Source organism: Hordeum vulgare, chromosome 1H (assembly GCF_904849725.1).
Source record: "Hordeum vulgare subsp. vulgare chromosome 1H, MorexV3_pseudomolecules_assembly, whole genome shotgun sequence".
NCBI classification, from domain to species: Eukaryota; Viridiplantae; Streptophyta; class Magnoliopsida; order Poales; family Poaceae; genus Hordeum; species Hordeum vulgare.
Window position 1 is genome coordinate 428,000,866 of NC_058518.1, and position 72,089 is coordinate 428,072,954.

General features: G+C 43.4%; 1 protein-coding gene across 1 annotated transcript; it reads right to left on the reverse strand.

Annotated features, from left to right (window-relative positions):
* Positions 1–16,922: 16,922 nt before the first annotated feature.
* Positions 16,923–57,484, reverse strand: LOC123400053. The gene is made up of 3 exons (XM_045094451.1): positions 57,285–57,484; positions 22,105–22,569; positions 16,923–17,080 (listed from the first exon to the last, which is right to left on the reverse strand). Exons 1-3 carry the CDS (start codon positions 57,482–57,484, stop codon positions 16,975–16,977), a joined length of 771 nt encoding a protein of 256 aa, XP_044950386.1. The 3' UTR covers positions 16,923–16,974.
* Between the last annotated feature and the right edge of the window lie 14,605 nt (positions 57,485–72,089).

Here is a 72,089-nt window from a genome sequence, read left to right on the forward strand (position 1 = left end):
TACATAGTAAGGGTCTCACGACCCAATAGCAGTCATTCAGTTACAAGCCAGCGGAAGAGTTAAAAGCTGTCTGAGTACAGACAGGGGCAACTAGAAGGCACATGGTCTGACTATACTACAGACCCATCGTAGGGCCGGATCGTAGCTGGGACACCAGCTACTCGTCGTCGTTGATGTCTATGAAGAACCCTCCATTAGGGTCATTAGCAACCTCTGCAACATTTATTAAGCAAACACGAGTACGAAGGTACTCAGCAAGACTTTAGGATAACTATCTACTCATGCAATGTATCAATAAGGTATTGTGGGGTTTCATGCGGAAGGCCAGCATTTGACTCGTGGCTACGCAACCTGCATTTTGAAATTATTTTGACAACTTGATTTCTCGCACACGAGTCCACCAACACCACAACAATACACTATCGTGGAATCATTCCGTCTCCATACGGAATTGCCGTCCACGACAATCACGCTTATCTTGACAATTTTATGAGTAGCCATTGAAGTTATCTATGAACAACATATGTCTCCAAGTAGTCCATATCCGTGGACGCGGCTATTCGAATAGATCATAACCCTGCAGGGGTGTACTACGTCACACACGCTCTCGCCACTTATCGCCATGTGCACGTCATGCACCTCGGCAACCTTCAAGCGGAAGCCCAGCGAGGGAGTCGGCCACGACCGTTAACCACACTAGTACCTAGTCCAGGTTTATCGCCTATCTGAGAGTAACCCGTACGGAAGTCCGGCCAAGGTTTCCGCCACGGCCTCAAACGATGTGCGCAGGGTTCCCAAGCCCACCATCCGGGTGCCACTTGGTACACCGTGCCACTGCCTACCGCATCATAGCCCACCTCTCAGGTCAGCACTATGCACGGCCTCCAGCAAGACTATAAACACTAGAAACTACTTGCAACTCCTGGACCGAGTACTAAGCGATTAATAGGCCGAGCGGGGTCATATTTCACGGCCAAGCAAGTGGTAGTATCTAGTCTTGGATTACATACACGGAACTCAGTTCCTAAGGACGGTTCCAATGAAACAACCCGCCATGTACTCCTACACAGCCTTTCACCGGTACGTTTACCAAATCATGTTCAACACACAACCTTTGTTTACCGAACACATTCTCACAATTCTGTTCATCTCCCAGATGACAGACCATACACAACTCTAAGCATAGCATGCATAGCAGGATAAGGCATATCATGGCTCAAGCAACTACCAGGTATGCTAGGTTGCAAGGTTCGGCTATTTACTGTGACAAGGATAGGTCATGCAAAGGAAGTGGGTTCAACTAACGTGGCAAAAGCAGTTGAAGCATTTGATACTAATGCAATAAACAAGTGCAGGAGCAAGAACATGGGATTTATCGGGATGATCAAAATGGTTGCTTGCCTTGTTGCTCAGAGGAGGTACAATATCCGTCAAACGGATATTCGGTGGAATCCGGGGGTGCGGAGCCTACCGAAATGAATGACAACAATCAATAACAATCATATGCAAACAAGATGATGCATGAGCATGGCATGAGAATGCAAGGTGATAAACTAATATAGCTAGCTTGTATTAGGTTTGAAGTTGATTTGAATCAAATTCAAATATCACTTCAAACGAGGTATTCTCGGATACCGTTTTAATTGATTCAACCTAATGCTTAGATCAACTTGAGGTTAACATGCATGGGATGACATGTTAAGTTGCTGGTTTGTAATTAGAACAGTGTTTTATCATGTCATTCATAATGAAATTGAAATATTTTCCAAATTCCATTTATAAAGTATTTATAAAAATTGACTTATTCATTAATCTACATGTTTGGGTTGTGTAACTTTTCCAAACATGATTGAAAACAGCATATTCAGATTCCTTGAATTTTTCTGATACTTTTTCATATATAAATTATTTTCATTGGAGTTACAGATTAATTTCTATGAATTTTTGAAGTTTTAAACATTTCTCGAATTATTTCTATACTGGAAAATACTTTTACTGCATCAGCATGACATCAGTAGGTCCAACTGGCCGTCGAAAGTCAAACTTGACCAGTGGGACCCACTGGTCAGTGTCTCTGGTCAGTTTTAGATTATAATTAAACTTAATTAGCAGATTAATCTTACTGGACCCACATGTCAGTGTATTATTAATTTATCTGATTTATTTTTATTATTACTAAACTATCCAGAGGCTGGCCCCACCCATCAGTGGCTCAGGCCAGCTGAGATCCACCGACGGCGAGGTCGTCCTCGCCGGCGGGGAGCCTCCGGCGACCACCAGAACATCGGGGGGCATCGGAAACTTGCCTCCGACGGCCAAACTCACGGCAAAGACCACGGGAAGAACGGCCACTCGACGGCGCGCACGATGGAACAAGCCCCAGGGGCTGGGGTTGCCGGAATCAACGCCGGCGACGAGCTTGGCGGCGACCAAGTTCGGCCATCGTCGAAGCCATCGAATACGGGGTCAAAACGCGCGGGGCTAGGCACCTAACGCATCTACATGACGTCCTTAGGCTGTTGGTAGCCTCAGACGTACCAACACTTCACCGGAGGGCTGCCGGCGATGAGCTGCAGCGGCGGTCCTCGTCGGGCTTCGATGGAACTAAGCCTAGAGGAGGGGATCAACGGGGAGAGCTTGGGGGAAATGACCGCATGCTCACGGGGAGTGCAGAGCAGGGCTTAGACGGCTCGGGGAAGGGCTGAGGGCGACGAATCGAGCAGAGCTCGCCGGCGGCCGAAGGTTGAACACGACGGTGCCGTGGGTGTTGCAGGGCTCGGGGAAGCTTCAGCTTCTGCAGGGAGGACTAGATCGACGAGGCGGAGCTAACGGCGTGCTCAGAATGAAGGAGGGGAGGCTAGAACGACGGCGAGCTCGAGCTCTGCTCGGGCTCCAATGGTGGCAGAGGGGATCGAGGGAACCGAGAGGAGAGGGGGAAGAATGAGCTGGGGAATGGATAGCCACGGGCTCGGGGAGCTTATCCCCATGCTTGCCAGCGCGAGGCGGCGGCCAGGCAGGCGCACAGGTGCGTGGCCACGCCGGAGTACGAGGCGGCCACCTCCTGCTGCCCACTGGCAGGGGAGGAAGACGACAGGAAGGAGATGGGCCGGGCCAGGTGAGCGACAGGTAAGCTTTTCTCATTTTCTTTTCTGTTTTGTTTCTGTTTTGCTATTTCATTGATTTACCGTTTATTTTGACTCCCAAATAGTTTGTAAAACTATTTTAAACACCCTAGAATATTTGTTGGAATATTTCCAACCATTCCTAAAGTTTTCAACATTTTTGAAAGTTTAAAGTTTCTGATTTCAAATTTAAAACTTGAAACCAGTAGCTTTTTGCATTTATTTAAAATGTTTAAAGTGTCAAGAAAAAGGTTTTCCTCATTGCTCATTTACTTTCATGATTTATCAGAAAGATTGAACTTTTCTTGAGGCCATTTTGGGTTCATTGATTTTAACTAGTTCGAATTTTCCCTCATTTTAAGAAGTGGCTAGGGTTTTAAGTTTTCCTTCACCACTTTCTTTGTTCTTATTGAGAATTTCCTAGATTCAATGCAAAGAAAAACATGAGCACAAGCTAACTTGCTTAAGGTGTCAGGGATGTGACAGGAAGTGTACGTTTCATTATCCGAGAGATTTTTGTGATGCCACAAAACAAGGGAAAGACTCTTATCCCATCTATCGGAGGAGGGACAAGGGGCATGGAGTTAGGATCAGAGGAGCAAATTTGGACAATAGATGGGTGGTCCCTTACAACCCTTTTCTGCTTATGCGATACAACTGCCACATTAATGTTGAAGCATGCTCCAGCATCAAGGCAGTCAAATATTTGTTCAAGTACATCTATAAAGGGCATGATCGGGCATCCCTTGCATTCGAGTAGGATATAATCAATGATGGTGTAATCATCAATGAAATCCGACAATATAGGGATGCACACTATGTATCCCCTGTAGAAGCTATTTAAGGATTTTTTATTTTAAAATGTTTGGTGTCAGTCCATCTGTCCTGCAGCTCCAGCTTCATTTACCAAACATGCATACAATTGCATTTAAATCTTGTGAAAATCTAGAAGATGTTGTTGCTCGACCATCTTCATCCAGGTCCATGCTTACCGAGTACTTTGAGATGAATCGAACGATGCCTCAAGGACGTAAATGGTTATACACACAGTTTCCAAAACATTATAGATGGATAACTGGAAATAAGAAGTGGCAGAATAGAAAAAATAAGAGAGCAAAGATTGGAAGACTTGTGTATGCACACCCTGCTGAAGGACAGAGGTACTACTTGCGTGTTCTGCTAAGTCGTGTCCGAGGCGCCACTTCGTTTGATGATTTAAAAACAGTAAATGGCAGGTTATGCAGTTCTGATACGTCCATTTTGCATCATGTTTTCATGTTGTTATTTATCGCTTCTTGGGCTATTATTTCACTTCACGGTACAATTCTTATGCCTTTTCTCTCTTATTTTGCAAGGTTTACATGAAGAGGGAGAGTACCGGCAACTGGAATTCTCGCCTGAAAGTGGAGCAAGTTTGAGATACCTATTCTGCACAACTCCAGACGCCGTAAAAATCAACAAGGATTTTTTTTCCGGATTTATAAAAAATTATGGGCCGAAGAAGCGCCACAGGGGCGCCAGCAGGTGGCCACAAGCCTGCACGACGCGGCCACCCCCCAGGTCGCACCATGAGGGCTTGTGGGCAGCCTGCTGGCCCACTGGCCTCCCCCTTCTGCTATATGAAGGGTTTCATCCAAGAAAAAATCAAGGAGGAGCTTTTTCGTGGATTAACCGCCGCCACGAGGCGGAACTTGAGCAGAACCAATCTAGAGCTCCAGCAGGACGATCCTGCCGGAAACTTCCCTCCCGAAGGGGGAAATCATCGCCATCGTCATCACCAACACTCCTCTCATCGGAGGGGACTCGTCACCATCAACATCTTCATCAGCACCATCTCATCTCCAAACCCTAGTTCATCACTTGTAACCAATCTCCGTCTCGCGACTCCGATTGGTACCTGTAAGGTTGCTAATAATGTTGATTACTCTTTGTAGTTGATGCTAGTTGGATTATTTGGTGGAAGAGTTTATGTTTAGATCCTTGATGCTACTCATTATCTCTCTGTTCATGAATATGATTATGCTTTGTGAGTAGTAACTTTGGTTCCTGAGGACATGCGATAAGTCATGCTAATAGTAGTCATGTGAATTTCGTATTCGTTCGATATTTTGATATGTTGTATGTTGTTTTTCCTCTATTGGTGTTATGTGAACGTCGACTACATAACACTTCACCATTATTTGGGCCTAGAGGAATGCATTGGGAAGTAGTAAGTAGATGATGGGTTGCTAGAGTGACAGAAGCTTAAACCCTAGTTTATGCGTTTCTTCGTAAGGGGCTGATTTGGATCCACTAGTTTAATGCTATGGTTAGACTTTGTTTTAATTCTTCTTTCGTAGTTGCGGATGCTTGCGAGAGGGGTTAATCATAAGTGGGATGCTTGCAAGAGGGGTTAATCATAAGTGGGATGCTTGTCCAAGTAAGGGCAGTACCCAAGCGCCGGTCCACCCACATATCAAACTATCAAAGTAACGAATGCGAATCATATGAACATGATGAAAACTAGCATGACAGAAATTCCCGTGTGTCCTCGGGAGCGTTTTTCCTCCTATAAGACTTTGTCCAGGCTTGTCCCTTGCTACAAAAGGGACTGGGCCACTTTGGTGCACCATTTCTACTTTTGTTACTTGTTGCTTGCTACGAATCATCTCACCACACAATCACTTGTTACCAATAATTTGAGTGCGTGCAGACTTTACCTTGCTGAAAACCACTTGTCAAATCCTTCTGCTCCTCATTGGGTTCGACACTCTTACTTATCGAAAGGACTACGATTGATCCCCTATACTTGTGGGTCATCAAGACTCTTTTCTGGTGCCGTTGCCGGGGAGTGAAGCGCCTTTGGTAAGTGGAACTTGGTAAGGAGACATTCATATAGTGTGCTGAAATTTATTGTCACCTGTCACTATGGATACTAATCCTCTGAGGGGCTTGTTCGGGGTATCTTCACCTCGAACGGAAGCACAAAGAGTTGCTCCTCAACCTGCTGCACCTACTGAAAATATTTTCTTTGAATTTCCTTCGGGTATGCTTGAGAAACTGTTGGCTAATCCTTTTACAGGAGATGGAACATCACATCCAGACTTGCATCTGATCTATGTAGATGAAGTTTGTGGTTTATTTAAGCTTGTAGGTGTGCCCAAGGATGAGGTCAAGAAGAAGGTCTTTCCTTTATCTTTGAATGATAAGGTGTTGACATGGTATATTCTATGTGATGATACTGGATCATGGGACTACAATCGGTTGAAATTGGAATTTCATCAAAAGTTTTATCATATGCATTTAGTACATCATGATCGGAATTATATTTATAATTTTTGGCCTCGTTACAGAGAAAGCATCGCTCAAGCTTGGGGGAGGCTTAAATCAAAGCTATATTCATGCCCCAATCATGAGCTCTCGAGAGAAATTATCATTCAGAACTTCTATGCTCGGCTTTCTCATGATGATCGCACCATGCTTGACACTTCTTGTACCGGTTCTTTTATGAAGAGAGATATTGACTTCAAATGGAATTTATTGGAGAGAATTAAACGCAACTCTGAAGATTGGGAGCTTGAAGAAGGTAAGGAGTGAGGTATGAGTTTCACGTTTAATTGCGTTAAATCCTTTGTTGAGACAAATACTTTTTGTGACTTTAGCGCTAAGTATGGACTTGACTCTGAGATAGTAGCTTCATTGTGTGAATCCGTTGCTACCCATATTGATCTCCCCAAAGAGAAGTGGTTTAAATATCATCCTCATTTAGAAGTCAATGTAGTTAAACCCACTCAAGTTGAAGAGGAAGTCATTGCCTATAATGATCCTGTGGTTCCGAGTGCTTACATTGAGAAACCACCTTTCCCTGTTAGGATAAAGGATCATTCTAAAGCTTGAACTATGATACGTAGAGGCTATATTAGAACACCTACACCCCTTGACCGAATTAGAGTTGAACCTAGCATTGCTATTATCAAAGATCTTCTGTCTGAAGAAGTTGAGGGACATAATATTCACTTCTGTGAAGATGCTGCTAGAATTGCTAAACCTCACGCTAGAGACAAACATAGGCCTGTTGTTGGCATGCCTGTGGTTTCTGTTAAGATAGGAGATCATTGTTATCATGGTTTATGTGACGTGGGTGCTAGTGTTAGTGCAATACCTCAATCCTTATATGATGAAATCAAAGATGAGATTGCACGTGTTGAGATAGAGCCTGTTGATGTCACTATTCAGCTTGCCAATAGAGATACTATCTGCCCTGTGGGAATTGTTAGGGATGTTGAAGTCTTGTGTGGTAAAACGAAGTATCCTGCTGATTTCCTCGTTCTTGCTACCGCTCAAGATAGCTTTTGTCCCATCATATTTGGCAGACCCTTACACAATTCCGTCAATGCTCATATTGATTGTGAGAAGCAAACTGTCACTCTTGGCTTTGAAGGTGTGTCACATGAGTTCAATTTCTCCAAGTTTGGTAGATAACCTCATGAAAAAGAGTTGCCTAGTAGGGATGAAACTATTGCCTTATCTTCTATTGCCGTGCCTCCTATTGATCCCTTATAGCAATAATTGCTTAAGCATGAAAATGATATGCATATGGATGAAAGGGATGAGATAGATAGAGTTGTCTTAGAACAATATCCCATCCTTTAGAATAATCTGCCTCTTGAACTGCTTGGGGATCCACCCCCACCAAAGGGTGATCCTGTGTTCGAGCTTAAACAGTTGCCTGATACTCTTAAGCATGGTTATCTTGATGAAAAAGAGATATATCATATTATTATTAGTGCTAGCCTCTCAGAGCATGAAGAAAAGACGTTACTAAAAACTCTGAGAAAGCACCGTGCTATTACTGGCTATAGGATGGTGATCGATTTTAGGAAATTGAATAAAGCGACTAGGAAAGATCATTACCCTCTGCCTTTTATTGACAAAATGCTAGAAAGGTTGTCTAAACACACACACTTCTGCTTTCTAGATGGTTATTCTAGTTTCTCCCAAATACCAGTTGCACAATCTGATCAGGAGAAAACCACTTTCACCTGCCCTTTCGGTACCTTTCTAATAGACGTATGCCTTTTGGCTTATGTAATGCACCTGTCACCTTTCAAAGATGTATGATGGCTATATTCTCTGACTTTTCTGAAAAGATTGTCGAGGTTTTATGGATGACTTTTCCGTTTACGGGTCTTCCTTTGATGATTGCCTCAGCAACCTTGATCGAGTCTTGCAGACATGTAAGGACACCAATCTTGTCTTGAATTGGGAGAAGTGCAACTTTATGGTTAATGAAGGCATCGTCTTAGGACCAAAAATTTCTGAAAGAGGTATCGAAGTCGATAATGCTAAGGTTGATGCAATCGAGAAAATGCCATACCCCACAGATATCACAGGTATAAGAAGTTTCCTTGGTCATGCTGGTTTCTATAGAAGGTTCATTAAAGACTTCTCTAAAATTTCTAGGCCTCTTACCAATCTCTTGCAAAAGGATATTCCTTTTGTCTTTGACGATGATTGTGAGGAAGCCTTCAAAATACTTAAGAGGGCTTTGATAACTGCACCTATTGTTCAACCACCTGATTGGAACTTGCCTTTTGAAATCATGTGTGATGCTAGTGATTATGCTGTTGGTGTTGTTCTAGGGCAAAGAGTCGATAAGAAGTTGAATGTTCTTCACTACGCTAGTAAAACTCAAGACAGTGCCCAAAGAGATTATGCTACTATGGAGAAGGAATTTTTAGCAGTCGTGTTTGCATGTGAAAAGTTCAGGTCTTACATAGTTGATTCCAAAGTTACTATTCACACTGATCACGCTGCTATTAAGTACCTCATGGAGAAGAAGGACGCTAAACCTAGACTTATCAGATGGGTTCTCTTGCTACAAGAATTTGATTTGCACGTTGTCGACAGAAAGGGTGCTGATAACCCAGTAGCAGATAACTTGTCTAGGTTGGAGAACATTCTTGATGACCCACAACCTATTGATGATAGCTTTCCTGATGAGCAACTGAATGTCATCAATGCTTCACATAGTGCACCGTGGTATACTGATTATGCAAACTATATCGTTGCCAAATACATACCACCTACATTCACGTACCAGCAAAACAAGAAATTCTTCTTTGACTTGAGACACTACTTTTGGGATGATCCTCACCTTTATAAGGAAGGAGTAGATGGTGTTATTAGACATTGTGTACCTGAACATGAACAGGGACAGATCCTACAGATGTGTCACTCTAAGGCCTACGGAGGACACCATGCGGGAGATAGAACTGCACACAAGGTATTGCAATCAGGTTTTTATTGGCCCAATCTCTTCAAGGACGCCCGTAAGTTTGTCTTGTCTTGTGACGAATGTCAAAGAATAGGTAATATTAGCAAACATCAGGAAATGCCTATGAACTATTCACTCGTCATTGAACCATTTGATGTGTGGGGCTTTGATTATATGGGACCTTTTCCAAAATCCAATGGGTATACTCATATCCTAGTTGCTGTTGATTATGTCACTAAGTGGGTAGAAGCTATCCCCACTAATAGTGTTGATCACAACACCTCTATCAGGATTCTAAAAGAAGTTATCTTCCCTAGATTTGGAGTCCCTAGATATCTAATGACCGACGGTGGTTCACATTTCATTCATGGTGCTTTCTGTTAAACGCTTGCTAAGTACGATGTCAACCGTAGAATTGCGTCTCCCAATCACCCTTATTCCAGTGGTCAAGTAGAGCTAAGCAACAGAGAGATAAAACTGATTCTGCAAAAGACTATCAACATGTCTAGAAAGAATTGGTCTAACAAGCTCGATGATGCACTGTGGGCTTATAGAACTGCCTATAAGAATCCCATGGGCATGTCTCTTACAAAATGGTGTACGGTAAAGCATGTCATTTACCTCTTGAGCTAGAGCATAAAACTTATTGGGCAATCAAAGAGCTCAACTTTGATTTCAAACTTGCCGGTGAGAAGAGGTTATTTGATATGAGCTCGCTTAATGAATGGAGAACTCAGGCATATGAGAATGCCAAGTTGTTCAAAGAAAAGGTTAAGAGGTGGCATGATAAGAGGATACAAAAGCGTGAGTTCAATGTAGGTGATTATCTCTTTCTATATAACTCTCGTTTAAGATTCTTTGCAGGCAAGCTTCTCTCTAAATGGGAAGGTCCCTATGTTGTTGAGGAAGTATATCGTTCCGGTGCTATCAAGATCAACAACACGGAAGGTAATTGTCCGAGAGTTGTAAATGGGCAGAGAATCCAGCATTATATCTCAGGTACTCCCATAAATGTTGAAAGCAATATTACCAATACCATAACTCCAGAAGAATACCTAAGGGATATTTATCAACCTGTTTCAGACTCCGAAAACGAAGAGGTATGTGATTCGGTAAGAAAACCGAGTCCAAAACTTTTCCAGTAGAAAGTTTTCTCCGCTTTGGAATATTTGAAAAAATACAAAAATTGGAAGTAGTCCGGAAAGTGCACGAGGAGGCGACAAGCCTGCATGCCGCGGGCCCACCCCCTGGCCGTGCCGTGAGGGCTTGTGGCCAGCTCGTGCGCCTCCCGGACTCCGTTTTCGTGCAGGGTACTCCTTCTGGTCTAGAAAAATCATTATATATAATCCCGTTTGGTCTGACCCCTGCATCACGCAAATTTCCTCTGTTTTAGTTTCGAGCCTGTTTCTGTTGCAGATCTAGATCGCTATGACTTCCCCAAAAGATCCGAAGGACAAGATCTTCGAGATGGTCATGAATCCCTACCTCACGCGAGTGCTGCAACACCCTCAATCTATCGAGATGCCTGAGGGGATGTTGCACATCCGTGATGTTGAGGGGCCTAAGAAGACCGGAAGCGTGGAAACAAGGCTCGAAGCAATGGAGCAACAAGTCTTCAAGTGCCAAGGGATGGTGGAGCATGGACTCAACACCAACCACATGATGATCACGGAGTTCATCAACAAGCACAGGATTGATGCCAATGACATTGGGAAGCACCTCTCAGGCTCTATGACAGGATTGATCAACTCCAGGCCCAGATCTATGACCTGCAGAACCAAAACTGTGAGTAGGAGTATAGATTTAAATCAATATGGTTGGCTGCATATTTGAGGATTCCGGAGACTCGTTCATCCTTCCATGATGGAGTACCTATGCCTTGGAAAATGGCGGATCAAACTCATGTTGCAACAACTCCTCCACCACCACCAAAGGAAGACAACTAAACATTGGTATGGGAAATCCCCTTGGCTTTTGCCAAGCTTGGGGGAGTTTCCCCCGGTATCGTATCACCATCACATCTTTTGCTTTTACCTTTGTTTTAGTTTTCCTTTTCATTTTTCTCCTTATCTAGTAGATTAAAAGTGTTAGTGTTTTAGTCTTGAGTTTTGCTTTGTGTCACCTCCAATGTATTCGAGCTCGTGAGCCATATAATAAAGAGTGTCTTAGTTGAAGGGCTTTGCCTCTTGCCATGATCAAAAGAGTGAGAATAGAACAAATGCATGAAAGATCATGTAACGATCTTATGGTAAGTGATGACTTCACGTATAAAAAGAATGAGGATTGAAACTTGTTGAGGGTAGACAAACGTAGACCTTGGTCATTGTTGCAATTAATAGGAAGTGATAAAGAAGGAGAGGTTCACATAAAATTTATCATCTCTGACACCACCTATGATTGTGAACACTCACTAAACTATTGCATGCCTAGAAGTAGATGTTGGGCAAGGAAGATAACATAATGAATTGTGTTTGCTTGGTTCCGAACAATGTTATATGATTAGAGATCCCCTAGCATGTGACGATTGCTTCCACCTCACATTAGCCAAAACTCCCGCACCAAGTACAGATACTACTTGTGCATCCATAAACCTTCAACCCAGTTTTGCCATGTGAGTCCACCATACCTACCTATGGATTGAATAAGATCCCTCAAGTAAGTTGTCATCTGTGCAAGCAATAAAAATTGCTTTCTAATATGTATGATCTATTAGTGTGTGGAAAATAAGCTTTGTACGAACCTGTGATGAGGAAGACATAAAAGCGATAGACTGCATAATAAGGTTATTTATCACAGGAGGCAATATAAAGTGACGTTCCTCCACACTAACAGGACACGCATCCAAACCTCAAAAGCACATGACAACCTCTGCTTCCCTCTGCGAAGGGCCTATCTTGTACCTTTAATTTTTGCCCTTGAAAGAGTCATGGTGATCTTCACCAATTCCTTATTTCGCCTTTGTCTTGCCTAACGTCATATGCTTGGGAAAGATCTATATCCATATGTCAACTTGGAAGTAAGTATTCATGAATTATTATTGTTGACATTACCCTTGAGGTAAGCAGTTGGGAGGCAAAACTGTAAGCCCCTATCTTTCTCTGTGTCCAGCTAAAACTTTGATCTCATGAGTACCACGTGAGTTGTAGCAATTGTAGAGAACGAAAGAATGATTGAGTATGTGGATTTGCTTTACAAGCTCTTATTTGACTCTTTCTGATGTTGTGATAAATTGCAATTGCTTCAATGACTAAAGGCTATCGGTTGTTACTTCTCGGTAAGGTTCTTGATCCATGCTTTACTTTGTGAAGGAATTATCACTTTAGCATGAGAGATTATATGTTGGTATTGTTGTTCTGATCATGATCATGATGCATGCATGTTCGTATCTTATTTTGTCGACACCTCTCTCCCTAAACATGTGGACATATTTATTGAGCTAGGCTTTCGCTTGAGGACAAGCGAGGTCTAAGCTTGGGGGAGTTGATACGTCCATTTTACATCATGTTTTCATGTTGTTATTTATCGCTTCTTGGGCTGTTATTTCACTTCACGGTACAATTCTTATGCCTTTTCTCTCTTATTTTGCAAGGTTTACATGAAGAGGGAGAATACCGGCAACTGGAATTCTGGCCTAAAAGTGGAGCTAGTTTGAGATACCTATTATGTGCAACTCCAAACGCCGTAAAAATCAACGAGGATTTTTTTCCGGATTTATAAAAAATACTGGGTTGAAGAAGCGCCAAAGGGGCGCCAGCAGGTGGCCACAAGCCTGCACGGCGCGGCCACCCCCCAGGGCGTGCCATGAGGGCTTGTGGGCAGCCTGTTGGCCCACTGGCCCCCTCTTCTCCTATATGAAGGGTTTCATCCAGGAAAAAATCAGGGAAGAGCTTTTTCGTGGATTCGCCGCCGCCACGAGGCGGAACTTGAGCAGAACCAATCTAGAGCTCCGGCAGGACGATCCTGCCGGGGAAACTTCCCTCCCGGAGGGGGAAATCGTCATCACCAACACTCCTCTCATTGGAGGGGACTCTTCACCATCAACATCTTCATAAGCACCATCTAATCTCCAAACCCTAGTTCATCACTTGTAACCAATCTCCGTCTCGCTACTCTGATTGGTACTTTTAAGGTTGCTAGTAGTGTTGATTACTCTTTGTAGTTCATGCTAGTTGGATTGTTTGGTGGAAGAGTCTATGTTCAGATCCTTGATGCTACTCATTACCTCTCTGGTCATGAATATGATTATGCTTTGTGAGTAGTTACTTTGGTTCCTGAGGACATGGGATAAGTCATGCTAATAGTAGTCATGTGAATTTGGTATTCGTTCGATTTTTTTTACCAGCTACTGTAGGGAAAACCCCCCACAGCCTTTTTTATTTTATTCCCATATATAAGATCAGTATGTACAAGAAGAAATTAGAACGTACAAAAGGGAAGAGGAGCTAAGGCTACAAACCTCAAGGAGGCAAAAAGTTCATTCGATATTTTGATATGTTGTATGTTGTTTTTCCTATAGTGGTGTTATGTGAACGTCGAGTACATAACATTTCACCATTATTTGAGCCTAGAGGAAGGCATTGGGAAGTAGTAAGTAGACGATGGGTTGCTAGCGTGACAGAAGCTTAAACCCTAGTTTATGCGTTACTTCGTAAGGGGCTGATTTGGATCCACTAGTTTAATGCTATGGTTAGACTTTCTATTAATTCTTATTTCGTAGTTGCGGATGCTTGCGAGAGGGGTTAATCATAAGTGGGATGCTTGTCCAAGTAAGGGCAGTACCCAAGCGCCGGTCCACCCACATATCAAACTATCAAAGTAACAAACGCGAATCATATGAACATGATGAAAACTAGCATGACGGAAATTCCCGTGTGTCCACGGGAGCGTTTTTCCTCCTATAAGACTTTGTCGAGGCTTTTCCCTTGCTACAAAAGGGATTGGGCCACTTTGTTGCACCTTTTCTACTTTTGTTACTTGTTGCTTGCTACGAATCATCTCACCACACAATCACTTGTTACCAACAATTTCAGTGCCTGCAGATTTTACCTTGCTGAAAACCACTTGTCAGATCCTTCTGCTCCTCGTTGGGTTCGACACTCTCACTTATCGAAAGGACTATGATTGATCCCCTATACTTGAGGGTCATCTAGTTCCTTCAAGGAGGCATGTGAGCACTTAGGACTAATTGAGCACGACATGACTCTTGATGATTGCATGACAGAGGCAGCCACATTTCAGATGCCTTGTGCCCTAAGACGGTTGTTTGTGACTATAATGGTATTTTGCGAGGCAACAGAAATCCAACAAAATGTGGGAAAAACATCTACCATAAATTTGCGAGGATTATCGTCGTAATAAATCCAATGAGGCAACACTTGAACATTTGGTCCTTGGAGATATTAGGGATATGTTGCAATCCATGGGAAAGGATATTAAAAGCTATGCACTTATGGATATGGTTGAGACCGAAGGTTCTTATGACGGTCGGTACAGGGAGGTAACACGGGAGGGACAAATAACCGCACATAAAGAACATCTAGATCTATTTAGCAGTTTGAAGAATGAGCAGCTAGCTAGCTTCAATGACATAATGAATCATGTGATGAACCAAGAGCCAGATTCTTTGTTGATGGTCCAAGAGGCACTGGGAAGACCTACCTGTACAAGGCATTGCTTTCAAAGGTACATTCCATGGGCCAAATAGCGATTGCAACTAGTAGATCTGGTATTGCAGCGCCGATAATGCTTGGAGGACAGACTGCACACTCCCGGTTCAAAATTCCAAACAAGCTCACTGAAAACAGTATGTGTAGTTTCACAAAGCAGAGTGGTACGGCGGAGTTTCTTAGACAAGCATACTTGATAATTTGGGACGAGGTCGCTATGACAAAACGTCAAGCAGTTGATACGCTTGATAGATCACTACAAGATATAATGGAATGTCCTTTGCTGTTTGTAGGAAAGGTTGTCGTCTTTGGTGGTGATTTCAGGCAGGTCCTTCCCGATGTGAGATGTGGGACCAGAGCATAGATCACATATGCTACACTTCTGAGATCCTATCTTTGGGAGAAGACTCTCAAGATACGTCTCACGCGCAATATGCGGGCACAGGCTGTTCCGTGGTTCTCCGAATACCTCTTAAGGATAGGCAATGGAACTAAAGAGACAATTAGCGATGACTATGTCCGTCTACCAAATGACATCGTGATTGGCTATACCGAAGATGAAAAAGCTATTAACATGCTCATCGAAGATGTCTTCCCATCGGTGCAAGCCGATGCTACATCGAGAGACTACATGAGCACACGTGCTATTCTTTCAACCAAGAACGATCATGTGGATAACCTGAATGACAAGATGATCTCCAGGTTTCCAGGCAAAGAAAGGTTATACCATAGTTTTGACGCAATAGAGGATGACTTGCAGAATAATTACACAATTTATTTTTTGAACTCGATCAGACCAAATGGCTTGCCCCCGCATGTTCTGAAATTGAAGGTCAACTGCCCAGTCATTCTGCTTCGAAACCTCGACCCTCACAATGGTCTATGCAACAGAACACGACTTATGATCAGAGCCTTCGACGATAATGCAATCGATGCGGAGATTGTTGGTGGTCAGCATGTTGGAAAGAGGGTGTTCATACCTAGGATCCCTATGTCGCCCTCGGAGGACATCTCACTTCCTTTCAAACTTAAGAGAAAACAGTTCCCCGTCGGCCTCAGTTTTGCGATGACAATTAACAAGGCACTGGGTCACACCATCTCAAATGTCGGCATTTACCTTCCTGAGCCAGTATTCTCACATGGCGAGCTTTATGTTACATTGTCAAGGGGGTGTCAAGAGAGACGACACGGATTTTGGCCAGTCCAAACGAAGATGTTGATAAATCTGGGAAAAGCACCAAGAACAATGTTTATAGAGATGTTTTGGAGAGATGAGACAGGTGCATTATTGCATTACTTCTTTGCACCTACTATGTTCGCTTTCAAAATCAATTTCTGAAGCTCCTCAGAAGTTTATCATTTTTCTAGCCGTGTGTCATGCCATGCATTAATCACTCCACAGTTTTTGCTGATTCAGGTTTGATAAATATACTTGTTCAGAAGAATTGAGGCTTCAGTGTGGTTATTGGTCTCCATATGTGCCAGCTTGTAAATCTATTTGGAAGAGAAGATGGTGTAATGATGCTATAGCATGGTGTCAGATCAGTCGTAATAAGAAACAATTTCTCTTGTATTATGTACTATCTAAATTTATCCTTCAACATTATGTTCTATTAAAGATGTTCTCGAACGCCAAAGTGTTGTGCTCTTTGATATATTGGTAATTAGAAACGCAAAAATCTATGATAATGCAGAATATTTTGAAGTTAAAAGGAATTTCTAGTACTGTAGTGTACATACGTCGTTCCCGGATCTATAGCACACGAGCTCACATGATGTATTTTTACTACTGAAATAAAAAAATCGTAGAGTATTCAGAAAAGAATGTATGGGCATGAAGATACTAGAATGAATCATGTAACATGCAAAAACGTCGGATAACCATAGTGGTTGAGAATACCTCTTCCAACATGCATCAAACAAGTTTTAGTTATGCGTACTGTTCCAATTCCAACTTCTCCTTCACCTCTTCACTGAACTCCCCCTTGGTTGGCTTGGCCGTCACTAACACGTAGCAGGTAGCCTGATGGTAGTCCCTGCAGTCGCAAGGTCATGTATAAGGAGACAACCATAATGCATCAGCTTACTTTCAATTGAAATAGAAATTGAGTTTCTGAAATATTTGAAGGTTGTGCCTTTTCTCAATTAGATAGCCCACGGTTACAGAATAAAGGTGGGCCAAACCCAATATTTCTGCATATAGAATGTACTATGAAAATAACTAAGATAATTCTGTAACCGTGGGGTATGAAAAAAAGAGCACAAAATAAGAGTGTGGGGCCTCAGATAAATCTGGGATGATATGAATCAGGAGTCCCCAATTATCACGATAGTAGTTTCCTTTCTCTCATCATCTGCCTTATATTGCCCTTTTTAGGGGATCTGCCTTATATTATATTTCCTGATGCTATTACTTTCGACCTCTCCTCCATCCTCCCTCGCGATCGCTCAGCCGCATCCTAACATACGTTCACAACAAGTCTCCCCTCGCCGCACCTCCTGCCCTTGGTAAAGCATCATCATCATCCATGTTCGCGCCATCATCCCCGTTGCCCTATGATGGTCAATGTCCAACCAAATCTGGTACTATTGGGCATGCTATCGACAAGGTAAGCACATATTGTAAAGATTTTCATCCTATACAAGGTTAACTATCTAAAAGTGATATGCTTGGGTTTTTAGGAGAATGTCAATAAGGTAGCAAAGGATAAGGATACAGATAATATGCATGTTGAAGAGGTGATAAAGAAAGACAAGGATAGAAACCCTAAGTCGATAGAGGTGATACAAGGAGATTCTATTATGGATGATACAGAAAATATGCAGATTGAAGAGGTGATAACAGTACAAAATGATTAAAATCCAGAGTTTGGAAAGGCTACACAACAATCCATTACGGAGGGTCCAGAAAACATGCTTTTTAAAGATGTCATAACCAAGGATGGAGATATAGTCCCCGAATCAACAGAGGTGAGTTTTCTTTCCACATGTCATTACTATTCTAATTCTAACGCCACAAATCATACTGTAATTTTTTAGTACAATATCACATAAAAAATATCTTTTGTAATATTATATTACTATGTGTTTCAGGTACTCAGCAATGACGAATCAAGTGAAATACTCAACGATAGTGAAGTGGAGGAAAATAATTGCATGGAGAGCCCAGAATATACACCTCTTCTTGAAGAAAACATAGCAAAAAGAGAGGCCAAATATTCCGAACATACACACGTGGGTTTGCTTTTCAAACTATATCTTCTAAAATAATTTTTTATGTGTTATATCCTACATAGGGATAATTCTTTTAATTTTGTTCTCAGAAATTAACCAAGAAAGAAACAAGTCAACAAATGGTGGCAGCTAAGGACAAGGAATTGGCAGAAACAACCGGCACTAAAGGGCTTGAAACTATAGAGGAGGAGCTAACACAACCCATGCATATAAAGAAGCATATACGACGACATAACAAGCCTAAGAAGGCACAAGACTATGTTTTTTCTCCACAAGGCACGGAACAAAACCTTCGATGTCCTTGTACTTCTAAATTATTGTTCTTTTGTTCATTATTATTAAATGTTATCATGGCCATCATGACAGATTATGCCTGCAGTGGCGATGATTTGTCCCTCATAGAAACTATCAGATCTGAACCAAGGGAAGAAAGACATTTAGTGAGCATCCACGACGCATTTTGAAAAAAACATTTACTATCTCTTCTAACTCATGCACAATGGGTTGGCGACGAAGTAAGTAGAAAATATTGAATTACGACAATAAGATGCTATTTTATTGTGAGTATGTGTCAGCTAATATATTATGTATATTTTAAATTGTAGGTCATAGGCGCATATATAAATTGCATATGACTGCTACTGAGCATCTACAAGTAAGGTCAGGTGAAAGTGTGTTCTTAGAGAATGCATGCATCTCTAAGATGATAAAGCTCGGTAACTACCTGCCTTCGGATGACACGGATGATGTACCAGTATGGGTATTAAAGAGAGATGAAAAATATTTGGAAAATCTTATGGTTAGTCTTACTTTACTACATATTTCTATGAATTAGAGCAAGAACGGCCAATTCGTCCACATAGGAGTACAACTAAAATAATATTTTTCTTCACGTATTCATTCCAATAAACATGAACGACGTTCCCTAGTACCTATTTGTTATAAATGCCAGAAAACTATATGTTCAAGTGCTCGACTCGCTAGGCACATCAATGAACCGCCACGACCTCAATGATACGGTTAGTATCTAGTACTAAAGTGAAGCCTTTTCATAAGAAGTTTTTTCTCTTACCAATTTCTTCTTGTGATGCTTATGCTTTTTTCATTTGTTGGTGCAACACCTAGCAGGACTGGAGGATTTATTCAAATATGCATCCACGCACATGGAATTAAAATCCGATAAGTGGACTGATCTAAATGTTACAACATGGAAAAGAGAAGAACATATTAAGAACATACCTCAAACGTATGGGTACGCGTCCTAACATAACTTAGTCCAGTTTTGCATATCAGGGTACATTTGTTCAATTCTTTTTTTATCAAGGTTGTTCAGAATGACTGTGTGGTTCAGTCATCATCATTTTATAATACTAATAATATTTTATTCATATTTTTGTTTATCATATCAAATTTTCGTAATCGTCTAGGTCATCTTGTGGTCTCTGGATGTTAAATTACATGCAGTACTTCACGGGAGATCATATGTCCGACAGTCCCAAACAGGAATATCTTGCATCATACCATGATACTATTTATTTCATGGTGTATAATTATTTGAAAACTAAGTCTTATTATTATTACTTCACTTTAGGTTCATATGACAGATTTTAGAACAAAATTAGAGGTCATTTTAGTCGACTCGGAATTGAATGATGATGATATAAGAAATCGGAACTTCGATGATAATGAAACCAACACGGATCCCACCGACTGTATGATTGTGGAAAGACCTCCTAACAAACCAAAATCATCCAACTCATCATCACAAGTTGAGGTCAGCTCTCAATCATATATCCTTTTGCCATCTGTCACTCCAACAGATGATGACTTAATAGACGAACTTTGCTTGTATATGAGCATGGTTGATGATGTCCCTTTGCTAGAGAAGACACATTTTCCAGTTCATTTTTTTAATAAATGATTACTCTTGTATAACTATAATTGACAGAATTCCCATTTCACAGGAGTGAATGGGTAAGATGCTCTCACCCTTATCCTATTAGTCTAAATTTGAGACAATTAAAAAAACATACTAAAGAATGATGAGTACATGGATGTTGATTATTTTAATATGGCTATGCGGATACTAGCGTGCCACGACGTCCAGCTTGCTAGAGATATCCCAGTACACTATATGGATCTACGATTTTGTGTAAGTTATTATAATCATATATTACATTTTGCTTCATTCTACTAATGTTTTCTTATATTATTGTAGTCCATGTTCCACTATGCACGAGTTCCAAGTCATCGTAACGGCGTGGACATTGCTATGTTGGCACGACTATTTGATAGCTGGCCTGATAGCAATGAGTATCATATCTCACACTGTGATGTGGTAAGATTCGAATTCGAAGTCATTGTTTATTTGGTCTTAATGAATGCTAATGATTGTTGTGTTTCTAAATGTATGCATCATTGCTGGTTTTATTTCCTTTTGATATTCTTGGGCTATATTAATTGTTCGTCTTGGAACAACATAAAAAAGTTGTCTCTATTTTGGACACGCTTTCAATACCCACTTTTGGAAAGCATATACTTGAAAGTATGGTTAATGATCTAAACCTTGCTCTCCAAGTTGCAAACCCTGCCTTCAAGGACAACATCTTGACATGGGGATGCAAAGTTCCCATTGTTCCCACAAACTCATATGGGTAATAATTTTGTCTCTCTTTTTTACGAATAGGGTAATAATCTTGTCAATACATCACAGTCTTAATTGATTCATTCAACTCACATGTAACATCTCATACATGCAGTCCCCTCTCTCGTTATTTGGTTTTCAATTTAATGCTCTCATGGCACGATGGAACGTTACAATTTCCGGTACCCAAGGTAACTATTGACACCATGCTCATTCCTATACACATTACACATGTTTTTTTAATAACAATGTTATATAATACATATGTAGGATGATTTTGAACTCACGAAGCGATTTTTGGTTCATATTTTGAAGTATGAAGAGAATGAAGTTCTAAACTATATCCCTGTCTTAGAACGAAGCATTATAGATCACATCAAAAGATGGACCTTCCAGAGCAGATTATCATCAAATAGTGACTACTAGGTTGCATATAGTGTAGAAAATGCTTCACAATTTGTGGATATGAACAACAAAAATGTTACCACACACGCATGGAAAGAAGCGGAAAGATAGCATACATGTATGTGTTTCACTAACAATATTCCACAAATGAATGGCGAGGTGATGAAGGCATGCCTATTGTGCAGACAATGACATAAGCATCAACAAAGTTTAGATGTCAATTGATGGAGTCACGTGCATTTCTGTGATACAAAAAGTGCAGATACTAACTTGGTTGTGACCCTGGAACTCTTGGTTACAAAGGCCCTGTTCGGCAATCCACCAGCGCCTTAAAACCCAAGGATCTGTGGAGCACCTGTTTGATTACTCCAACATTTTCTACTACAGCTCCGTCAGCTCCGGGAGGGAAACCGAACGGACCCTAAGTGCCAGTAATAATGCAACATTATAATGTGAGAATACCACTCAAATCATGCAACTGGCACAAAAAGCAACAACTGAACATCAATTAGAGCTAGTTGATACTGACAAATTAAGCCATCCAGAATCCAAATCCACAAATAAATATACCCAAGCATTATCGATACTGAAAAATTAGAGCTAGCTGATACTGAAAAATTAGAGCTAGCTATGTTGTATGTAAAGCCAGTATGGATGCTAAATCTACCATCTCAACTACATATCGAAAGAGAGGCGTGAGGAACCACATCAGGGATGGAAGCACCGTACCAAATAGAAACGAGAAAGAGGGGGAGGCGGAGGGAGGAAAAGGGACACCTTCCATGGTGGCACGGCGTTCCGAGAAGAAGAAGCAGAAGGGAGCGCGGCGTCCCGAGCTCCATGTCCCTTGACGAGGGCGTGAATCCGCTCCATCTAGCGCTGCCTAGGACTGGGGTGCTCGCATACACACAGTGGATCTGGTCCGCTCTGAGATGCCACTCCCTCATCGTGTACACCAGCTCGCACCGAGATCTGCGCTGATACACGATGGATGAAGCGTTGGCGGTGAGGCGAACCCGTGGTGGGGAGAGGATGTGGCGGGGCGACGCAATAATAGGAATAGGAGGCGACGAGCCGAGGCCGTAGGGGTGAGGGGTAGGCGCGGAGGCGTCGAACGACGTCCTGGCTGGAGAGGAGGCGGTGTGCGGCGGCGTGCGAGCAACACACAAATAAGAGGAATCTGCGGGGAGGGCAGGCGGCGGAGAAAGCGAAGCGTGTGTGTGTGTGTGTGTGCGTGAGAAACTGATAGCTTCTTAGTAGGAAAGGGCGGCCGCCGCTGTCTCTTTTTTTATACATCCCGTCGTTGTCTTTGTTTAGTTTTTTAGCAAGTTTTCCTTTTTAAAGAGATCAGCCATTTTTTTGCATCGGAGAGATCGGTTGTTTGACCGTGTTATACCAAGATAATGTTGCGTATTTTTTATTTTTAAGTATTTTTAGAAGTAATAATTACAATATATTTATGTGATCATGAATTTTATCTAAAAACATGTGTATGCATCACATTCAAATGATCGGAAAAAAAGTCGACTAAAAGAGAAATAAAATTGAAAATAAAGTTAATGATTTTTATAGACTAAGATACGTGCGTTGCACGTGAATGTTTACTAGTGAGACATAAAGAGCAAAAACCAAGTGGAAATGATAACCAGACACTAGTAGAAAAAGTGCATTTAGCCCCGGTTCGGTTGGACCATTAGTCCCGGTTCGTGAACCGGGACTAATCAACCGGGACTAATGCTAGCCCCGGTTCGGCCCCGAACCGGGGCTAATGGCCTTCCACGTGGCGGGGCTGTGAGCGAGGTGGGAAGGGGTATTATTCCCGGTTCGTATTAGGAACCGGGGCTATTTCTTCGCTGTTTTTTTGAGCAATTTTTAGGGTTAGGGTTTTGCACTAAATTGGATGAGGCTATTTTGTTGCCTCCTATTTTCCCATTTATTTGTTTTGGGAATTTTTTAATTTTTGTTTTGCACTAAATTGGATTGCACATACACAACAATAAAGGAATAACTATATTGCACATCGTCACGAATATATTACATCATCTCATCCGTCGTGCTTTGTCGAACGTACTTAATTACAAAATGTAGACACGATTTACATGGACATATATGCATATTTTTTACACTATAACATTTCATATCATTGTCATCGAATGTCAATAATATTCTCCCTTGGGATCTAGGACCTCTGCATCAAAGAATCCGGCAATTTCCTCTTGAATTGCTCGTACACGTTCCTGTTATAGAAGACCATCCCGCAACCGTTCGGTCTAATTTAAAGAATGGGTCAACATTATATCAATGAAATCGAACACAATTCACGGTAATAAAATAAAGTTGTGAGTATTGTTTATCGTACTTCGATTTTTTTGATGTCCCGGGTTTTGCCCTTCTCATGGGTCGTCTGGCGAATGAACTCGCAAACATAGTATCCACATAAATTGTTCCCATGTTCCTGCCTCAAGCACTTTACGAGAACAGAGTTCAATCAAAAACATAATCAAGAATTATAATGGTATTGAAACTAGAATAAAGAGATGTGCGGATCTAGCTAGTAGTTACTTACATTTATTTGTTTAAATGTAAGCTCTGGCTTCCAATCACCCCGAGCCTTGGCGGTGAACCGTTTCCCAGCCCAGCCAAGAAAAGGAAATGAATAAAGGAGTTCTATATTAATTCCTTGCTATCAAGAAATGAATGAGAAATTGCCGATGTAGTGCCATAATGATTGAAATTACTTCTGGAGGCATTCCTGCATGTTTGTCCATTCAGTGAGGGGTGTGCGTTTCGGGTCCATAAATATTACTTATCCTTTGTCAGGTACAATGATTAACAGAATAAAGTGGAACCTCCGCGCGCATAACGAGTCAATTATACGTACACTTATAATAATATCGAGTAAGCGAAAATAGAATGTGTGTATAGTAACACTCACTTGAAGTTGTAAGGAAATAGTATTTCTCTTTTGGTACTGCAAAACCTTAACGCTTGTACCAAGTTATTCTCTATCTCGCGGGGATTTGATTCGACACTTAGGTGATGATTGTAATTTGGGTCAATGAACCCAATGTCATAGATTTGTCCTTTTTTGCATTCAAGAATCTTCATTCTGTAAAATTAATATAGTGATGACTAAGATTATACATGCAAGAACGAGCTGAGTAAGACTTAATGGCATAAATTAATGATACTTACAAACAATAGGCACTGATGGTAGATTTGTCGAGGACGTCTTGTTTGTATAACTGAAATAATTCATCGAATTCAATCATCATCACGCCTCGTCCAGTACCGAAATGCTTGTCTTCATATGCTGTGTAGAGCCAGTTTTTTGATTGATCACATGCTTGCATGTACCAGTCATGCAATCTTCGCATTTTTGTTGGTAGCTCTTTGACTAACTCAGGTTTGACCTAAGGACGCCCATACCGGTATGTGTATTCTAAGTCAGTGAATAACTCCAAATGGGTCAAGTACTCATCAATAGACATGCCTTGAGCCTTGGCCGCTTCTCCATAGTGTGCAAGAAATTACGGATCGATGTCAGCTGTTTTATCATTCCTCTACTGGACCGCAGCTCCGCTCGAGCACACATTTGTATCGGAATACACTTTGAGCGGGGGGCACGATTGGTTTTTCTGTTGTCCGAGTTGGGCAACTGATTTACCACTGGACGTACTACTCTTCAACCGCTGCTTTTTTGCCTGAGCTGACTTGATAATAGAGCGTTCATAGTCTGCTGGCAACGGTGGCGGGGGATCTTCAAGGTTTTTCAGCATTTTCACTACTGCGGCGTGCTCTCCTGGGGTGTTCGGGTACTCTGGCTCTTTCATTATATTCTTGTTAGCCACTTTAGCCTTCCACTGTTCATGATGGGCGTCTGTCCTCTTAATATTGTCCTCTCCAGTATAGTCCCAAGGTCTCTTCACCATATTCTTATGAGGTACTGTTGGGAGGGGCGACCACTTATGTTTTGGTGATCGGATCCTCTTTTTGCCGCTACTACTAGCGGTGGTCTGTTTCCACTTTTTGCTCTGATCCTGAGTGGATGGAGACGGCTGACAGGGCGGTGGAGACAGCTGACGGGGCGGTGGAGACGGCTGATGCGGCGGTGGAGATGGCTGCGCTGGAGACTGGTGAGTCGGCGAAGACGACGGCTGACTTGGAGATTGGTGAGGCGGCGAAGACGACGGTTGCACTCGAGACTGGTGAGGTGGAGGCGAAGAAAGATTGTTGCTATGAGGAGTCGGTGGCCTTGGCATCCCATTTGGAAGGAAGATGTCCTCCTTTGGCCATACAACGGTTTGGGATTTGACTTTTCCAAGTTGAGTCAAATCCCTATCTTCACCTGCAGGGTGGTCGAGCTTCAGCTTCTCATAATCTTTCATCACTTCAGAAACCGCGACGAGAGCGTACCCTTGTGGAACCAGAGAGCAATGCCAAGTTGGATGTGGTCCAATTGGTAAGGTCATGCCGACTGCCACCATCAACCTTAAGTTAGCAACTTTCACCTTTAGCTCACAATGTGTGCTCTTAGTGATATCATCCATTAGGTAGTGACGAGGAGGACTTGTCGTTGGTGCATCATCACCATCATCCTGGACCTGCGTGGAAGCGACACTGCTTTTCCGATTCGATGCGGCTTCTATCATGAGCGGCTGAGATTGGTCGCTACCTTGCTGTCTCTCGATTTGTTCCTCCTGCAACCGCTTTACTGCTTCTTCTACATTATGCAGCCGGTCTGCAGCAGCCGCTTTCTCAGCTGCCTCCTTTTCCTTTCTCCTCTGATGGCTTCTATCGGGAAATCTCTTTCTTTCCTCGGAAAACGCAAGCATCCACGGCGGGGAGCCTGCTAAGCCTCGTGCTTGCCCTTTGTGTTCCTTATTCCCAAGGGCGCGTGTGAGCTCGTCGTTCTCTCTATCGGAAATGAACACTCCTTCTTCAACATCTTGTACTGCACGTCTAATCTGCTCGATGGGTAGGGGGTTATCTTTGTGTCTTTGGTTATATATTGCCTTTCCTTCTTTGTCCAACAAGCCCCCATGCCCGTAAAACCAATTTCTTCCTCGTGGGAGCCATCTTAAGGGCTCTGGAGTGATATTTTTTTTCAGAAATGATGCCTCAAGTGCTTCCCACGTAGCCATCTTAGAGCCGTAGCCACCAGGCCCCATAATGTGGTGGTACTTCTTCTTGCCTACATTCGCCTTATTTTTTCATAATTTTTCAAGGCGTCCTCTGATTTATCTTCTCATAGGCGTGATCAAATCTGGACTCTTATCTTTCAAGATAAATTCGTGGTGCAATATTTTTTCCAGCCCCTGAATAGATCGGCCATCTTCTTAAGAGCCCACTGCTTGACTTTTTTCTTTAGGGCCTCTTTTCGCCTATTCATTTCCTCCTCATTTGGCTCCTCTCATCTGGATACACCTCTGGCGCCGGCAGGGTGAAATTAAGCATGAGCTTTCTCCAAAGGTTTTCTTTGGCTGCTATACCAACATATGAGACTCCTTCCTGATCCCTTGGCTTAATCCATTCTCAAATGGTTATAGGGATGTGGTCCCTAACAAAAAGTCCGCATGCCTTCACAAACTTCTTCTTTACATCTGCGGGAGCAATTGGTTCCCCGGCATGTGAGACTCTTTCGATCATGCACCTCTCACCGTCATCCAGCTTCTTGGTTGGGCCTTGATACGTCCATTTTGCATCATGCTTTTATGTTGATAATTATCGCTTCTTGGGCTATTATTTCACTTCACGGTACAATACTTATGCCTTTTCTCTCTTATTTTGCAAGGTTTACATGAAGAGGGAGAATGCCGGCAACCGGAATTCTGGCCTGAAATTGGAGCAAGTTTGAGATACCTATTCTGCGCAACTCCAAACGCCGTAAAAATCAACGAAGAAGTGCCAGAGGGGCGCCAGCAGGTGGCCTAAAGCCTGCTAGGCGCGGACACCCCCTGGCCGCGCCTAGGAGGCTTGTGGGCACCCAGTTGGCCCTCTCTCCCCCCTCTTCTGCTATATGAAGGGTTTCGTCCGGGAAAAAATCAGGAGGAGGCTTTTTCGAGGATTCGCCGCCGCCACGAGGTGGAACTTTAGCACAACCGATCTAGAGCTCCGGCAGGACGATCCTGCCGGGGAAACTTCCCTCCCGCAGGGGGGAATCGCCGCCATCGTCATCACCAACACTCCTCTCATCGGAGGGGACTCATCACCATCAACATCTTCATCAGCACCATCTCATCTCCAAACCCTAGTTCATCACTTGTAACCAATCTCCGTCTCGCGACTCCGATTGGTACTTGTAAGGTTGCTAGTAGTGTTAATTACTCTTTGTAGTTGATGCTAGTTGGATTACTTGGTGGAAGAGTTTATGTTCAGATCCTTGCTGCTACTCATTACATCTCTGGTCATGAATATGATTATGCTTTGTGAGTAGTTACTTTTTTTCCTGAGGACATGGGATAAGTCATGCTAATAGTAGTCATGTGAATTTGGTATTCGTTCGGTAATTTGATGTGTTGTATGTTGTTTTTCCTCTAGTGGTACTATGTGAATGTCGACTACATAACACTTAACCATTATTTGGGCCTAGAGGACGGCATTGGGAAGTAGTAAGTAGATGATGGATTGCTAGAGTGACAGAAGCTTAAACCCTAATTTATGCGTTGCTTCATAAGGGGCTGATTTGGATCCACTAGTTTAATGCTATGGTTAGACTTTGTCTTAATTCTTCTTTCTTAGTTGCGGATGCTTGCGAGAGGGGTTAATCATAAGTGGGATGCTTTTCCAAGTAAGGGCAGTACCCAAGCGCCGGTCCACCCACATATCAAACTATCAAAGTAATGAACGCGAATCATATGAACATGATGAAAACTAGCATGACAGAAATTCCTGTGTGTACTCGGGAGCGTTTTGTTGGGGAACGTCGCATGGGAAACAAAAAATTTCCTACGCGCACGAAGACCTATCATGGTGATGTCCATCTACGAGAGGGGATGAGTGATCTACGTACCCTTGTAGACCGTACAGGAGAAGCGTTAGAGAACGCGGTTGATGTAGTGGAACGTCCTCACGTCCCTCGATCCGCCCCGCGAACAATCCCGCGATCAGTCCCACGATCTAGTACCGAACGGACGGCACCTCCGCGTTCAGCACATGTACAGCTCGACGATGATCTCGGCCTTCTTGATCCAGCAAGAGATACGGAGAGGTAGAAGAGTTCTCCGGCAGCGTGACGGCGCTCCGGAGGTTGGTGATGACCTTGTCTCAGCAGGGCTCCGCCCGAGCTCCGCAGAAACGCGATCTAGAGGAAAAACCGTGGAGGTATGTGGTCGGGCTGCCGTGGAAAAGTCATCTCAAATCAGCCCTGAAACCTCCGTATATATAGGTGGGAGGGACGGGGCCTTGCCTTGGGGCTCAAGGAGCCCCAAGGGGGTCGGCCGAGTCCAAGGGGGAGGACTCTCCCCCCCCCAAACCGAGTTGGACTAGGTTTGGTGGGAGGGAGTCCCCTTCCCTTCCCACCTCCTCCTTTTTCTTTTTCTTTCTCTCTTGATTTTCTTCTCCTTGGCGCATAGGGCACTTGTGGGCTGTCCCACCAACCCACTAAGGGCTGGTGTGTCTCCCCCAAGGCCTATGGGCTTCCCCGGGGTGGGTTGCCCCCCCGGTGAACTCCCGGAACCCATTCGTCATTCCCGGTACATTCCCGGTAACTCCGAAAACCTTCCGATAATCAAATGAGGTCATCCTATATATCAATCTTCGTTTCCGGACCATTCCGGAAACCCTCGTGACGTCCGTGATCTCATCCGGGAGTCCGAACAACATTCGGTAACCAACCATATAACTCAAATACGCATAAAACAACGTCGAACCTTAAGTGTGCAGACCCTGCGGGTTCGAGAACTATGTAGACATGACCCGAGAGACTCCTCGGTCAATATCCAATAGCGGGACCTGGATGCCCATATTGGATCCTACATATTCTACGAAGATCTTATTGTTTGAACCTCAGTGCCAAGGATTCGTATAATCCCGTATGTCAGTCCCTTTGTCCTTCGGTATGTTACTTGCCCGAGATTCGATCGTTAGTATCCGCATACCTATTTCAATCTCGTTTACCGGCAAGTCTCTTTACTCGTTCCGTAATACAAGATCCCGCAACTTACACTAAGTTACATTGCTTGCAAGGCTTGTGTGTGATGTTGTATTACCGAGTGGGCCCCGAGATACCTCTTCGTCACACGGAGTGACCAATCCCAGTCTTGATCCATACTAACTTAACTAACACCTTCGGAGATACCTGTAGAGCATCTTTATAGTCACCCAGTTACGTTGCGACGTTTGATACACACAAAGTATTCCTCCGGTGTCAGTGAGTTATATGATCTCATGGTCATAGGAATAAATACTTGACACGCAGAAAACAGTAGCAACAAAATGACACGATCAACATGCTACGTCTATTAGTTTGGGTCTAGTCCATCACGTGATTCTCTTAATGACGTGATCCAGTTATCAAGCAACAACACCTTGTTCATAATCATAAGACACTGACTATCTTTGATCAACTGGCTAGCCAACTAGAGGCTTACTAGGGACGGTGTTTTGTCTATGTATCCACACATGTAAATTAGTCTTCATTCAATACAATTATAGCATGGATAATAAACGATTATCATGAACTAAGAAATATAATAATAACTAATTTATTATTGCCTCTAGGGCATATTTCCAACACGTTTTTCCTCCTATAAGACTTTGTCCAGGCTTGTCCCTTGCTACAAAATGGATTGGGCCACTTTGCTGCACCATTGCTACTTTTGTTACTTGTTGCTTGCTACGGATTACCGATAATTTCAGTGCTTGCAGATTTTACCTTGCTGAAAACCACTTGTCAGATCCTTCTGCTCCTCGTTGGGATCGAAACTCTTAATTATGGAAAGGACTATGATTGATCCCCTATACTTTTGGGTCATCAAGACTCTTTTCTGGCGCCATTGCCGGAGATTGAAGCGCCTTTGGTAAGTGGAAATTGGTAAGGAAACATTCATATAGTGTGCTGAAATTTATTGTCACTTGTCACTATGGATACTAATCCTTTGAGGGGCTTGTTCAGGGTATCTTCTGTTGGGTAACGTAGCATAAATTCAAAAATTTCCCTACGCATGTTCAGATCTTCCTATGGAGAGACCAGCAACGAGAGAGGGGTAAGAGCATCTTCGTACCTTTGAAGATCGCTAAGCGGAAGCGTTGCTAGAACGCGGTTGATGGAGTCGTACTCGCAGCGATTCCGCTCTAGTGCCGAACAACGGCACCTCCGCGTTCAACACACGTGCAGCCCGGTGACGTCTCCCGCACCTTGATCCAGCAAGGAGGAGGGAGAGGTTGGGGAAGAAGACCAGCAACACGACGGCGTGGTTTTGGTGGAGAGACGAGGTCTCCCGGCAGGGCTTCGCCAAGCGCCGGCAGAGAGGAGGAGGAAGAAGTGCAGGGCTGCGCCGAGGGAGAGGGAAAACTGTGTCCTCCAAAGGCCAAAAGTGCCCACTATATATAGGGGAAGGGGAGAGGGGGTGCCACCCCTAGGGTTCCCACCCTAGGGGGTGCGGCAGCCCTCCCAGATGGGGTTTGTGGCGGCCAGATGGGGAGGAGGGGGTGGCGCACCCCTCTGGTGGGCCTAAGGCCCACCTAAGTTAGGGTTCCCCCCTCTTTTTCTTTCCCCTGCGCCATGGGCTGAGTGGGGAGGCGCACCAGCCCAACTAGGGGCTGGTTCCCACCCCCACTTAGCCCATATTACCTCTTGGGGTCGCAGCCCCCCTTCGGTGGTCCCCCGGGACCACCTCCGGTGGTCCCGGTGGTCCCCGTACGTTACCGGTGATGCCCGAAACACTTCCGGTGTCCGAAACCATCCGTCCTATATATCAATCTTTACCTCCGGACCATTCCGGAGCTCCTCGTGACGTCCTGGATCTCATCCGGGACTCCGAACAACTTTCGGTAATCTCGTATAACAATTCCCTATAACCCTAGCGTCATCGAACCTTAAGTGTGTAGACCCTACGGGTTCTGGAGACAGGCAGACATGACCGAGACACCTCTCTGGCCAATAACCATCAGCGGGGTCTGGATACCCATGGTGGCTCCCACTAGCTCCACGATGATCTCATCGGATGAACCACGATGTCAAGGATTCAATTAATCCCGTATACGATTCCCTTTGTCTGTCGGTATAGAACTTGCCCGAGATTCAATCGTCGGTATACCTATACCTTGTTCAATCTCGTTATCGGTAAGTCTCTTTACTCGTTCCTTAGCACGTCATCGTGTAACTAACTCCTTAGTTACATTGAGCTCATGATGATGTTCTACCGAGTGGGCCCAGAGATACCTCTCCGTCACACGGAGTGACAAATCCCGATCTCGATTCGTGCCAACCCAACAGCCACTTTCGGAGGTACCCGTAGTGCACCTTTATAGTCACCCAGTTACGTTGTGACGTTTGATACACCCAAAGCACTCTTACGGTATCCGGGAGTTGCACAATCTCACGGTCGAAGGAAAAGATACTTGACATTAGAAAAGCATTAGCATACGAACAACACGATCTAGTGCTAGGCTTAGGATTGGGTCTTGTCCACCACATCATTCTCCCAATGATGTGATCCCGTTATCAATGACATCCAATGTCCATGATCAGGAAACCATGATCATCTATTGACTAACGAGCTAGCTAACTAGAGGCTTGCTAGGGACACATTGTGATCTATTCATTCACACATGTATTACTGTTTCCTGTTAATACAATTATAGCATGAACGATAGACGATTATCATGAACAAGGAAATATGATAATAACCATTTTATTATTGCCTCTAGGGCATATTTCCAACAGTCTCCCACTTGCACTAGAGTCAATAATCTAGTTACATTGTGATGTATCGAACACCCATAGCATCATGGTGTTGATCATGTTTTGCTCGTGGAAGAGGTTTAGTCAACGGGTCTGCAATATTCAGATCCGTGTGTACTTTACAAATATCTATCACTCCAGTTTGGACATGGTCCTGGATGGAGTTGTAGCGGCGCTTGATGTGCTTCGTCTTCCGGTGAAACCTGGGCTCCTTGGCTATGGCAATGGCTCCAGTGTTGTCACAGAAGAGTGTCATAGGACCCGACGCGCTTGGAACCACTCCAAGGTCGGTGATGAGCTCCTTCATCCAAATTCCTTCATGAGCCGCTTCTGAAGCAGCTATGTACTCCGCTTCACATGTAGATGCTGCCACGACTTCTTGCTTGCTGCTGCACCAGCTCACTGCCCCACCATTCAACACATATACGTATCCGGTTTGTGACTTAGAGTCATGCGGATCTGTGTCGAAGCTAGCGTCGACGTAACCCTTTACGACGAGCTCTTCGTCACCTCCATAAACGAGAAACATTTCCTTAGTCCTTTTCAGGTACTTAAGGATATTCTTGACCGCTGTCCAGTGTTCTGCACCGGGATTACTTTGGTACCTCCCTACCAAGCTTATCGCAAGGTTTATATCAGGTCTGGTACATAGCATGGCATACATTAGAGAGCCCACGACTGAAGCGTAGGGGACAGAACTCATCTTCTCTCTATCTGTTGCCGTGGTCGGCGACTGAGTCTTACTCAATCTCATACCTTGCAAAACTGGCAAGAACCCTTTCTTTGAGTTTTCCATATTGAACTTCTTCAGTATCTTGTCAAGGTATGTACTTTGCGAAAGACCTATGAGGCGTCTCGATCTATCTCTATAGATCTTGATGCCTAATATGTATGCAGCTTCTCCAAGGTCCTTCATTGAAAAACTCTTGTTCAAATAGGCCTTTATGCTCTCCAACATCTCTATATCATTCCCCATCAACAATATGTCATCCACATATAGTACGAGGAAAGCTACAGAGCTCCCACTCACTTTCTTGTACAGACAGGCTTCTCTGTAAACCTGTATGAACCCAAACGCCTTAATCACCTCATTAAAGCGAATGTTCCAACTCCGAGATGCTTGCACCAGCCCATAGATGGAGCGCTGGAGCTTCCATACTTTGTTAGCACCTTTAGGATCGACAAAACCTTCTGGTTGCATCATATACAACTCTTCCTTAAGATTCCCGTTAAGGAACGCTGTTTTGACGTCCATTTGCCAAATTTCATAATCATAAAAGGCGGCAATTGCTAACATGATTTGGACTGATTTCAGCTTCGCTACGGGAGAGAAAGTCTCTTCGTAGTCAACTCCTTGAATTTGTCGAAAACCCTTTGCGACAAGTCGAGCTTTGTAAACGGTTACATTACCGTTTGCATCAGTCTTCTTCTTGAAGATCCATTTATTTTCTATGGCTCGCCGTTCATCGGGCAAGTCCACCAAAGTCCATACTTTGTTCTCATACATGGATCCTATCTCGGATTTCATGGCCTCAAGCCATTTGTTGGAATCCGGGCCCACCATCGCTTCTTCATAGTTCGAAGGTTCACCGTTGTCTAACAACATGATTTCCATCACAGGGTTGCCGTACCACTCTGGTGCGGAGCGTACCCTTGTGGACCTTCGTGGTTCAGTAGTAACTTGATCCGAAGCTTCATGATCATCATCATTAACTTCCTCTTCAGTCGGTGTAGGCACCACAGGAACAACTTCTTGCGCTGCGCTACTTTCCTGTTCGAGAGGGCGTGTAATTACCTCATCAAGTTCTACCTTCCTCCCACTTACTTCTTTCGAGAGAAACTCTTTCTCTAGAAAGGATCCGTTCTTGGCAACAAAGGTTTTACCTTCGGATCTAAGATAGAAGGTATACCCAATAGTTTCCTTAGGGTATCCTATGAATACGCATTTCTCCGCTTTGGGTTCGAGCTTTTCTGGTTGAAGTTTCTTCACATAAGCATCGCAGCCCCAAACTTTAAGAAACGACAACTTAGGTTTCTTGCCAAACCACAGTTCATACGGTGTCGTCTCAACGGATTTAGACGGTGCCCTATTTAAAGTGAATGCTGCAGTTTCTAATGCGTATCCCCAAAATGATAGCGGTAAGTCGGTGAGAGACATCATAGATCGTACCATATCTAATAAAGTGCGATTACGACGTTCTGACACTCCGTTGCGCTGCGGTGTGCCAGGCGGTGTTAGTTGCGAAACGATTCCATACTTTCTTAGGTGTGTGCCAAACTCGTGACTCAAATATTCTCCTCCACGATCAGATCATAGACATTTAATTTTTCTGTCACGTTGATTCTCAACCTCACTCTGAAATTCCTTGAACTTTTCAAACGTCTCAGATTTGTGCTTCATCAAGTAGATATACCCATACCTACTCAAATCATCGGTGAGAGTGAGAACATAACGATAACCACCGCGAGCTTCAACGTTCATTGGACCACACACATCGGTATGTATTATTTCCAATAAGTCGGTGGCTCTCTCCATTATTACTGAGAATGGAGTCTTAGTCATCTTGCCCATGAGGCACGGTTCGCATGTGTCAAATGATTCAAAGTCAAGAGACTCTAACAGTCCATCAGTATGGAGCTTCTTCATGTGCTTAACGCCGATATGACCAAGGCGGCAATGCCACAAGTATGTGGGACTATCATTATCAACTTTGCATCTTTTGGTACTCACACTATGAATATGTGTAACATCACGATCGAGATTCATCAAGAATAAACCATTCACCAGCGGAGCATGACCATAAAACATATCACTCATATAAATAGAACAACCATTATTCTCTGACTTAAATGAGTAGCCGTCTCGCATTAAGCAAGACCCTGATACAATGTTCATGCTTAAAGCTGGTACTAAATAACAATTATTGAGGTTCAAAACTAATCCCGACGGTAGATGTAGAGGTAGCGTGCCGACGGCGATCACATCGACTTTTGAACCATTCCCGACGCGCATCGTCACCTCGTCCTTGGCCAGTCTTCGGTTATTCTGCAGTTCCTGCTTTGAGTTGCAAATGTGAGCAACAGCACCGGTATCAAATACCCAGGAGCTACTACGAGCGCTGGTAAGGTACACATCAATAACATGTATATCAAATATACCTTTAACGTTGCCGGCCTTCTTGTCCGCTAAGTATTTGGGGCAGTTTCGCTTCCAGTGACCCTTTCCCTTGCAATAGAAGCACTCAGTCTCAGGCTTGGGTCCGTTCTTTTTCTTCTTCCCGGCATCTGGCTTACCGGGCGCGGCAACAACTTTGCCGTCTTTCTTGAAGTTCTTCTTACCCCTGCCTTTCTTGAAACTAGTGGTCTTGTTGACCATCAACACTTGATGCTCCTTCTTGATTTCTACTTCTGCAGACTTGAGCATCGAGTACAACTCGGGAATTGTTTTCTCCATCCCTTGCATGTTGTAGTTAAGCACAAAGCCTTTGTAGCTTGGTGGGAGAGACTGAAGGATTCTGTCAATGATAGCATCATCCGGAAGTTCGACTCCAAGTGAAGTCAAACGACCGTGTAACCCAGACATTTTGAGTATGTGCTCACTGACAGAACTATTCTCCTCCATCTTACAGCTGAAGAACTTGTCGGAGACTTCATATCTCTCGACACGGGCATGAGCTTGAAAAACTAGCTTCAGCTCTTGGAACATCTCATATGCCCCGTGTTGCTCAAAACGTCTTTGGAGCCCCGTTTCTAAACTGTATAACATGCCACACCTGACCAGAGAGTAGTCATCACTCCGCGCTTGCCAGACGTTTAGAACGTCCTGGGCTGCTGCGGGAGCGGGAGGGTCACCTAGCGGCACATTAAGGACATAAGCTTTTTTAGCTGCTTCAAGGATGAGCTTCAGGTTGCGAACCCAGTCCGCATAGTTGCTACCATCATCTTTCAGCTTGTTTTTCTCTAGGAATGCGTTGAAGTTGAGGTTGACGTTGGACATCTACAATATTTATAAAGACAACTTTTAGACTAAGTTCATGACAATTAAGTTCATTTAATCAAATTAAGTATGAACTCCCACTTAAATCGACATCCCTCTAGTCATCTAAGTGATACATGATCCATGTTGACTAACCCGTGTCCGATCATCACGTGAGACAGACTAGTCACCATGGTGAGCAACTTCATGCTGATCGTATTCAACCATACGACTCATGTTCAACCTTTCGGTCTCTTGTATTCGAGGTCATGTCTGTACATGCTAAGCTCGTCGAGTCAACCTAAGTGTTTTGCGTGTGTAAATCTGGCTTACACCCGTTGTATGCGAACGTTAGAATCTATCACACCCGATCATCACGTGGTGCTTCGAGACAACGAACCTTCGCAACGGTGCACACTTAGGGGAATACGTTCTCAAAATTTTAGGAGGGATCATCTTATTATGCTACCATCATTTTAAGCAATAAGATGTAAAACATGATAAACATCACAATGCAATCATATAGTGACATGATATGGCCATTATCATCTTTGCTCATTCGATCTCCATCTTCAGGCATCGCATGATCATCATCGTCACCGGCGTGACACCATGATCTCCATCATCATGATCTCCATCATCATGTCTCCGTGAAGTCGTCACGCCAACTACTACTATCACTACTACTATGGCTAACCGTTAGCAATGAAGTAAAAGTAGCAAGCACATGGCGTTGCATCTCATACAATAAATTAAGACAACTCCTATGGCTCCTGCCGGTTGTCATACTCATCGACATGCAAGTCGTGAAACCTATTACAATAACATGATCATCTCATACATCATACATGCAACATCACAACTTTGGCCATATCACATCACATGTCAAACCCTGCAAAAACAAGTTAGACGTCCTCTAATTGTTGTTGCAAGTTTTACGTGGCTGATTTGGGTTTCTAGCAAGAACGCCTTCTTACCTACGTGACAGCCACAACAATGATATGCCAAAGCTATTTACCCTTCATAAGGACCCTTTTCATCAAATCCAATCCGACTAGAGTAGGACACCCGCTAGCCACCTTTATGCACAATGTGCATGTTTGTCGGTGGAACCAGTCTCACGTAAGCGTACGTGTAAGGTCGGTCCGGGCCGCTTCATCCCACAATACCGCCGGAAAAGAATAAGACTAGTAACGGCAAGCAAATTGACAAACCATCGCCCACAACTTTTGTATTCTACTCGTGCATAGAATCTACGCATAGAAAACCTGGCTCGGATGCCACTGTTGGGTAACGTAGCATAAATTCAAAAATTTCCCTACGCATGTTCAGATCTTCCTATGGAGAGACCAGCAACGAGAGAGGGGTAAGAGCATCTTCGTACCTTTGAAGATCGCTAAGCGGAAGCGTTGCTAGAACGCGGTTGATGGAGTCGTACTCGCAGCGATTCCGATCTAGTGCCGAACAACGGCACCTCTGCGTTCAACACACGTGCAGCCCGGTGACGTCTCCCGCACCTTGATCCAGCAAGGAGGAGGGAGAGGTTGGGGAAGAAGACCAGCAACACGACGGCGTGGTTTTGGTGGAGAGACGAGGTCTCCCGGCAGGGCTTCGCCAAGCGCCGGCAGAGAGGAGGAGGAAGAAGTGCAGGGCTGCGCCGAGGGAGAGGGAAAATTGTGTCCTCCAAAGGCCAAAAGTGCCCACTATATATAGGGGAAGGGGAGAGGGGGTGCCACCCCTAGGGTTCCCACCCTAGGGGGTGCGGCAGCGCTCCCAGATGGGGTTTGTGGCGGCCAGATGGGGAGGAGGGGGTGGCGCACCCCTCTGGTGGGCCTAAGGCCCACCTAAGTTAGGGTTCCCCCCTCTTTTTCTTTCCCCTGCGCCATGGGCTGAGTGGGGAGGCGCACCAGCCCAACTAGGGGCTGGTTCCCACCCCCACTTAGCCCATCTTACCTCTTGGGGTCGCAGCCCCCCTTCGGTGGTCCCCCGGGACCACCTCCGGTGGTCCCGGTGGTCCCGGTACGTTACCGGTGATGCCCGAAACACTTCCGGTGTCCGAAACCATCCGTCCTATATATCAATCTTTACCTCCGGACCATTCCGGAGCTCCTCGTGACGTCCTGGATCTCATCCGGGACTCCGAACAACTTTCGGTAATCTCGTATAACAATTCCCTATAACCCTAGCGTCATCGAACCTTAAGTGTGTAGACCCTACGGGTTCGGGAGACAGGCAGACATGACCGAGACACCTCTCTGGCCAATAACCATCAGCGGGGTCTGGATACCCATGGTGGCTCCCACTAGCTCCACGATGATCTCATCGGACGAACCACGATGTCAAGGATTCAATTAATCCCGTATACGATTCCCTTTGTCTGTCGGTATAGAACTTGCCCGAGATTCAATCGTCGGTATACCTATACCTTGTTCAATCTCGTTATCGGTAAGTCTCTTTACTCGTTCCGTAGCACGTCATCGTGTAACTAAATCCTTAGTCACATTGAGCTCATGATGATGTTCTACCGAGTGGGCCCAGAGATACCTCTCCGTCACACGGAGTGACAAATCCCGATCTCGATTCGTGCCAACCCAACAGCCACTTTCGGAGGTACCCGTAGTGCACCTTTATAGTCACCCAGTTACGTTGTGACGTTTGATACACCCAAAGCACTCCTACGGTATCCGGGAGTTGCACAATCTCACGGTCGAAGGAAAAGATACTTGACATTAGAAAAGCATTAGCATGCGAACAACACGATCTAGTGCTAGGCTTAGGATTGGGTCTTGTCCACCACATCATTCTCCCAATGATGTGATCCCGTTATCAATGACATCCAATGTCCATGATCAGGAAACCATGATCATCTATTGACTAACGAGCTAGCTAACTAGAGGCTTGCTAGGGACACATTGTGATCTATTCATTCACACATGTATTACTGTTTCCTGTTAATACAATTATAGCATGAACGATAGACGATTATCATGAACAAGGAAATATGATAATAACCATTTTATTATTGCCTCTAGGGCATATTTCCAACATCTTCACCTCGAACAGAAGCACAAAGAGTTGCTACTCAACCTGCTGCACCTACTGAAAATATTTGCTTTGAATTTCCTTCGGGTATGCTTGAGAAACTGTTGGATAATCCTTTTACTAGAGATGGAACATCACATCCAGACTTGCATCTAATCTATGTAGATGAAGTTTGTGGTTTATTTAAGCTTGCAGGTTTGCCCGAGGATGAGGTCAAGAAGAAGGTCTTTCCTTTATCTTTGAAGGATAAGGCGTTGACATAGTATAGGCTATGTGATGATACTGGATCATGGGACTACAATCGGTTGAAATTGGAATTTCATCAAAAGTTTTATCCTATGCATTTAGTACATCATGATTGGAATTATATTTATAATTTTTGGCCTCGTGATAGAGAAAGCATCGCTCAAGCTTGGGGGAGGCTTAAATCAATGTTATATTCATGCCCCAACCTTGAGCTCTCGAGATAAATTATCATTCAGAACTTCTATGCTCGGCTTTCTCATGATGATCGCACCATGCTTACCACTTCTCGTACCGGTTCTTTTGTGAAGAGAAATATTGACTTCAGATGGAATTTATTGGAGAGAATTAAACGCAACTCTGAAGATTGGGAGCTTGAAGAAGGTTAGGAGTCAGGTATGAATTTCAAGTTTGATTGCATTAAATCCTTTGTTGAAACAAATACTTTTTGTGACTTTAGCGCTATGTATGGACTTGACTCTGAGATAGTAGCTTCACCGTGTGAATCTTTTGCTGCTCATATTGATCTCCCCAAAGAGAAGTGGTTTAAATATCATCCTCCCTTAGAAGTCAATGTAGTTAAACCCAATCCAGTTGAAGAGAGAGTCATTGCCTATAATGATCCTATTGTTCCTAGTGCTTACATTGAGAAACCACCTTTCCCTGTTAGGATAAAGGATCATTCTAAAGCTTCAACTGTGATACGTAGAGGCTATATTAGAACACCTACACCCCCTGATCAAATTAGAGTTGAACCTAGCATTGCTATTATCAAAGATCTCCTGTCCGACGATGTTGAGGGACATAATATTCACTTCTGTGAAGATGCTGCTAGAATTGCTAAACCTCACGCTAGAGACAAACATAGGCCTGTTGTTGGCACGCCTGTTGTGTCTGTTAAGATAGGAGATCATTGTTATCATGGTTTATGTGACGTGGGTGCTAGTGTTAGTGAACTACCTCGATCCTTATATGATGAAATTAAAGACGAGATTGCACCTATTGAGATAGAGCCTATTGATGTCACTATTCAACTTGCCAATATAGATACTATCTGCCCTGTGGGAATTGTTAGGGATGTTGAAGTCTTGTGTGTTAAACCGAAGTATCCTGCTGATTTCCTCGTTCTTGCTACCGAACAAGATAGCTTTTGTCCCGTCATGTTTGGCAGACCTTTTCTCAATACTGTCAATGCTCATATTGAGTGTGAGAAGCAAACTGTCACTCTTGGCTTTGAAGGTGTGTCACACGAGTTCAATTTCTCCAAGTTTGGTAGACAACCTCATGAAAAAGAGTTGCCTAGTAAGGATGAAGCCATTGCCTTAGCTTCTATTGCAGTGCCTCCTACTGATCCCTTAGAGCAATACTTGCTTGAGCATGAAAATGATATGCATATGGATGAAAGGGATGAATTAGATAGAGTTTTCTTAGAACAATATCCTATTCTTAAGAATAATCTGCCTGTTGAACTGCTTGGGGATCCACCCCCACCAAAGGATGATCCTATGTCCGAACTTAAACAGTTGCCTGATACTCTTAAGTATGCTTATCTTGATGAAAAAGAGATATATCATGTTATTATTAGTGCTAGCCTCTCAGAGTATGAAAAAAAGAAGTTACTAAAAACTCTGAGAAAGCACCGGGCTGCTATTGGATATACTCTTGATGATCTTAAGGGCGTTAGTCCCACTCTATGCCAGCACAAAATCAAAACTGATTCTGATTCCAAACCAGTTGCTGATCATTAAAGGAGCTTGAATCCTAAGATGAAAGAAGTAGTAAGAAAAGAAATACTAAACCTCCTGGAAGCAGGTATTATCTAGCATGTTGCTCATATCGATTGGGTGAGTCCGGTGCATTGTGTCCCTAAGAAGGGAGGCATTACCATTGTCCCTGATGATAAGCATGAATTTATTCCACACAGGATTATTACTGGCTATAGGATGGTGATCAATTTTAGGAAATTGAATAAAGCCACTAGGAAAGATCATTATCCTTTACCTTTTATCGACCAAATGCTAGAAAGACTGTCTAAACACGCACACTTTTGCTTTCTAGACGGTTATTCTGGTTTCTCCCAAATTCTAGTTGCACAATCTGATCAGGAGAAAACCACTTTCACCTGCCCTTTCGGTACCTTTTCTTATAGACGTATGCCTTTTGGCTTATCTAATGCACCTACCACATTTCAAAGATGTATGATGGCTATATTCTCTGACTTTTGTGAAAATATTGTCGAGGTCTTCATGGATGACTTCTCTGTTTACGGGTCTTCCTTTGATGATTGCCTCAGCAACCTTGATCGAGTCTTGTAGAGATGTAAAGACACCAACCTTGTCTTGAATTGGGAGAAGCGCCACTTTATGGTTAATGAAGGCATCGTCTTAGGTCAGAAAATTTATGTAAGAGGTTTTGAAGTCGATAAGGCTAAGGTTGATGCAATTGAGAAAATGCCATACCCCACAGATATGAAAGGTATAACAAGTTTCCTTGGTCTTGCTGGTTTCTATAGACGGTTCATTAAAGACTTCTCTAAGATTTCTAGGCCTCTTACGAATCTATTGAAAAAGGATATTCCTTTTGTTTTTGACGATGATTGTGAGGAAGCCTTCGAAATACTTAAGAAGGCTTTGATAACTGCACCTATTGTTCAACCACCTGATTGGAACCTACCTTTTGAGATCATGTGTTATGCTAGCGATTATGCTGTTGGTGCTGTCCTAGGGCAAAGAGTTGACAAGAAGTTAAATGTTATTCACTATGCTAGTAAAACTCTAGACAGTACCCAAAGAAACTATGCTACTACGGAAAAGGAATTTTTAGCAGTCATGTTTGCATGTGAAAAGTTCAGGTCTTACATAGTTGATTCCAAAGGCACTATTCACACTGATCATGCTGCTATTAAGTACCTCATGGAGAAGAAGGACGCTAAACCTAGACTGATCAGATGGGTTCTCTTGCTACAAGAATTTGATTTGCACGTTGTCGACAGGAAGGGTGCTTATAACCCCGTAGTAGATAGCTTGTCTAGGTTGGCGAACGTTCTTGATGACCCACAACCTATGGATGATAACTTTCCCCATGAGCAACTGAATGTCATCAATCCTTCATGTAGTGCACCGTGGTATGCTGATTATGCAAACTATATCGTTGCCAAATATATACCACCTAGTTTCACGTACGAGCAAAAGAAGAAATTCGTCTTTGACTTGAGACATTACTTTTGGGATGATCCTCACCTTTATAAGGAAGGAGTAGATGGTGTTATTAGACATTGTGTACCTGAACATGAATAGGGACATATACTACAGAAGTGTCACTCCGAGGCCTACGGAGGACACCATGTGGGAGATAGAACTGCACGCAAGGTATTGCAATCAGGTTTCTATTGGCACACTCTCTTCAAGGATGCCTGTAAGTTTGTCTTGTCTTGTGATGAATGTCAAAGAATAGGTAATATCAGTAAACGTCTGGAAATGCCTATGAACTATTCACTTGTCATTGAACCATTTGATGTTTGGGGCTTTGATTATATGGAGCCTTTTCCAAATCCAACGGGTATACTCATATCCTAGTTGCTGTTGATTACGTCACCAAGTGGGTAGAAGCTATCCCCACTAGTAGTGTTGATCACAACACTTCTATCAGGATGCTTAAAGAAGTTATTTTCCCTACATTTGGAGTCCCTAGATACCTGATGACCGACGGTGGTTCACATTTCATTCATGGTGCTTTCCGTAAAACGCTTTCTAATTACGATGTCAACCATAGAATTGCGTCTCCCTATCACTCTCAGTCCAGTGGTCAAGTAGAGCTAAGCAATAGAGAGATTAAACTAATTCTGCAAAAGACTGTCAACAGGTCTAGAAATAATTGATCTAAGAAGCTCGATGATGCACTATGGGCTTATAGAACTTCCTATAAGAATCCCATGGGCATGTCTCCGTACAAAATGGTGTACGGAAAAGCATGTCATTTACATCTTGAGCTAGAGCATAAATCTTATTGGGCAATCAAAGAGCTCAACTATGATTTCAAACTTGTTGGTGAAAAGAGGTTATTTGATATTAGCTCGCTTGATGAATAGAGAACTCAGGCATATGAGAATGCCAAGTTGTTCAAGGAGAAGGTTAAGAGGTGGCATGATAAGAGGATACAAAAGTGTGAGTTCAATGTAGGTGATTATGTCTTGCTATATAATTCTCGTTTAAGGTTCTTTGTAGGCAAGCTTCTGTCTAAATGGGAAGGTCCCTATATTGTTGAGGAAGTATATCGTTCCGGTGCTATCAAGATCAACACCACGGAAGGTAATTGTCCGAGAGTGGTAAATGGGCAGAGAATCAAGCATTATATCTCAGGTACTCCCAGAAATGTTGAAAGCAATATTATCAATACAATAACTCCGGAAGCGTACCTAAGGGATATTTATCAGCCTGTTTCAGACTCTTAAAACGAAGAGGTATGTGATTGGGTAAGAAAACAGACTCCAAAACTTTTTTAGTACGAATTTTTCTCTGTTTTGGAATATTTGAAAAAATAAAAAAATTGGAAGTAGTCCGGAAAGCGCGCGAGGAGGCGACAAGCCTGCCAGGCGCGGGCCCACCCCCTCGCCGCGCCTGGGGGGCTTGTGGCCACCTCGTGTGCCTCCCGGACTCTGTTTTCGTGCAGAGTACTCCTTCTGGTCTGGAAAAAATCATTATATATTCTCCCTTAAGGTCTAACCCTCGTATCGCACAGATTTTCTCTGTTTTCATTTCGAGCCTGTTTCTATTGCAGATCTAGATCGCTATGACGTCCCCAAAAGCTCCGAAGTACAAGATCTTCGAGAAGGTCATCAACCCCTACCTCACGGGAGTGCTGCAACACCCTCAATCTATCGAGATGCGTGAGGGGATGTTGCACATCCGTGATGTTGAGGGGCCCAAGAAGACATGAAGCATGGAGACGAGGCTCGAAGCAATGAAGCAACAAGTCTTCAAGTGCCAAGGGATGGTGGAGCGTGGACTCAACGCCAACCACATGATGATCACGGAGTTCACCAACAAGCACATGATTGATGCCAATGACATTGGGAAGCACCTCTCCATGCTCTATGATAGGATTGATCACCTTTAGGCCCAGATGTATGACCTGCAGAACCAAAACTATGAGTATGAGTATAGATTTAAATCAATAAGGTTGGGTGCAGATTTGAGGATTTCGGAGACTCGTTCATCTTTCCATGATGGAGCACCTATGCCTTGGAAGATGGAGGATCAAGCCCATGTTGCAACAACTCCACCACCATCACCTCCAAAGGAAGACAACTGAGCATGGGTATGGGCAATCCCCTTGGCTTGTGCCAAGCTTGGGGGAGTTGCCCCGGTATCGTATCACCATCACATCTTTTGCCTTTACCTTTGTTTTGGTTTGTTCCTTTTCAGTTTTCTCTTTCTCTAGTAGAATAAAAGTCTTAGTGTTTTAGTCTTGAGTTTTTCTTTGTGTCACCCCCGATGTATTCGAGCTCGTGAGATTTATAATAAAGAGTGTCTTAGTTGAAGGGCTTTGCCTCTTGCCATGATCAAAAGAGTGAGAAAAGAACAAAAGCATGGAAGATCATGTAATGATCTTATGGGAAGTGATGGCTTCACATATAAAAATAATGATGATTGAAACTTGTTGAGGGTACACAAACGTAGACCTTGGTCATTGTTGCAATTAATAGGAAGTGATAAAGAAAGAGAGGTTCACATATAAATACATCATCTTTGACACCATCTATGATTGTGAATACTCACTAAACTATTGCATGCCTAGAAGTAGATGTTGGATAAGGAAGACAACATAATGAATTGTGTTTGCTTGGTTTCGAACAATGTTATATGATTAGAGATCCCTTAGCATGTGACGATTGCTTCCACCTCATATTAGCCAAAACTCCCGCACCAAGTAGAGATACTACTTGTGCATCCATAGACCTTCAACCAATTTTTGCCATGAGTCTCCACCATACCTACCTATGGATTGAATAAGATCCCTCAAGTAAGTTGTCATCGGTGCAAGCAATAAAAATTGCTCCCTAACATGTATGATCTATTAGTGTGTGGAAAATAAGCTTTGTACGAACCTGTGATGAGGAAGACATAAAAGCGACAGACTGCATAATAAAGTTCTTTATCACAGGAGGCAATATAAAGTAACGTTCCTCCGCACTAAGAGGACACGCATCTAAACCTCAAGAGCACATGACAACCTCTGCTTCCCTCTACGAAGGGCCTATCTTGTACCTTTACTTTTTGCCCTTGAAAGAGTCATGGTGATCTTCACCAATTCCTTATTTCGCCTTTATCTTGGCTAACGTCATATGCTTGGGAAAGATCTATATTCATATGTCAACTTGGAAGTAAGTACTCATGAATTATTATTGTTGACATTACCCTTGAGGTAAATGGTTCGGAGGCAAAACTATAAGCCCTTATCTTTCTCTGTGTTCAGCTGAAACTTTGATCTCATGAGTACCACCTGAGTTGTAGCAATTGTAGAGAATGAAAAGATGATTGAGTATGTGCACTACAGGAATCACCTTCTTTGCCGTCTGCCATCACAGACGGCAAAGACAATATCCCGTACGGCAAAGACAATACCACAGACGGCAAAGATTGTCACGGCCGGCAAAATTTTTGCGTCAGCCTACGACGGCATAGGACCTTCTTTGCCATCTGCCCCCACAAAACAGACGACAAAGCTCTTTGCCGTCCGCTTTCCTTAGGAGCAGTCGGCAAAGCGCTTGAGACGGCAGCCGACAGGCGTTGCCTCCGTTAGGGGTTAACGGAGCCTTTGCCGTCTGCCTCCCCGTCAATCTTTGCCGTCTGCCTCCCCGTCAATCTTTGCCGTCTGCCTTCTCCTCCCCTCCCCTCCCCTCCATCTTTGTCGTCTGCCTCCACGACCATCTTTGCCGTCTGCCGGGTCCTCCCCTCCCCCCTCTCTCCACTCTTTGTCGTCTGCCTCCGCCTCCCCCCTCCTCTATGCCCTCTTCTTTGTCGTCTGCCCCCCAGGAAGCAGACGACAAAGAGACTATATGGCCAGCTGCTACTGCCCAGGTTGCACAGCTTGGCGCCACGTGGCACCTTTGACGTCGGCTGGCTGACGGCAAAGGCCTTTGCCATCAGCTGGCAGACGGCAAAGAGCCTATATTGTCACATTTTTATTTATTTTTTCTATTTCACAGCACATATACATATAATTCATAGCACATATATCATAAATAGATCACAACACATATATGATATACATATAAAGCTGATCAATGCCATTTGTTCATCAACTTACATCCCATATATCAAAAGAACCAACACATACAAAGTTTCATCCATATATACATACATATAGTTGCACATATATTGTTCATCAACACATACAAAGAACCAACACATTGTTCATCAACTCAAATAAAAACGGAAACTAAAGCACTCCAACGCCAGCTTCCATGCATGTAGTACATCCAATCTGCAAAATGGGCATAAGAAAGTCAGAAGAAGAAGAACACCAACATATATATGACAAATAAGCTAAATTGAAGAAGAAAGAGAAGAAGCAAGAAGAGAACAAGGAGAAGAAAAACAAGAAGGAGGAGGAGGAGGGGAAGGGGAAGGAAAAGGAGAAGGAGGAGGACAAGAAGAAAAAAGAAGAGAAGAAGAAGGAGAAGAAGGAGAGAAGAAGAAGGAGAAGAAGGAGGGCTCCTTCTCCTTCTTATTCTCCTCCTTCTCCTTCTTCTCTTCTTCTCCTCCTCCTCCTTCTTCTTCTCCTTCTCCTTCTCTTCTTCTCTTCTTCTTCTTCTTCTTCCTTCTCCTTATTTTTGAGCTAAATATTCCAATTATTTCATTTTAGAGGAAAACAAGCTAAGTATATAATATTCATGAGCTAACCAAGGTTCTTATGCCATTTTGAGCTTATTATGGTATTTTGGAGCTAAATGGGCTAATTATGTCATTGTTGGGTTAATTAAAGCAAGGATAATATGAAAGAGGAGAAGAAAGAGGAGGAGGAGGAGAAGAAGAAGAAATCAAGAAAAAGGAGGAGGAGGAGAAGGACTAGAAGGTCCTTGGCCTTCTCCTCCTCCTCCTCCTCCTCCTCCTTCTCCTTCTTCTCTTCTTCTTCATCTCTACTTCTTCTTCTATCTTTTCATTTTGCCTATTTCTTCTCCTCTTCTCCTCTTGTTGGAGCTAAATTACCTAATTATGTATTTTTTGAGCTAAATATTCCAATTATGTCATTTTAGAGGAAAACAAGCTAAGTATATAATATTCATGAGCTAACCAAGGTTCTTGTGCCATTTTGAGCTTATTATGGTATTTTGGAGCTAAATGGGCTAATTATGTCATTGTTGGGTTAATTAAAGCAAGGATAATATGAAAGAGGAGAAGAAAGAGGAGTAGGAGGAGAAGAAGAAGAAATCAAGAAGGAGGAGGAGGAGGAGAAGGATAGAAGGTCCTTGGCCTTCTCCTCCTCCTCCTCCTCCTCCTTCTTCTCTTCTTCTTCTTCTTCTTTCTTTTCATTTTGCCTATTTCTTCTCCTCTTCTCCTCTTGTTGGAGCTAAATTACCTAATTATGTCTTTTTTGAGCTAAATGGGCTAATTATCCCATTTTAGAGGAAGACAAGATAAGTATATAATATTAATGAGCTAACCAAGGTTCTTATGCCACTTTGAGCTTATTATGGTATTTTGGAGCTAAATGGACTAATTAATTAATTGTTGGGGAAATTAAAGCAATTTCAAGGATAATATGAAAGAGGAGAATAAAGAGGAGGAGGAGGAGAAGAAGAAGAAATCAAGGAGGAGGAGGAGGAGAAGGAGGAGGAGGAGAAAGACTAGAAGGTCCTTGGCCTTCTCCTCCTCCTCCTCCTCCTTCTCCTTCTTCTCTTCTTCTTCTTCTCTTCTTCTTCTTCTTCTATCTTTTCATTTTGCCTATTTCTTCTCCTATTCTCCTCTTGTTGGAGCTAAATTACCTAATTATGTCTTTTTTGAGCTAAATTTTCCAATTATGTCATTTTAGAGGAAAACAAGCTAAGTATATAATATTCATGAGCTAACCAAGGTTCTTGTGCCATTTTGAGCTTATTATGGTATTTTGGAGCTAAATGGGCTAATTATGTCATTGTTGGGTTAATTAAAGCAAGGATAATATGAAAGAGGAGAAGAAGAAGAAGTCAAGAAGAAGGAGGAGGAGGAGGAGAAGGAGGAGGAGGAGAAGGATAGAAGATCCTTGGCCTTCTCCTCCTCCTCCTCCTCCTCCTTCTCCTTCTTCTCTTCTTCTTCTTCTTCTTCTTCTTTCTTTTCATTTTGCCTATTTCTTCTCCTCTTCTCCTCTTGTTGGAGCTAAATTACCTAATTATGTCTTTTTTGAGCTAAATGGGCTAATTATCCCATTTTAGAGGAAGACAAGATAAGTATATAATATTAATGAGCTAACCAAGGTTCTTATGCCACTTTGAGCTTATTATGGTATTTTGGAGCTAAATGGACTAATTAATTCATTTTTGGGGAAATTAAAGCAATGCAAGGATAATATGAAAGAGGAGAAGAAAGAGGAGGAGGAGGAGAAGAAGAAGAAATCAAGGAGGAGAAGGAGGAGGAGGAGAAGGACTAGAAGGTCCTTGGCCTTCTCCTCCTCCTCCTCCTCCTTCTCCTTCTTCTCTTCTTCTTCTTCTCTTCTTCTTCTTCTTCTATCTTTTCATTTTGCCTATTTCTTCTCCTCTTCTCCTCTTGTTGGAGCTAAATTACCTAATTATGTCTTTTTTGAGCTAAATGTTCCAATTATGTCATTTTAGAGGAAAACAAGCTAAGTATATAATATTCATGAGCTAACCAAGGTTCTTGTGCCATTTTGAGCTTATTATGGTATTTTGGAGCTAAATGGGCTAATTATGTCATTGTTGGGTTAATTAAAGCAAGGATAATATGAAATAGGAGAAGAACGAGGAGGAGGAGGAGAAGAAGAAGAAATCAAGAAGAAGGAGGAGGAGGAGGAGAAGGAGGAGGAGGAGAAGGATAGAAGGTCCTTGGCCTTCTCCTCCTCCTCCTCCTCCTCCTCCTTCTTCTTCATCTTCTTCTTTCTTTTCATATTTCCTATTTCTTCTCCTCTTGTTGGAGCTAAATTACCTAATTATGTCTTCTTGGAGCTAAATGGGCTAATTATCTCATTTTAGAGGAAAACAAGCTAAGTTTGGAGGAGAAACTTACCGTAGTGGTCATCAAGGAGGAGAAACACCACGGTTGCTCGCGCCGGCTTCGTTTGGAGACGGTTGCCCTGGAGAAGGGTCGTGCGATGCCGGTCGGGAGTTATTCTGCAGAAAAGATATTTTGCAATGTCTCAGTTAGCATGGTGACACTCAATTATTAATACTAGTTTATAATGAAACTCACCGTGCCAATCGAAGAGAAGACGGGCATCGGCGGAGGAACTTGACCGCTCTTCTCGCACAGACCCTGAAGAGTGGGTTGTATTAGTTAGTATTGAAACAGACATTACACACATGATTTGGCTAATGTGAAAAAAAACATACCACAAAAAGCTCGTACATAGCCCGTTGACCCGCCTCATTCCGGGCCCTCTCCTCCTCAAGCAATCGTGTCGTGGTCTGGTCCCTCTCATCAAGAGAAGCCTGAAGAGCAGCCTGGCTTGCCAATCTCTCTTTCTCAAGAGCCGCCTGGTTTGCCGCTCTCTCTTTCTGAAGAGCAGCCTGAAAAACCATTCCTCGTTACCAGAGTAATGATCTATGGTGACACACATAATGAAATGGATGAAAGTGTTCTTAGTCCGTACAATTAACCTCGATGGCAAGTTCGACTGGCCGTGGACGAGGCGTTATCTCAGGACATCTGCTCGACTGGCGCGCCTTGATCTCCGGAAGAGTGAGTGGACAACGTATTATCCCATCTCCAATGGCTATCGAGCCATGGGGCCTCCCGCCACCAGATATCATCACCAGCTCTGGATCCAAAGGTTCCTGGCTAGGGTTAAAGTCATCCCCTTTCGTAGCCTTCCCCGCGTCCCTATATGCCACGAGCTTCTGGTGGGATGATATGTTGGTGAAGTTACTGGGATCATCCAGGTCAGACTTAGAGAATGCCTTCGCCTTCTTGTACGAGGCAGTATGGGCCATGCCATAAAGGTCGTACAAGTGTGGCATCTCAGTCTTATTGTGATGCGCCTAAAAGAGAGGAACAAAATATTAGCATTAAGAATGAATTGCATGAACCATGAAGCAAATCACATACCCAGTTTCGTCCAAACTGAAGTAAGTTGGCGCTGCCTTGATGGTGTGGCACACCAACCATTTGGCTACGCCGATCCTTCGCATTATCGTGGATGAATCGCCAGCTGCCTCTGCACACTCATCAACCAAAGCCTCCCAACAATCCATCTTATCCGCACACCATCTCGGGGGCACCTGTAAGTTATTAGAAAGAATTTTCAGTGCTACGCCTATGAATGAAATCAAGAAAACTACGTAGAAGGACTTAAGAATAGGTAATTACCTTCATGTATTTCTCCTTCAGAAACTTTCCGCGGCAATCCTTCTTCTCCTTCTTAATACCACGCGTGGCGTAGTAATCTCGACTAGCCTGCGGCCGAGCCTCGTGGCGCAAGTTCTGTAATAACCACCTACACTTGACCTCGAGAACCCTGGCCGCCTCCTCCTCATATCCATCCTCACACCTATAGAAGGTCTGCAATCAAACATGAAAACACTGATTAGTACAATAATTAGGTATATTGTTAATTTTAGATTCTGTAAAAGGATAATTTACCCAAAAGCTCTTGATCACCATCTCGGCCCTCGTGTGGCACAAGACACCATCTATAATCTCCTCCGGCGGGGCCTGCGTAGCCTGGTATTGCTCCGAGGTAAATCCTAGTGTAGGAACCTGACCCTCACCAGGCAACATGACAAACCCCGGGAAATTTGTCCGGCAAAGCACACCAAGGACGGAGTTCAGCCTGCGGACTCCAAGAGGGTGTACCCATCCCCTGCAGTATGATAAGGTCAGCGCATTAGATATTTGAACAAACTTGAAGGCAAAAGCTAAAAAAAGGGTAAATGTACTTACCTATCTCCTTCAGGTTTAATCACCGGCCTCTGCTCACGGGTAGCCGGGGCGACCGGGAGACGTGTACTACCACGCTTGTACACGGTGGCCCCGTCCACCTGCACATCGCCCTCACTATCCGTAATCTCATCCCCGCCATCCCCGCCCCCTGAGCCACCCGGACCCTCGGTCCAATCCGGCAACTCGGTACGATCCGGCCAAGGCTCCCATCCGGGCCTCTCCACGTCGGGTGAAGCCTCCGGAACTGTAGTCTCCTCCGGCTGCTCCTGGTCCGAATGCACCTCGACCATGAAATGTCCACACCGTATAATTAGGCTTAAAACCCCTCCTCTACAGGTGTTTAATCATTACAGCCTCTGTCGTCTTTTTATAGTTGTCGCATCCAGGACAGGGGCAATAGTTTCTTTCCTGGCCATTTGCGAATGCGGCTTTCACAAATTCCTTTGTTTTTAAAAACCATTCTTTCGTCATCTCTTTCTGACTAGGGTGACCGGTATACATCCATGCACGATCACTCATCTTGCGTAGCTACTAAAGACAGAATAAATATATTTATATATAATGTAGCATTTATATTCATCGGTTAATCAGTTTTGCCATTTTTATTACGTCCAGGCAACCTACACGCTAATAGGTAAAGATAGGTCCTAATCCTACCCGAGTATGTGTAGATTGGGTTCGTTTTCCCATGCTCTGCTCCGGATCCAACGCAAAATTTTGGCAGCACCTCCCCGCCATTCTCTTGATACACGTCTCCGCAATAAACAGAGAGGATGTGCATTCGGAGAACAATAGGGAGGCACTGACGAAATTCCGCATCGGATCCAGAGCACAGCATACGGGAAAACGAACCCAATCTACACATACTCGGGCTGTCCATGGATAATGTTGGACAATTCGAAAGGATGGCGGTTATAAATATGCAAAGACATGCATAATTATAGATGTCTCCCTTTCGAACGGGAGACGCATACTGGTCACGCATACTGATAAATTAATTGAATTACCTAAATCTAGAAATTTTCATCTGGAAACCGAGCCACAGTAAATGAAGGGGCGGGGAGGAGATGAAATTTGTACTGACCCACGAATGCAGGGGCGGAGCTCGTACAACGCACGGGCAGGTCTTCGCACAGCAGACCTCACAGCGACGAGACAACTATCACATGTAAATCCTTTGATAAACACAAATATTCCAGTTATGTCATTTTAGAGGAAAACAAGCTAAGTATATAATATTCATGAGCTAACCAAGGTCCTTGTGCCATTTTGAGCTTATTATGGTATTTTGGAGCTAAATGGGCTAATTATGTCATTGTTGGGTTAATTAAAGCAAGGATAATATGAAAGAGGAGAAGAACGAGGAGGAGGAGGACGAGAAGAAGAAATCAAGAAGAAGGAGGAGGAGGAGGAGAAGGATAGAAGGTCCTTGGCCTTCTCCTCCTCGTCGTCCTCCTCCTCCTCCTCCTTCTCCTTCTTCTCTTCTTCTTCTTCTTCTTCTTCTTCTTCTTCTTCTTTCTTTTCATTTTTCCTATTTCTTCTCCTCTTCTCCTCTTGTTGGAGCTAAATTACCTAATTATGTCTTTTTTGAGCTAAATGGGCAAATTATCCCATTTTAGAGGAAAACAAGCTAAGTATATAATATTAATGAGCTAACCAAGGTTCTTATGCCATTTTGAGATTATTATGGTATTTTGGAGCTAAATGGACTAATTAATTCCAAAAAACTAAATACCAAACATGTGATCTTGTTTTTGTTTTCTCCTCCTCCTATTCTTCTTCTTCTTCTTCTCCTCCTCCTCCTCCTCTTCTCCTCTTCTCCTCCTCCTCCTCCTCTTCTTCTTCTTTCTATTCTTTCTAGTAAGCTAACTAACTAACTAACCTAACTAACCAAGCTAACTAAACCTATCGCTAAACCTAGATAGCACTAAACAACAAAAAAATAACAAAAACAGAATCTACCATTATAACAAAAACAGAATCTACCACTAAGTAACTAAAAAAGAATCTAGCTACCACTAAATACCAAACAATAAAAAATGAACTTCTTCTTCTTTTTTCTCTTCTTCTCCTTCTTATTTTTTTCTTATTCTCTTCTTCTTCTCTTCTTCTTCTTCTTCTTCTTCTTCTTCTTCTTCTTCTTCTTCTTTCTCCTCCTCCTCCTCCTCCTCCTCCTCTTCTTCTATTTCTTCTTTCTTTTCTCTTTCTCCTCCTCTCCTCTTTCTTCTTCTTCTTCTTCTTCTTCTTCTTTCTTCTAAGTTTTTTCTTTTCTATCTATTTTTTTCTATTATTTATTTTCTATCTACTTTATTCTACCTAATCAACTAACTATATAATTTAACAGAAAAAAGAAAAAATCTAACTATCTAATTTAACACGAAAAAAACTAACTTTCTTCTATTATTTTGTTCTAAGTTTTTTTCTTTTCTATCTATTTTTCTATCTACTTTATTCTACCTAATAAACTAACTACATAATTTAACAGAAAAAAAAAAGAAAAAAACGTACCGGCGGCGCAGGGAGGAGGGGCGGGCGGTGCAGGGTGGTCGCGGCGCAGGGAGGAGGGGCGGGCGGTGCAGGGTGGTGGCGGCGCAGGGTGGTGGCGGAGCAGGGAGGGGCGGCGCAGGGTGGTGGCCGCGCCGGGTGGGGGAGGCGCCGGGTGGTGGCGGCGCAGGGTGGTGGCGGCGCCGGGTCGGGGCGGTGCAGGGTGGTTGCGGAGCAGGGTGGTGGCGGCGGCGGGTGGGGGCGGCACAGGTTGGCGGAGGCGTCGTGTGGGGGAGGGGCGGGCGTGCGGGAGAGGTCGTGTGGGAGCCGAGGGCGAAGCCGTGCGGGAGGTAGTGGGTGCCGGCAGCCGTTAGTGGGATGGGGCCGCCGTCCCCTTTGCCGTCCGCCGTGCTCCGAGGCAGACGGCAAAGGAGTCCCAGGCAGACGACAAAGGGGCGGGGTGGGTGGGGGTGCGTTTCGGCCGTTTGGGTGGGGGGCTTTGCCGTGTGCCAACCCTTTGCCGTCCGCTAGCGGACGGCAAAGAGTTGGCCGACGGAAAATTAGAACTTTTCCATCAACCTCCTCTTTGCCGTCCGACACGTGTAAGCTGACGGCAAAGAAGTTCTTTGTCGAACGCCAGCAGACGGCAAAGATTAGGCACATGCAAATTATCTGTTTCTAGTAGTGGTGGATTTGCTTTACAAGCTCTGATTTGACTCTTTCTGATGTTGTGATAAATTTCAATTGCTCCAATGACTAAAGGCTATCGGTTATTACTTCTCGGTAAGGTTCTTGATCCATTCTTTACTTTGTGAAGGAATTGTCAGTTTAGCGTGAGAGATTATATGTTGGTATTGCTGTTCTGATCATGATCATGATGCATGCATGTTCGTATCTTGTTTTGTCGACACCTCTCCCTAAACATGTGGTCATATTTATTGAGCTCGGCTTTCGCTTGAGGACAAGCGAGGTCTAAGCTTGGGGGAGTTGATACGTCCATTTTGCATCATGTTTTTATGTTGATAGTTATCGCTTCTTGGGCTGTTATTTCACTTCACAGTACAATACTTATGCCTTTTCTCTCTTATTTTGCAAGGTTTACATGAAGAGGGAGAATGTCGACAGCTGGAATTCTGGCCTGAAATTGGAGCAAGTTTGAGATACCTATTCTGCGCAACTCCAAACGCCGTAAAAATCAATGAGGATCTTTTTCGGGATTTATAACAAATACTGGGCCGAAGAAGTGCTAGATGGGCGCCAGCAGGTGGCCAGAAGCCTGCTAGGCGCGGCCACCCCCTAGCCGCACCTAGGGGCCTTGTGGGCACCCAGCTGGCCCTCTGGCCCCCTCTTCTTCTATATGAAGGGTTTTGTCTGGGAAAAAATTAGGAGGAGGCATTTTCAAGGATTCGCCGCCGCCACGAGGCGGAATTTGAGAAGAACCAATCTAGAGCTCCGACAGGACGATCCTGCCGGGGAAACTTCCCTCCCGGAGGGGGAAATCATCGCCATCGTCATCACCAACACTCCTCCCATCGGAGGGGACTCATCACCATCAACATCTTCATCAGCACCATCTCATCTCCAAACCCTGGTTCATCACTTGTAACCAATCTCTGTCTCGCGACTCCGATTGGTACTTGTAAGATTGCTAGTAGTGTTAATTACTCTTTGTAGTTGATGCTAGTTGGATTAGTTGGTGGAAGAGTTTATGTTCAGATCCTTGATGCTACTCATTACCTCTCTGGTCATGAATATGATTATGCTTTGTGAGTAGTTACTTTTGTTCCTAAGGACATGGGATAAGTCATGCTAATAGTAGTCATGTGAATTTGGTATTCGTTCGGTAATTTGATGTGTTGTATGTTGTTTTTCCTCTAGTGGTGTTATGTGAACATCGTCTACATAAGTAGATGATGGGTTGCTAGAGTGACAGAAGCTTAAACCCTAGTTTATGCGTTGCTGCGTAAGGGGATGATTTGGATCGACTAGTTTAATGCTATGGTTAGACTTTGTCTTAATTCTTCTTTCGTAGTTGCAGATGCTTGCGAGAGGGGTTAATCATAAGTGGGATGCTTGTCCAAGTAAGGGAAGTACCCAAGCGTTGGTCCACCCACATATCAAACTAGCAAAGTAACGAACGCGAATCATATAAACATGATGAAAATTAGCATGACAGAAATTCCCGTGTGTCCTCGGGAGAATTTTTCCTCCTATAAGACTTTGTCCAGGCTTGTCCCTTGCTACAAAAGGGATTGGGACACTTTGTTGCACCGTTGCTACTTTTTTTACTTGTTGCTTGCTACGAATCATCTCACCACACAATCACTTGTTACCGATAATTTCAGTGCTTGCAGATTTTACCTTGCAGAAAACCACTTGTCAGATCCTTCTGCTCCTCGTTGGGTTTGACACTCTTACTTATCGAAAGGACTACGATTGATCCCCTATACTTGTGGGTCATCAGGCCTCGTTTCGTACGTACTGAAGTTTTGCTCGATCCGGAGGGCTAAAAGAATGAGCGTTAATATATGTATACATATAGCAGAGGATTAATTTATTAATACATATATGCACCTCGACGGAGTGGTCGGCTTCTCCCTCGTCGGCTTCTTCCTCATTGGAGCCGCAAATTCCTCCCTCGCCCGAGGCGTGGGCGTCTACCTCACCGGAGCTTCTACATTGTGTGTTGAGAGACTCATCTCCCTCGCCGGACTCGTTCAGAAACTGATTGGTGACATCGACATCGCCAACTAAAATATCATCCCCGCGGATGACACCATGCATCACGTCTTCATGATATTCGTCTCTACTGTGTGGATCCATAGTATCTACAAATTATTTAAACAAAAAAACTAAATTAACTAACAACTAAAACTATATACCTCGAATAATCCACTTAATTAATGCATCATCGAATAATCCACTTAATATTATCGAATATATAATCTGGAATACGTAAATAATACATATCTCGAATAGAGTAATACATCGAATAATAACGACTGATCAGTCAACAAAGAGCCGTCGTACTACTGAGGCGCGGGCGGTGGACACCCAAAGAGCAGGGACCATCACCGGATGATAGCTCTGGTGAGATCCCCAAAGAACCTGCCAGGTCCTATCGAACCTGGCATCCAACGCCTCCATGTAGCGACGGACGTGCTCGTACTCCTCGGTGACACGACGACGTACCTCCTCCTCGGGGGTCGACAACCTCTGCACCCTCTGTGGCCCCCGCGACCACCACCAAAGAAGCTCCGTGTCGACGACGGGAGCTTGGTTCCTCACCAAGCTGCGCGCCTCGGAAGGTAACTCCTCCCAATGCCAGTCCGGCGGAGCCCAGTCCCGCACACGCTGGCGCATATCAAGCAGGTGGCCGCCACCGATTCGACGACGAGGATGCTGGCCGGACATCGTATGTCCTACTATTTAAATTCCTACTGTTTAATAAAATTTTCTAAATTTGTACTCTCCCTCCGTTCCAAAATATAAGACCTTTTAAAGATTTCATCAGAAAACTACATACGGAACAAAATGAGTAAACATATACTCTAAAGTATGTCTATATACATCCGTACGTAGTCCATTAATGGAACCTCTAAAAAGACTTATATTTAGGAACGTAGGGAGTAATTAATTGCAAATACATAACAAATTTTTGCAAATGTCAAAATTCATGAAACTTTTGCAAATAAGACTAAACAACTAAAACAACTAAATTAACTAAAACAATATGAAACACTTAATTACCAAAAAGAATATGGACACTTAATTAACTAAAACAATATGAACACTTAATTACCTAAAAGAATAATCCTAATTTTCTGTTTTACTATCTAATTAACTAATTTTATTTCTTTACCCTAATTTTTTTAGAGTGTTTCAGAGAGTGTGTGTGTACGTGTACGTGTGTGTGTACGTGTGTGTATGGCACCAGCGGCTCGAATGTTGGAGATGGACGGGGCGCGGCAGGGCTCCTACGACGGAGATGGATCGGGCATCTTCGGTGGTGAGGTGGGAGACGGGCTCGGGGAGGGGCGGCCATCGCGGCAATGGCGTGCGGTCGAGCTCGTCGGTCGCGGCCTTCACGAGGAGAGGGAGAAGAGGGTCGGTGGCTCACCTCGGGGGAGAAGAGGCTCACGCGGAGATCCGATGCCGGCTAGGAGGACGACGGGCGTCGGCGATGGCGACAGCGAGGCGGACGTCGGGGCAGCCTAGCGGCGTCGAGATCGTCGTCGCGTCGTGCGGTGCACACACGAGAGCGACGAGGAAGAAAACAAAACTGGCGATGGTGGGGGTTGGAAAAATTGAAGTCCCGCTTATATAGGATGGGCTTTAGCCCCGGGTCGTGGGAAGAACCGGGACTAAAGACCACCCTTTAGTCCCGGTTCTTCCAACGACCCAGGGCTAAAGGTAGTTTTCGGCAGGCGAGGAGGCAGGAAGGCGAGAGGCTTTACCCCGGGTCGGGGCTAGACCCGGGACTAAAGGGGGGACTTTAGTCCCGGTTCTAGCCACGACCCGGGGCTAAAGCCCTCGGCTGGCTGCGCGATTTGTTTAGTCCGACCTCGTCGAGCGAGGGGCGCTGGCACTGGTTTATAAGCCCCGCCGCAACAACTGCATCGAGCTCCTCTCTAAAGCAGGCCTTCGGGCATATCTCTCCACTCATTGCTTGTTGGGTCTATATTGGGCTCGCGGACCTGCATCTTGGCCCACCTGTCGGGTAGGGTTTCTAGTCGTATGAAGGCCGTGCTGGCCCAATAGGCGGCATTTTTTTACTTTAATAATTTTTCTCTTTTATTTTTGTTTTCTATTTAAGATTTTAACCAGGGGATTTCATTTTTTGAACTTATTTCAACTCCATAATTTTTGTATGTTCAAAATGCACCATTCAAAGGCACATCACAAATTTTCAACAATTTTTGACTTCATTTGATATTTTTCGTGCATTTACTTATTTGTTTGAGCTAGTTGACCCTGAAATTGAAAAGCACTACAAATAAACTCTGAAAATGTTGAAAGTTGGCATGGTATCATCATTTCACCCACATGGCATGTGAAAAAAAGGATAGAGGGTTACTACAAAAACTGGATGCACTTCGTGTACAAAACGGACAATCTCTCTCGAAGTATGAGGGTTTCGAACGATAACTCATCTGTTACAAAAGGGATTTCATTTTTTGAACTTATTTGTATTCCATAATTTTTGTGTGTTCAAAATGAACCATTCAAAGGCACATCGCAAATTTTCAACAATTTCTAGCTTCATTTGATATTTTCGTACATGTACTTACTTTTTTTGAGCTAGTTGACCCTTAAATTGAAAAGCACTATAAATGAACCCCGAAAATGTTGAATATTGGCATGGTATCATCATTTCACCCACATGGCATGTGATAAAAAGTTGAGAGGGTTACGACAAAGCTGGATGCACTTCGTGTATAAAACGGACAATCTCTCTCGAAGTATGAGGGTTTCGAACGATAACTCATCTGTTACAAAGGGATTTCATTTTTTTAACTTATTTGAATTCCATACTTTTTGTGTGTTCAAAATGCACCATTCAAAGGCACATCACAAATTTTCAACAATTTCTGACTTCATTTGATATTTTTCGTGCATTTACTTATTTTTTTGAGCTAGTCGACCGTGAAATTGAAAAGCACTTCAAATGAACTCTGAAAATGTTGAAAGTTGGCATGGTATCATTATTTCACCCACATAGCATGTGATAAAAGGTTGAGAGGGTTACGACAAAAACTGGATGCACTTCGTGTACAAAACGGGCAACCTCTCTCTAAGTTTAATACATTAGTACACATCACATAAAAGTTTAATACAGGACTACACATCACATAAACTTTAATACATTAGTACACATCACATAAAGTTTAATACATTACATAGATTTATATTTCGATCCCTTGTTTATGATTGCTTTGGCCGTAACCGTGGTGCATCTTCATTATTTAACCGGATGCTTGGGTCAATCCTCACTATGAAGGGTGGAATTTCATCGAACTTATTATAATTTGCTGACATGTCTGTCTTGTCCTCGATCCCCACGATGTTTCTTTTCCCTAAAAGAACTATGTGTCGCTTTCGCTCATCGTATGATGTATTCATTTGCTTATTTTTTTTCCTTTTTTTTGGTCTGGATGACATGTCTTTCACGTAGAAAACCTGAGCCACATCATCGGCTAGGACGAATGGCTCACCTGTGTAACCAAGATTCTTGAGATCAACTGTTGTCATTCCGTACAACTGGTCTACCTTTACCCCTTCTCCATTCATGTTCACCCAACTACACCGAAACAAAGGGACCTTCAAAGTAGGTGTAGCGACCCGACTCAAAACGAGTCAAGCCTCTGTGTATCTGTGCCATCCCTGGATCAGTATGCTGGCACACACAGTACATCAATGTATACAAAGTGCAATCACATGTAAATAGCGTAAAATTGATATATACCTTAAATATCTCAGCGGAAACAGTCAAGGGAGTGGAGTCCCAATAAACACCAACGGCAAGTTGAGTGCGGACCGTAACCCTGAATCGTACTCTTACTCGTCGAGGAAAAATATCTGCAACATAAGACATTGCAGCCGTGTAGGTCAACATATTGAATATGCTGGCAAGTCACATATGAGAGGGGGTAAAATGTCATCTATACTATATGCATATATGGCAGGTGGGGTTGTAAGTTTTTAGGGAAAAGCAAGTTTTGTCCTACATCAAGAGAGGGTTAAAAAGAAAAATGTTACTACGTTGTTTGTTGTTAACGAGATGGTTCCGCCAACCAATTCTCGTACCCGAGTTGTCAATAATTCCCACATCAATATTATTATTTGTGTTGAGAATTTCAGATAACTTCAGTTCCTTCGGCTCAAGTTGTCCATGACCGTGGACACGGCTAATCGATTAGGTTTGAGTACTCTGCAGAGTTTTGCACATGTTCCCCACAAGATTTGATCACGTCCGTGTATGCCCTCGCACTTCAGGGTGTTTGAAGACCGGATGATCAAAACATGGTCTTTCAACGGGTCCCTCTGAATCCCTGCCGGTGCCCATCCAAATCATACCGTTCTTCTACATCTGCTGGCACCGCCTGTCCAGAGTCGCCGCTTGTCCAACCAAGCCAGAGCCCATAATGACTTGTGGCTGTGCAGGTAAGACTTGGGTCTTGAAAATATCCGTCCGTCTCTTTGAGCCTGGGTGAAGCTTTCCGCAAGATGTCATGGCCGTCTCCAGCATCCCGGGTCATCCACTGGTTTCTCCAGGGAGCAGATCAGCCGTCCTTCACCCAGAGTTGCATTGCATCACGAGGTCTTGAAAAGTCTTGACTTAACCGGTCTTGGTTATTAAATTATTCTCGCATCACTCGTGATAAACTCTCAACCAGAATCCCGTCAACTAAAGCTTAGCAATATGAAATTTTTCGTGCCGGGCCAAGTAACGGGTTGTCGGGTGCCTACCACATGATACTACAATATGTAACCATAATTTCCAAGTACCTACTCAGCATGCAAATTGGGCATAGGATGGTAGAACTACGATGCATAAAACGTAGGTGATACATGATCAAATGACTTGCTTGGTGATGTTGACGAGGAAGAATTATCGTTCTCGAGGAATAACTTGATAGACTACTCGTCACTCTCCGATGAAATCTATATAACAACCATATCATTCACGTAAGCACTCATACTAGCAATCATTCTAGCAATCAAAACAAAAGAGAGAGCGAATAAGAATCCGAAAGAATTTCAACTAAAACTAGTAGTCTTCTACTACATCAAACACTAAATAGTTTTTGTCTAACAGAAAATAAAATACTTAAATAACAGGGAACTAAGATAAAATAAGGTATTTTTTCAGAAAACTATTTGAAAGAATTTCCAAACGGGATTTGAAACTGTGGAGAAACCAATTGCAAGTTATTAGAGAACTATAATTAATTTCATGATAACATATAACAATAAAAATCAAAACTTGTTGCAAACATACTATTAACTAACAGAAACAAAACATAATCTTTCTGAAATATAAAAGAAAAATAATTTAAAAACAACTAAAGAAAGGAAATTGGTCACAATCCTAAAATAGGTGAAATAGAAATTGTTTCAAAAGAAACAATGAGCTAAAATACTCAAACAATTCTGAAATTTTGACCACTGATAAATAAGATCACTAGTGATCAGTAGCAAAAAGAATTAATTAAAAATCTATTTTTAAACTCCCAGAATAAGCAAAACAAGGTTTAAACTAAATCTGATCTAAGTCAAAATTGAAAACTACAGCCAAACAAGGTTTAAACTAAATATGATCTATTTTTAAACTCCCAGAATAAGAAAAACAAGGCAAATTATATGTTTTTAAATACTACAGAAAAATTGTGATCTACTGGAAAAAAAAGAATCAACCTCATTGGATCTCTAGATCAAAAGTTATGAGCCAAACAAAATTAGAACTTTCTCTGTTTTGGAATTAAACAGAAAAAAATAGAACTGATTCTAACGGGCAGGGGGTACACGTGGCGCACCCTGAGTGGCTGGGAGTGTGTTTGCTGCGAGACTAATAGGAAAATGGCCGCAATCTAATGAAAACGTTTCGGCTCAGTTTAAGTGGATAGAAAACCGGGCGGTTTTTCTTAACTAAACCGAAAGGGTACCCTAATGTAATCTACACCGCACGCTTTAGATCTAACGGTCCAGGGGGGTAGAGGCTTACAGAGAGGCGTCGGCCGGAGAGGTGCTACTCCAGCGAGCCGTGGCGAGCTGGAGGTCGGGGCGGTGGTTCCGACGAGTCCTCGCGGCGTCCGAGGGCTTCGGGAGGCGGTGGCGATGCTCCCGAGTCCAATGGCGGCGACGGTGGGGCGAGACGTGGCCGGGGGAGAGCAGGGGTGTGGCCGGGGCTTCGGTTCCGGCCGTGCTCCAGCGAGCTTGCGTGGGTCGGCGTGGGGCGAGGGCAGGGGCGGCGAGGTAGGGAACGGGGTGAGGGGGGCTCGGGGGTCGGTTTTTATAGGGGAGGGGAGGTGGCGCAGAGGGGAAGGAGATCGGGCAACTCCGACGAAGGGGGCCTCGGCCGGCTGTGAGAAGGAAAGGGAGGGAGAGAAGAAAGGAACGAGGAAGAAGAGGGGGTGCGCGCGGGGGGGGGGGGGGGGGTGAGGGGGTCGGCGCGCTGCGGGGCCCAGGGTCAGTGAGGGGGGGTAGGAGGCGGCTTGGTGTGTTTTCCCCAATAGGAAAGGGCAGGGGAAATCCCGGGCCAGGCGGGGCGATGGGCCGGTATAAAGCGCCCTGGGGCGCGTTTCCCTTTAACAAAAATATATTCCTGTTTTAGCTTTTTAATAAAACAGAAACTAAAAGAATAAAAAAGAAACAAAATAAAATAATTAATATAGGGTATTATATACCAAATTGATCAGAAAAATATTTCCTAATTGTTTATCATTTTTCCAAAACCAAAATAAAAACTTTTAAAAAATGTTTTTTTTCAGAAAATCTCCTTATGCTACATTTTCTTTTGGCAAAATATTTTTCCCATAAACTTGGGTTTTTCTTGGCTCAAATAATTTCAAAAATGCCTCACATTTTGGAGGGTCATTTTCCTCCGCTCTTTCTTGCTTGCAAGAAATTATTTCCCGGCACTTCTTGCACGAAGAAAACAAATAGAAATGCAAAAGAAAAATTTGAAAGAATTCAAATGCAAATCTCCGTTCAAATTCTTTATAGTTGAAGAAGTCACGTCATCTTCTCTCTTTGCTTTTAAATGTTTGAATTTGAATTCACCGGAGAAGGGGAATGTCATTTTATTCCCTCTCATTCAATTTTTTTGAAAAGTTTCAAATTTCACTCTAGTTTCAATCACTCAATCAAACAAACAATCTTTCTAATAATTATTTTAACATTCCAATATTTGGGATGTTACAAACCTACCACACTTAAAATGAATTATACTCATGCCTGTATAGACCATATTTTCTCATATCCTCATAATTGTTCAGAGATCTTTGTTCGAAGAGAAACAACGCATACAGTTTCAACATAGGCAATCATGAGATAATAAATTCCATTCATTCATGATGTTATTACAATCTCAGGGACTTCTCTTACAAAAAAATTCACTCCATGATCTCATGAAAAACAAGAGTTCTTCAGATTACACTAATTGCCGCGGTCAAAACTTAACTACTCCTTCTTAGCTTTCTTCCTTTGTGGACAATCGCTAGCAAAATGTCCTGCTTCCTTGCAACGAAAGCAAATGAGTTCTGACAAGTCTCGAGGCATCTTAGTGTTTTCTTTTGCTCCTTGGGTTTCCGGCTTCCTTGCTGAGCACATGTATTTGTGGTGGCCAAATTCCATACACTTGTAACATCTGACATGACTCAGGTCTATATCTACAGAGATTTGGCTCTTCCAAGGGTACCTTTTTTTTTCTGGACTCCTTTATTTTGGCGAGTTCTTCTATTTCAAGTGGATCAAACTCCACTTCTTCCGTCGGGAAGTTTCCCAGATACTCTTGGCTTTCCTTCGTGCAATCCTGTGAATAATGTCCTTTTTCTCCACATGAGTAGCATGCATTGGAGAATAATCTCGTCAGACCTTGTCCATCAGGGTCTTCAATATTTTCGTTCATCATCGGCTCTTCTAGAATCTTCTTCTTGAGTGTTTCCTTCATTGCTTCTTTCTGATGCTGGACAACTTGGTGTACCTTCGTGTAAATGTGACATTGAGCTGGGTAGTGGGAGGTTCCTTCACAAAGGAAGCAAGTCACCTGACTACTTGGGCACTCCTCAGCTGGGTGATTTTCTTCACAATGAGTGCATACATCCTTGTGTTCTTCCTGGGTGTGTCCTATTTCTCCACAGATCTTGCATGCACAAGTCTTCTCCTTCGGATTATCATAGCACTTCTGAATAAGACGAGATCTTAACAAAGTCTTCTTGAATTCGTCCCACGTTTCTGCTCCACTAAATCCATGTATGGCATGATGCATTTTCCACCAGATTGCAGCACTTTGCGTAAAGTACTGAAGAGCGTGTTCCACTTCATACTTCCTTGAGATCAAGTTGCTCCCGAAGTGGTTCTCCATGTTTTGAATCCATATACCAGCCTCTAGCTGGGTCATTGGTCCACAGACTACAAGTCCAGCTTCATACTCCATCTGGTAGGGTTGAGGTTTTGGGGATGAGACGGGTAAGAGAGAGGGAGATACACACAATACAAACAATATTTTTTTTGAGAATAGGTTTTATTTGTGGCTGTCGGAAAACACACACCAATGACGGCTCACAAATCATCATAACTAACGTGGGTATATAACAGGGGTTTGGACTTCTAATGGTCATATAAATATTCGAACGCTTCAGGGTCTTTGAATTCTTCGGGTCTTGAGAGTCTTCAATGGGTGTAGCTTCAATTCTTCAAATGCATGGTGAAATCCTCTTTACTTTGAAGTGGGACTCAGTTGATCCTTCATGTGGTGAAAGGGGTAAGGGTATTGTCTAACTATTTGAGGTGAGAGGGAACATTTGATGAAATCAGAAGAGATGAGAAGTAAAAGGTGTTGTTGAAAATAAATTTTTTGAGAGATCCTTTTCTAAGAAATTTCCAGTTTCTAGGGTCACGTCCTACAGCCAACATGTGCTCTGATACCATTTCTGTAGCGACCCGACTCAAAACGACTGAAGCCTTTGTGTATCTATGCCATCCCTGGATCAGTATGCTGGCACACACAGTACATCAATGTATATATCAAAGTGCAATCACATGTAAATAGCGTAAAATTGATATATACCTTAAATATCTCAGCGGAAACAGTCAAGGGAGTGGAGTCCCAATAAACACCAACGGCAAGTTGAGTGCGGACCGTAACCCTAAATCGTACTCTTACTCGTCGAGGAAAAATATCTGCAACATAAGACGTTGCAGCCGTGTAGGTCAGCATATTGAATATGCTGACAAGTCACATATGAGAGGGGGTAAAATGTCATCTATACTATATGCATATATGGCAGGTGGGGTTGTAAGTTTTTAGCGAAAAGCAAGTTTTGTCCTACATCAAGAGAGGGTTAAAAAGAAAAATGTTACTACGTTGTTTGTTGTTAACGAGATGGTTCCGCCAACCAATTCTCGTACCCGAGTTGTCAATAATTCCCACATCAATATAATTATTTGTGTTGAGAATTTTAGATAACTTCAGTTCCTTTGGATCAAGTTGTCCATGACTGTGGACACGGCTAATCGATTAGGTTTGAGTACTCTACAGAGTTTTGCACACATTCCCCATAGGATTTGATCGCCTCCGTGTATGTCCTCGCACTTCAGGGTGTTTGAAGACCGGATGATCAAAACATGGTCTTTCAACGGGTCCCTCTGAATCCCTGTCAGTGCCCATCCAAATCCTACCGTTCTTCTACATCTGCTGGCACCGCCTGTCCAGAGTCGCGGCGTTGTCCAACCAAGCCAGAGCCCATAATGACTTGTGGCTGTGCAGGTAAGCCTTGGGTCTTGAAAATATCCGTCCGTCTCTTTGAGCCTGGGTGAAGCTTTTCGCAAGATGTCATGGCCGTCTCCAGCATCCCGGGTCATCCACTAGTTTCTCCAGGGAGCCGATCAACCGTCCTTCAACCAGAGTCGCATTGCATCACGAGGTCTTGAAAAGTCTTCACTTAACCGGTCTTGGTTATAAAATTATTCTCGCATCACTCGTGATAAACTCTCAACCAAAATCCCGTCTACTCAAGCATAGCAATATGAAATTTGTCGTCTCGGGCCAAGTAACGGGGTTGTCGGGTGCCTACCACATGATACTACAATATGTAACTATAATTTCCAAGTACCTACTCAGCATGCAAATTCGGCATAGGATGGTAGAACTACGATGCATAAAACGTAGGTGATACATGATCAAATGACTTGCCTGGTGATGTTGACGAGGAAGAATTATCGTTCTCGAGGAATAACTTGATAGACTACCCGTCACTCTCCGATGAAATCTATATAACAACCATATCATTCGCGTACGCACTCATACTAGCAATCATTCTAGCAATCAAAACAAAAGAGAGAGCGAATAAGAATCCGAAAGAAACTTCAACTAAAACTAGGAGTCTTCTACTACATCAAACACTAAATAGTTTTTGTCTAACAGAAAATAAAATACTTAAATAACAGGGAACTAAGATATAAATTTAACTAAGATAAAATAAGGTATTTTTTTCAGAAAACTATTTGAAAGTATCTCCAAACGGGATTTGAAACAGTGGAGAAATCAATTGCAAGTTATTAGAGAACTAGAATTGATTTCATAATAACATATAACAATAAAAATTAAAACTTGTTGCAAACATACTGTTAACTAACAGAAACAAAACATAATCTTTCTGAAATATAAAAGAAAAATAATTTAAAAAAACTAAAGAAAGGAAATTGGTCACAATCCTAAAAGAGGTGAAACAAAAATTGTTTCAAAAGAAACAATTAGCTAAAATACTCAAACAATTCTGACATTTTTACCACTGATAAATAAGATCAGTAGTGATCAGTAGCAAGAAGAATTAATTAAAAATCTATATTTAAACTCCCAGAATAAGCAAAACAAGGTTTAAACTAAATATGATGTAATTCAAAATTGAAAATTTCAAACATAGGCAAATTATATGTTTTTAAAAACTACAGACAAATTGTGATCTACTGGAAGAAGAATCAACCTCATTGGATCTCTAGATCAAACGTTATGAGCCAAACAAAATTAGAACTTTTTCTGTTTTGGAATTAAACAGAAAAAATAGAACTGATTCTAACGGGCAGGGGGTACACGTGGCGCACCCTGAGTGGCGGGGAGTGTGTGTGCTGCGAGACTAATAGGCAAATGGCCGCAATCTAATGAAAACGTTTCGGCTCAAATTAAGTGGATAGAAAACCGGGCGGTTTTTCTTAACTAAACCGAAAGGGTACCCTAATGTAATCTACACCGCACGCTTTAGATCTAATGGTCCAGGGGGTAGAGGCTGATAGAGAGGCGTCGGCTGGCGAGGTGCTACTCCGGCGAGCCGTGGAGAGGTGGAGGTCGGGGCGGTGGTTCCGGCGAGTCCTCGCGGCGTCCGAGGGCTTGGGGAGGCGGCGGCGATGCTCCCGAGTCCAATGGCGGCGACGGTGGGGCGAGACGTGGCCAGGGGAGAGCACGGGAGTAGCCGGGGCTTCGGTTCCGGTCGTGCTCGCGGTGGGCGGCGTGGGGCGAGGGCAGGGGCGGCGAGGTGGGGAACGGGGCGAGGGGGGGCTCGGGGGTCGGCTTTATAGGGGAGGGGAGGTGGCGTAGAGGGGAAGGAGATCGGGCAACTCCGGCGAAGGGGGGCTCGGCCGGCTGTGAGAAGGAAAGGGAGGGAGAGAAGAAAGGAAGGAGGAAGAAGAGGGGGTGCGCGCGGGGGGGTCGGCGCTGCGGGTGGGGTCGGCGCGCTGCAGGGCCCAGGGTTAGTGAGGAGGGGTAGGAGGCGGCTGGGTGTGTTCGCCCCAATAGGAAAGGGCAGGGGAAATCCCGGGCCAGGCGGGGCGATGGGCCGGTATAAAGCGCCCTGGGGCGCGTTTCCCTTTAAAAAAAATATATTCCCGTTTTAGCTTTTTAATAAAACAGAAACTAAAAGAATAAAAAAGAAACAAAATAAAATAATTAAATATAGGGTATTATATACCAAATTGATCAGAAAAATATTTCCTAATTGTTTATCATTTTCCCAAAACCAAAATAAAAACTTTTAAAAAATGTTTTTTCTCAGAAAAACTCCTTATGCTATATTTTCTTTTGGCAAAACATTTTCCACATAAACTTGGGTTTTTCTTGGCTCAAATAATTTTCAAAAATGCCTCACATTTTGGAGGGTAATTTTCCTCCGCTCTTTCTTGCTTGCAAGAAATTATTTCCCGGCACTTCTTGCACGAAGAAAACAAATAGAAATGCAAAAGAAAAATTTGAAAGAATTCAAATGCAAATCTCCGTTCAAATTCTTTATAGTTGAAGAAGTCACGTCATCTTCTCCCTTTGCTTTTAAATGATTGAATTTTAATTCACCAGAGAAGGGAAAAGTCATTTTATTCCCTCTCATTCAATTTTTTTGAAAAGTTTCAAATTTCACTCAAGTTTCAATCACTCAATCAAACAAACAATCTTTCTAATAATTATTTTAACATTCCAAAATTTGGGATGTTACAGTAGGTGTGTAGTCAAGTTCCCATATATCCTCTATGTAACGATAGTATGTGTCCTTTTTCCCATTATCATCTGTCGCATCATAGCGGACACCGCTGTTTTGGTTGGTGCTCTTTTTATCTTGGGCGGTCGTGTAAAAAGTATTCCTGTTTATCTCGTACCCTTGGAAATGTAATACAGTCGAAGAAGGTGACGCGGCCAACAAATAGAGTTGATCTCCAACAGTGTTGTCATTCATGAGACGTGCTCTCAACCAACTGCCGAAAGTATCCATGTGTTTTTCTTCAATCCAGGAGATAGCCTTCCCCGGGAACTCGGAGCGTACAAAATTCTTGTGCTCCTCGATATACGAAGCCACGAAGGTGGAACTTTTTAGAACTGTGTAGTGTGCTTGAGTGAAAGAATGCCCGTCCCTACATATCACTGCTTTCTTTCCTAGTGTGCCTTTTCCACTCAGTCTCCCCTCATGCCACGATTCAGGAATACCAATCGGCTTAAGGTTAGGAAGAAAGTCTACACAGAACCCAATGACCTCCTCTGTTCCATAGCCCTTGGAGATGCTTCCTTCTGGCCTAGCATGGTTATGAACATATTTCTTTAAGACTCCCATGAACCTCTCGAAGGGGAACATATTGTGTAGAAATACAGGACCGAGAATGGAAATCTCGTCGACTAGGTGAAGCAGGAGATGCGTCATAATATTGAAGAAGGACGGGGAAACACCAACTCAAAACTGACAAGACATTGGACAACATCCTTCTGTAGCCTTTCCAGACGTTCTCCATCGATTACCTTCTGAGATATTGCATTGAGGAATGCACATAGCTTCACAATGGGTAATCGAACATTTTCCGGTAGAAGCCCCCTCAATGCAACTGGAAGCAACTCCATCATAATCACGTGGCAATCATGAGACTTCAGGTTCTGGAATTGTTTTCTCTGTCATATTTATTATTCCCTTTATATTAGACGAGAATCCAGTGGGGACCTTCATACTGCTCAGACATTCAAAAGAGATTTCCTTCTCTGCTTTGCTAAGAGCGTAGCTGCTTAAGTATTGACGCCCTTTATCAGTCTTCTTTTCGTATGGGTCTTTCATACGTTGCTGCTCCTCCCGAGCTTCTGTTGTATCTTTTGTCTTCCCATACACGCCCAGGAAGCCTAGCAGGTTCACGCAAAGATTCTTCATCACGTGCACCACGTCGATTGAAGACCGGACCTCTAGGTGTTTCCAATAGGGTAGCTCCCAAAATAAAGATTTCTTTTTCCACATGGGCACGTGTCTGGTAACGTCATCTTTCGAAAACAGATTGACCACCAGGACCCTTTTCAAAAATTACTATTTGATTCAAATCCTTGACGATAGCCAATAACTCATCACCAGTAGGGAGGTTTGGCTTCTTCAGGCGATCTGCCTCACCGTTGAAATGCTTGCCTTTCTTTCTTACGGGATGATTGGTCAGTAGAAATTGACGACACCCTAGGTAGACAACCTTCTTAGATTTTTCCAAATATGTACCTTTAGTCTTATCTAAACAGTGCGTGCATGCATTGTATCCCTTGTTTGACTGTCCTGAAATGTTACTAAGAGCAGGCCAATCATTGGTGCTTACAAACAACAGTGCTCGTAGGTCAAATTCCTGTTGTTTGTGCTCATCCCACACACGTACACCTCGTTTGGCCCACAACTGCAAAATTTCATCAACTAATGGCCTTAGGTACACATCAATGTCGTTGCCGGGTTGCTTCGGTCCTTGGAGGAGCACTGGCGTCATAATGAACTTCCGCTTCATGCACAACCAAGGAGGAAGGTTGTAGATACATAGAGTCATGGGCTAGGTGCTGTGACTGCAGCTCTGCTCCCCAAAAGGATTCATGCCGTCTGTACTTAGACCAAGCCATAAGTTCCTTGGGTCATCTGCAAAGTCCGGCCACTCCCTCTCGATTTTCCTCCACTGCGACCCATCTGCGAGGTGTCTCAACTTTTTCCCGTCTTTCTTACGCTCGTCTTTGTGCCATCGCATCAACTTGGCATGCTCACTGTTTCTGAACAAACATTTCAACCGTGGTATTATAGGAGCATACCAGATAACTTTAGCAGGAACCTTCTTCCTGGGGGGGGGGGCTAGTCATCGCCCTCAATATCACAAGGGTGATCCTGCTTGATCTTGTACCAACTTGCAGTGCATACCGGACATTTATCCATATTCTCGTACTTCTCACCGCGGTACAGGATGCATTCATTAATGCATGCATGTATCTTCTGCACATTTAATCCAAGAGGGCAGATAGCCTTCTTTGCTTCATACGTAGTCTCGGGCAATTCGTTATCCTTTGGAAGCTTCGGCTTCAATATTTTCAGCAACTTCTCAAATTCCTTGTCAGCTAAACCAGTTTCTGCCTTCCATTTCAACAGTTCCAGTGTGGTACCGAGCTTTGTGTTGCCATCTTTGCAATTTGGGTACAACAATTTTTATGATCCTTTGTCTTCCATTGTAGTATCACCGTGTTCTTAAGTGAACATATGATAGTTGTCATCATCTTCTTCTTCATTGTCTTCCATCGTAACCCCTCTTTCTCCATGCATGGTCCAACAATAATATGTGGGCATGAAACCTCTCTGAAGAAAGTGGAGATGAATGACTTTCGAGCTAGAGTACTCCTTCCCGTTTCGACAACCAACACATGGGCGAGGCATAAAATTATCCACTTTGTTTGCCTCAGCCACATTGATAAATTTATGCCGGCCTGCAATAAATCCAGAACCGCGTCGTTCGCCGTACATCCATCTCTTCCGTGCATCGATATGGCATCATACAT

What these genes read in the sequence shown, in the direction of transcription:
- LOC123400053 (XM_045094451.1), bottom strand. Translation starts at nt 57,484, where the DNA reads ATGTCCGGCCAGCATCCTCGTCGTCGAATCGGTGGCGGCCACCTGCTT. An exon ending in GGGCCACAGAGGGTGCAGAG is followed by an intron (nt 22,570 to 57,284) that starts GTTGTCGACCCC and finishes AGAAGCTATCAG; the next exon opens with TTTCTCACGCACACACACAC. An exon ending in ACGCCGTGCCACCATGGAAG is followed by an intron (nt 17,081 to 22,104) that starts GTGTCCCTTTTC and finishes TTGCGACTGCAG; the next exon opens with GGACTACCATCAGGCTACCT.